Genomic DNA, 72089 nt, shown 5'->3' with positions numbered 1-72089 from the left:
TAAGAAAAGAGATCAGAGAGTTGATGAATCTATCTCTGCATCGGTAGAATAGAGTAACCCTCCACCGGTAGGAGATTCTTCATCTAACTAAGGAATAATCCTTAAGGGGTATGGTAGCAAGTTGAAAATCATGCATTCTACCCTCGGTTGATGGTAAGAAGACACATTTTTTCTTTACCAGAAGATGTGTTAAAATTTCACTTAATCGACAAGCATTACATGTAGTTTTTGAAAAACTTTTTAGTTATAAAGTACCATAAAACCCTCATTTCAATCCACCAAGCATTCAAGCATTCAGAGAGCGCGAAATTGAGCAAAGGCATCCAAAGGTGAAGCAACAAAAGTGTTTTTCAGGCATTCAAGGATTTCAAGCAAGAGGTATTTATCTTTCAAAATGGCATCTTCATCTTCTACACCTGAGTTTATTGCAAACCCTATTGTGGTAGAAAACATTAAGCACCCTCAGCCCATGTTTAAGATCATCCTTGAAATGGCCAAGCAAGATGATTCTATTGGAGCTTTTTATCAAATTCCGAAGGGGGTCGCTTTTTCCGAAGACCCTAGAATCTACATTCGATGCAACATAGAAAATTTAGGGACTAATGACCTAAAAAAACATGTACAATGATGTTATTACTAATGAGCAAGGTTTGGTTAAACCAGAGCACAAGATTGTAGGAGACCTAGGATTTGTTGAAATACTGAACATACCTAAATTTCCAAAGGAGGTAATTTGTCTTGTACAAAGCAGAGTTCATGGAGAATTTATGTGGCTTGATTCAATTTTTAAAATCTCTAAGGAAGAAATCAAGGCAGTTACTAGTTTACCCTCAACCTGTAGTAGGCCTGACAAAACTAAGAAGATACCTAACAAGGGTGTTATGGATTTAACCGGAGCTACATCTGACAACAGATCTCTTAGGGTTAATGACATTACTGATGCAAATGTGAGATATGTGAGCATGATACTTGGCTATAGAGTAACTTATACAAATAGATTAAACTTTGTTTCCAGCTTGTGTATTCATAGTGCATATGAGACGGTTAAGAACAATGCTAGGATTGATATCTGTGAATGGCTTAAGGATGAACTGATTGATAACCTAAAAAAGATTAATGGTGACAAGAAGGGGACATTTCATTTTGGCAACTTACTTGTGTGTTTGATGCTTTACTTCACCAAAGAGATACCCAGCATTGGTCATAAGGACTTTGGTTATGACATCCTGGTAGGCAAGCAAATCATGGAAGCTATCACCGGTATGGGCTCTAACAGTGACAACATTATAGAAGACTACTTCAAAAACTTCCAAACTAAGATGAGAGCTAAAGAAAGGTTACCACAGAGCACAGTAGATAAGTATGATAAGAAAAAATGTTTTGTAATCAAACGAGATGAAACATGGATGGAAGTTGTTACCCCTAGAACTATTTGGATAACATAAATGGGTTATGAAGTTGACCTGAATATTCTTGAAGCATATGCTAAGACATTTCTTGATGGACCTAAAGAACCATCTGAAGAAATTTTTGGTAACGTTGAGACCACTGAGAGTGTTGTTTTGATGCAGAAGCAGAGAAAAAGAAGAGAAAAGTTTATCAAAGATGCATCCAAGATGGCTAAGGAGGTTAAGGAAAATGTAATGAACTTGAGTGGTATATCTGCTAGTGAACTGGAAGGACTGAAACCGGAAGCTCGTGTTTCACTGGTTGTCACTTCTTTGGATACAGATAGTGGAAAAGTTGTTGAGTTCAAAAGAGTAGAGAGGAAGAAGAGAAAACCCTCACCAATACCTTCTCCTTCACCTAAAAAGGCAAGGACATTAAGGAAAAAGAGCAGGCTATAAGGGAGCCTAAGAAGAAGCTAACCCCCAAGAAGAAACAACAAACTAAGACACCAGATACCCTTACACTGGAGGAACTGATAAATGAGATAACACAAGATGGTAAACTCTACAATGTAAATAAATTGTATCATTCATTCAAAGATTCTGACAAGGACACGATAGAGGCTAGTATTATTTTTCATTTAGACATCTATAAGAAGGTTTTGATTGAAGTTGTAGATGATCTGCCAAATGACTTGTATTTAAGGTTAGAAGCTAAAAGAATGTCAGTAATAGAACTAGAGAAAAAGTTAAAGGTTGAAGCATTATTGGCAGTACATCTTGTAAATTCTAAAGAGGAAATTAATGAACTAATTTTTGAAGCAAACCGGTCAGTTATTGTGAGTGGACACCGACAGGTTAGCCTAATGGCTGGGAGAGTGAAAGAGATTGTTGATGAAATTGCAGACAAATGGGACATATTCTTTGTTGAAAAAGAAAAGAAAGAGGAAAGGGAGAGACAAAAAATGGACAAATCTTTTGCTAAGGTATACCAGAAGGACAAAGGGAAAAGCAAAATTAGTAGTATACCTATTATAAAGTTAACATATAACATTCCTCCACCAACATAGGATACTCCGCCATTAACTTCTGATACATACAGACAATCAACCAAATAAGGCAACTGAAGATGTTACACATGATGTGATGCCCTCCTAAATGGCACAAGATTAGTCCAAGATCAATCAACACAAAACACACAAGATGTTAGAGTTAGTCAATCAAAAACCAAAACAAATGAAGGCATTCCAAGAGAGATACTAAAAACACATGCTAATGAATCTAACTAAAGAAGTAAAGACAAAGAGACATCTCCAACTATCTCTTAGCATGAGATTAGCTCCTTCTCCCTTGTTCCTCTCCTCTCCAAGTTCCAAAATAGTGTAGCTCTCAGCAGCTTTTTGCACTATGGATGCTTATGGAGGATTGAGATTGTAGAATAGCTCCAAACATGAAATGAAAAGCTATTTTAATGCTAAAATGATGTATTTTAACCAAAAGACAAGAGATTAAATTGTTTATGCTAAAATGCTCTCTAAAATGACTATAGTCTAAATGCTTACAAGTTTTCAGGATGTGGATTATGAAGGAATGGGCTCTATTTATAGGAAAAATGGAGCAATGGATGGCCAGGATTGAAAGGTTTAATCAAGGGTCAAGCTTGAAAGTTGGGGATCCATGTGCACAATTGGCACCAATAAAATGGTGACAAGTGTCAACATAAGGTTGGGTTGAAAGAAGAGGTTGGAGGCATTAAAGGCCTGAGAAGACCTCATGGTTATCTAAAGGCTAAGAGTCAAGCCTAAATTAGGATTACCCACTGGATTAGGAGTTAATCCAAGGATAAACCTTTGTGCAAATGATTAAGAGATAATCATGGTCAAAGCATTGAAGGCTTGATGAGACCCTTGGGTTGGGTAGAGGTTGAGTCAAAACAAATGTTTTAACCATGTGGGAGAGTTGAATTAACCATTAATGGTTATTGGAGACTTTGTGGATTAAGTGGTTGAAAGTTGGAAGCCTTTAATGGTTTTCAAAGACTTTGGGGTTTTTGGTGGTTGAAGGTTGAAAACCTTCAATGGTTATCCAAGACTTTGGGCCATTTGAGAAGTGACTCCATTTTGCTTAGGAATGTGACAATAATTAGGGGATGGATTAGGTTAATTTAGAAGAATCTAGAAGGGGATTAGATTTTGCAAGTGGATTTGGTGGGTGAGGGAAAATAGGATTTTATTAAAATAAAAATTCATTTATTTCAATAAATATGTGCAAGTTGCATTTGTAGGAAAATGCAAGTGGGGTGGGGATAATGATTTAAATAAATGTTTTATTTAATTTATTTAAAAGAGGAAAAGGGGATTTTAATTAAATAAATTGATTTTATTTATTTAATTGATTTGTATTTGGTTTAATGAATTAATTAAAATAAATTGAATAATTTATTTAATTAATAGAAGAATGTTTGGGGATGAATTAATTAAATATTAATTTAATTAATTGATGGTTAGTGGATTTTTAATCAAATAAATACGAAATATTCATTTAATTAAAATGGACAGATTTGTGTGACTGCATGATGAAACTAACCCTGATTCTGAAATTCTTTTCACCACGAATGTAGATACACAAGATATTAACATTGTTGTGGATAAAGAGACTAAAGAGATTAAGGCAGATGATCCTAAGATCAATGAGATCTCTGCGTCACCAGCACACATTGTTGACTCTCAGAACACTGAGATACCGACACAAGCTAAGCAACCAGAGACTGAGAAACCGACAGAGGATAAGTTAACTGACACTGAGAAACCGGAGACAGAGAAACCGACAGTTGAAGAAGTACTTACACAGACTGAAAAACCAAAAGAAGTAGAGGTAATAACATAGACAGAGAAACCAGTTGAAAATGTAAATAAAGAGGAGGCATTTGATGGACATAAGGAAGAAATAGTGAAGGTAATTGGGCAAGTCTCTATTGAAAGGAAATCTATTGCAAAACCAAGCACATCTACTAGAGAATTCAGACCCACTAATGTAATAGATGTTCTATTGGATTATATTAAGAGGATAACAGATTGCAATGCCTTAGCATTTAAGGCTATTGATGACACATTACCTATCTTGAATATGATTACACCAACCTGTAAGATAGATCATATTGAGGATTCATTAGGTAAATTGGACACATTGTCCAAATTTATTGCTGAAAATGTTCTAACAATAGATAAGGTGAATGAGGATACTGTAAAGGAAAGAGTAGATAAAGAGAAAGGTGAATTCTTTGAGAAAACTATCAAAGACTGTACTAAGCACATGGATTCACTATTACCGGTACTTAACTCAACAATTTTGGAATATAAGGAGTTGTATAGAGAAGCTTGCAAGCCTCACCACCTAACTGAAGACATTGATGAGGAAATTAAGAAGACACAGAAGGAAATAGATGATATTATGGATAATATGATAGGTTCTTTGGGACATCTCAGTTTTTGAATAGGAAATGACAGTTTTTGAGGAGAAGTTGGAGAAACTTGAGAAAGAGAAATCAAGAATAAGGTTAAAAGCTCGGGAACTAGAAAGAAAACTTGGTCCAAGATTGGACAGTCTTATCACTCAGTGGGTTGAGCTATCAAAGGCAACAATTCAAGGAGAACAGTCATCGGAGCAGAAGATGCACTATCTGACCAGCTTGATCCAGCAAACAGAAACCATTCTTTCTGACAATAACAAATTCATGCAGAGCCTGAATCTAATTTTGGCGGACATTTTCCAACTTGTACAGAACCGGTTACAAGCTATGAGGTAGCATTTTTGTATTCTTTTATTCTTTTTGACATCCTTTGCCATTGATGTCAAAGGGGGAGTAGTATGGAGAAAAATAATGCACAGATGAGATCACTCTTTTTGGGATCAGATTTTGGACTTCATTTTTGGATAACAGTTTTGGATTTTTCTCATGAGTGTTGCCATCAATGCCAAAGGGGGACATTGTTGGCATTCTACACTCTATGAGAATATGGTTGATGTTGTCATTGATGGCAACCAACTGGTAACAGTTTTCTACACAAGCACCAGCATCACATACATCATACACCGGCACCAACAAGTACATTCACCCGCATCCAGATTACATCGACAATGAAGTATACTAACACTCAGGACGACATGAGACTAAGTTTTGTTTATATGAATTATATTGTAAATATAATTAGAGGGAGTACACTCTTTTTGGACTTCATTTTTGGATAACAGTTTTCGATTTTTCTCATGAGTGTTCCCATCAATGCCAAAGGGGGACATTGTTGGCATTCTACACTCTATGAGAATATGGTTGATGTTGTCATTGATGGAAACCAACTGGTAATAGTTTTCTACACAAGCACTAGCATCACATACATCATACACCGGCACCGACAAGTACATTCACCCGCATCCAGATTACATCGACAATGAAGTATACTGACACTCAAGCCGACATGAGACTAAGTTTTGTTTATATGAATTATATTGTAAATATAATTATTTATTTGTAAGCTGACATGATGTATTATAAAGACTCATTTATGTATGAGATCTTATAGATCATTTTGTAAAGAGAAGGATAGGAGATTATTATTATTGGTATATGTAAAGACATTGAAAGGTTTTTGGTTAAGGTATCTGACTGAGCTTAAACTAGTACTTAACCAGGCATTAGAGATCCTATTTTGAGCAGTACATTGTATTGGATTTAATTATCCATTTTGTAGTCAGTGAGACTCTTCTATTGAGCAGTGAGTTGTAGGTTGTTGGCCTTCCTACATGTGCAGGCCCTTGTTGTAAGTAATATTTATTCATATTGGCCAGTGAGTAAATATTGTGGGTTACAAATCCCACCGAGGTTTTTCCCACACCAGGTTTCCTCGCCAAAATATTTTGTGTTATGGTGTGCATTTATGTTGTCTCTGTTATTTCTTTTTACTGCATTATTTCTTGTTTACCAGTACATTAATTTAAGTTGCAAAGTTATAAATAAGTTCAAATATTTCACTAACCGGTTAGACACTGATTCACCCCCCCCCCCACCCCCTCTCAGTGTCTTTGGGACTGTCACTGAATCTAACAAATTTCTTATAATAAATGCTTCACCAACAACCCTACAGATGTCGGTTTCATAGTTATGTGTCAGGTGAACCTTCATCAAAGATGAACACGATTCTCCTATCTCCTTAGATATCTTCCGAGGTAATATGCAAAATTTAGCAATGACTTTGCCAACCCCTAAGGCTTATGCCTCAATTACCGGTGGAATTTCCTGTCGGTGGAGGAATACTTTGTTCTACCAGTGGAGTTACTAGTATAGATCCATATCCACTTGGTTCTTCAGATTTTCTAATCCATTTCTTGGTGTGATCTTGTTGTATTTCATCTACCTTTTTCTTTCCTTTCTCATTATCTTTCTCATTATCTTTATCATTATTAACCAGTTGAGTCTTTCTTATGCAATACTTAGCAATATGACCTATTTTATTGCATGCATAACATGTAACATTGTTCTTTTGAATTGATTTTACATATCCGGTATCATTTCTAGACCTACAATGATTAGAAAAATGTCCAAACTTTCCACATGCATGACATTTAACATTCATTCTACAATCTTCTGATCTATGACCATATTTCTTGCAGTTTGTGCATTGACCAGGAATAGAATTGTAGTTTTGTTTTGCCTTATTTCTACATTGTTTATCCATATGCCCAAATTTATTGCAAACAAAACATCTACCATTGAATTTATAAGCATTAGATTGCCTTACCGATTTCCTCTGTTTTGATGATTTATGCATACCGGTTGTTTGATCTTCATTTGCAATACCGGAGCTTTCACCTTGTACAAATCCAAGTCCTCTAGAATCATCAATATGTGTCTTTTCAATAAGTCATCCAACTGTGCAGCATTGATCCTAAACTTTTCTTTATACTCACTTGCATTAGTTAGATCATCTCTCAAAGTGGTTACTTGTCTTTCAAGTTCTTGTTCATTGTTCTGGGAGTGTGCCAAATCAGTTCTCAACAAATTATTCTCATGAGTCAATCTGCCACATTCATCAAATTTTTTCTTTAGAGATATAACAAGATTATCTTCCTTCTTCTTTCTATCCTCAATACCATTTGATAACCTCATAGTCAGATCTTGCATTTCATTCTTCATGAGAATGTTTGCTTGACTTAGTTTCTGACATTGTTCCTTAAGAGCATTTTTCTCCTCATCATCCGGTTTCTGCAAAAGTTTTTTTCTCTTGGCTTGAGCAGTTGATAACCTTTCTTGCAGGATAAGAATGAATTCATTTGCAGAATTCAATTCTTCTTGCAATTTCAAGTTCTTCATTCTTTCAGCATCATAATCCTCAAGAGCTATCTCAAGTTGCTTCTCCATGGCCATGTTCAAATATTTTGGTTTCAGGATCTTCCTCAAGCTGCTAAACTTCTTCTGAGGTACCAAGCTCTGATACCAAATATTGGGATCCAAGAACACTGAGAGGGGGGGTGAATCAGTGTTCTGCCAGAATGAACAGATTTTAACTTTCTAGACCATGCATATATATACCGGTAAACAAATAAACATATAACAAGAAGTAAATAAACCATCCACATAAATTAAAACCATAACACATAGAGTTTATACGTGGAAAACCTCAATGAGGAAAAACCATGGTGGGATTTGTGACCCACAATATCAGTTCACTGGCCATATGAAAAGATATTACATATAATAGGGACCTGCACTTGCAGGAAGGCACACTACCTAGAGCATACAACTCATCACTAAAGAGCCTCATTGACTACAAGCTTTCTTCCAAAGTAAATTACTAAAAATGAACTCAAGAATGCATCTGCTATGCCAAATAGAGTTATGGTTCTGGTTCTGTTCTGTACCAATTCATAAACTCTAAACTGCTACTAGTATCTCTTCTCCTCTGGGAATGCTTTCCAAGATATCTATAGATCATTGCATGATATATCATTCCCATACAAAATGATCTCCATACATATATTTTGCATCATGCAGTTCTGCTATATTCTCATATATCCACACATTTTATATATCTTGCTTCCTTACAAAAATAACCTAGCAGACTAACCTATATACCTATTACAAATGATATGCCTTATATCGGCTTATAATATATTTACAAAAGATATTCAATGTCGGACTTGACAATAATAATTACAAAATGATTTAAGTAAATCCTCCTTGATGTCGGCTTCCAAAGAAGTATTGATGTCGGTGTCGGTGTTGGTGTAGCCATGAATGCTCCAAATTCGATATCTGTTGGTATATGCTTCCTAGTGCCGGTTTATGACTTCCATCATATCATGTTGCCATAAATGACAACAAAATGAATCCAATGTGTCAATTGCCAACAATCTCCCCCTTTGGCATTGATGGCAACACTCATGTGAAAAATGGATTCCCTGCCGATATGCTCCCCTTGAGAAATACACTCCATCTCAAATGTGTTTCCTTGATATTTTTCACATATGAACACCAAAATGCCATAGTATTGATTTTGAGACTCTCGAAGATGTATGTCATTTCTTGATGAAATATTTGTCACCTCAAAGACTGCAGTTATCCCATAATCACAAGTTTTCTTCGTGTCATCCAACTTTTTGATGCGAAATTTATGACCATTACAGCACATAGCGTTGTAGTGTTTGACCTGCGATATGTAAAACATGTAAAAATTATTGCATCGTGAATTGATAAAAATATGGGTGATTAATAAATTTATACGTACCTGTTTATCTCTTAAACCATATGCTAAATCAATTTCCCTTTGCGTAACATTGGAATCTCCATTACGATGAGCTTCTTTAACCAATGAAGCCACACCTTCCCATGTTAATGTGTGAGAAGAATGTTGACAACATTCAATCCATATCGTCATCCAATCAAGATTGTTTGAAATATACAAATGTAGTGCATCCCACTCTCGACCAATTGTACAAAAAATAAATAGACGTCTTACAACCGATTTATTTTGAAGATTAAGAATTAATTAACTACAATAACATCTTATAATTATCTCTCACTTTCCTCAATCTACCTTTCCCCGTCAAGTACTCCCCTTCGAATTTTTTAATGGGGTTGGGATCCCAAATGCAATCCAAGTGGATCTTTGTTGCAAACTTAGGAAGATATTCAGAAATGTACACCATAGTCTGGTATACCATATATCCCTCCACCATAGAACCCTAAGGATGTGCTCTTTGTCGAACCAAAGACTTCAAAATTTCAAGTGCCTCTCAACCATCCACATTGACCTAGTGTGTATAAGTCCACACAATTCAATCTCCTCAACTTGGTGTATGAGGTAGTGTTCTTGTGCATTGAAATAAGTTGAAGGTGGACACTTTTGCATTTCGCACATTAGATGAGGAATTTTTCTCTTCCAATATTTTATATCTTCTTTATGGATTTCTTTACATGACAACCACCTACAAGATATTCAAGATGCAAAAAAAATATTTTACATAACAAGTAAAACAAATCGCAAATATAATATCTATACAACAAACTGAACAAATATCACTACTTACCTCATGTATTTTCCAAGATCATATATGACTTGCTTGACATTATTGTTGAAGTCATCTAGGAGAGATAGAGGTAGAACGTACTGCAACAATTATAAAATTATCTTTTCATTTTTTTCTAACATAATAAAATATAAAGTACATGCGCAGTATACAAATATATAGTAAAAACACAAGAACATGAATTACCTTAATGAAGGTATGGCAATCATGCATTTTCATCCTTGGCCCAAATTCACTTTTCTTTGATATGAGATTGTTTATGTTCGCAGCAAATCCTGTGGGAAATCAAATTTTTCGTATGACTTCTTTTATAGCATTGCTTTGTTGGTCCGTTACTAACCAAGGAAGGTCACTTATGTAATCTGGTCTCCATGGCTATTTGATTGAATGACATTTTTCATTGCATGATTGGATTCCTGTGTCACTACAAATTTTGACAATTTTTTCTTTGTCACGCCTTCCATCCAATATTTTCCATAATGTCTCTATTATATTCTTTCGAATATCCATAGTATCAAACAAATGCACAATTTGTAACTGCTCGTAGTAGGGAAACCTACTAAATTGTCAGGGATAACTTTTTAGTCCCTTAGGAAGGTGGTCATTTATGCCTTGGCGACCTTCATGATCATCAATCACATCATCAATAAACAAAACACAATAGAAAAGATGTTTTATGACAAACCATTAGATGGAAAGGCATTACCTTGACGATTAATTCTATTATATTCCAACTTCCACAGGTGAGGTGTCATTCTTCATGGCTTTGATGTATTGTCTTCTTTCTCATTGAAAAGATGTTTTTCAGTATTTCGATACTTATGATTTTTGTGGAGAAAGTGCCTATACTCATCAAACACCTGCTTTCCTAAACTTTTTGAATGATGAGATTTCATCTTTGGACCACAAACTGGACATGCAAATTTTCTCTTTGTTTGAAGACCTACAAGATAATGTATAATTGGATTAAATATGTTAATTTTTTTAATTATAATCATCATGCGCAACTTGAACACTATAACATACCACAAAAATGTGTTAGCCCTGGGGCATCGTGTATTGTCCATACAAGTATCTCATGGAATTGAAATTGTCTTTGTCCTATTGGTCTAGAGACGTCATACATAGTGACACCATTCCATAACTCTAGCAACTCGTCGATAAGAGGCTCAATATATACATTCATATCTTTAACTTGGTACTTACCTAATCGAATGAACAAAAACATTACATAATTATTATGACCATTTTACTGCAATATTTATAATTAAATATAGATGACTATTAAATGATAAAATACCTGGAACAATCATTGCCAACATCATGTGCTCCCTCTTTATTGACATCCATGGAGGAATGTTATTGTTGATAACAAAAATAGGCCACACTGAGTAAACAGATCTCATCTCTCTAAATAGATTAACATTGTCTGTTGCCAATGAAAGCCTGAGATTATGAAGTTCTTCTTTAAAGTGTGGCCACTTTTCCTCTATGTCCATAAATGTTGAACCATCTGCAGGCATTTGAATAATGTCATCTCAACTTCTATTGCGTGCATGGTAATCCATAAATTGTGTCAAGCTAATGCACTTGAATAATCGTTGCATACGTGGAATAATGGGAATATAACGAAGAATGTTGCGAGGAACCCTTTTTATTATTTGATTTGTTCGATATCTACTGATATGACATTCAGGGCATTCAGTTCAAAATTCATATTTTTTGTGATATATAATATGATCATTGGGACAAGCATCTATTGCTTGATACTCCATTCCAATGTCTTTCATAATGGAAGATAATTCTCAGTATGAGCGAGGTAGAATATTTGATGGTGGTAACAAAAACTCACCTATCAATCTACATCAAAAAAATATAATTTGTTAATATAAAGAGTATTAATGGTACATGATTCACCGTTTATTAACTATAATGACATATATGACATACCTTAACATATGTGAGATTGTTATGTTGGATAAACCATTCATAACCTTCAAGTTCACCAACAACAATACAGCGGAGAGAAGAGTTGTCTAGGAGCCTTTGTAAAGGGCCTTAGATGCCTTCTCAAGTAGAGGGATGTGATGAACAACATCAAGATCATCTCCATCATCATGATCAGTTGTGCCAGTACTAAATGTGTCAAGGATCAATGTATTTATATCATCATCTTCAATTGTGTTTTGTGGCTCATGATCGTCATCTTCCATGGGATCATTATCTTCAGCTTTGATATTCACACCTCCATGTTCCTCCACTTCGAAAACCATATTCTCCAGGTTGTGTTGATCCATATCATGTGCTCTGGGGTGCTCGAGCTATATAAAATTGATAAACATAAATAAACTGTTATAAAGTGATTTCTTATGGATATAAATTGTTAAAATGATATAATGAAAAACTTACCAATGGATGATAATCTTGTCCACCTTCAATGTGACCATGCAGCCTACAATGTTTCTTAGTTGTTTTGATTAGAAGTCTTCTAGTCTTTAACCCCTTACAAATTTTGCAAGGACAATAACATTTTCCATCTCCTTTTCTTTTCAAGTTAGACCACAATCTAGCAATTGTCTCCTTATTTTGTTGTTCGTTGATATTGTCTGGCATGGTCTTTCTTCACAGGCAAAAAAATCAGGCTATAGAACTAGTTATATAGAAGGTGAAATGTTAGCTATGAAATCACGTTTCAGTATATACCAAATTAAATTACTTAAACATAGAAACTATGCAAATTGAACCAAAACCATTTAACTCTTCTTTTTCATCTCAAAACATATCTAATGGCTTTGTGGTGATTTAGACACAACTCTCAATGCCAAATGGGTGCATACCACTCCAAGGTACTGCATGAAAACTTCAAGGGACTCTTTTTCATAGTCAAACACCCTGCTTTACCCTCCCAACCACCCTAAAGATCAGAAAGTATCCTACTGTTGCAACACTGTCCTATTAAGATAGTCATGTATGCTTGGGATAGTCACACTTTCAAGGGACAAACCCCCTTCCCAATACTCCAAATTCTTATCACAAAGATTGTGAACCCCTTCTAATCTCTTTCCTGACACCAAACACACACAAACCCCTTGCTTACACCCCTTTCCACTTGGATTATTTCAACCCACTATTCCATTGTTGTAGTCTAAAGCACTGCCATTAGGCCAGTCATCATCTTCCTTCTTTGGCTTGGGTATTTGGCATTGCCAACCCTTGGGACATATTTGCGATGTCTTCACACACCCTTCTAGACTTCCATTAACTCTTCCAAAGCCTGATTCTTTCATTCACACCACCCAAAACTCATCATCTCATTGTCTTATCAGACCGAGACACAAAAACCAGTCTCTCCAAAACACTTTGCACGTGTAGATTGCATCATGGAACCATACAAAGCATAAGGTATAAAAATAGATATGTACACAATATTTTCCACCCATTGGTGGGGTTATTTAACTTGGAAATAAAACAAAAATCATTATTGTACAAACACTGGTTACCCCAATTATAAGTTTGATAAAGATTTCTCAATGGTATATTGTCTTTATACCAGCACATTCCTAGGAATGCTTGGTATGCGGACAGTGGGGCCTCTAGGCATATGTCATTAACTACTATATTTACTTTACTTTTTGAAATGAATTTTTTTATAAACTATCAAAAAAATAACCATAATAAATAATTTTATGTCTTTTGTATCAATAGCTTCATTAAATTTGAAATTAAGGTTTCAACTTTATTCAATAATTATATATTTCAAGTAATTCACATGCTCATTATCACGTTTCAAAAATAATAGAATAAGAAATATTATGAACTCTATGAAATTGTATACTTTTATACATCTTTCAAAGATCTTTTTATAACTGCTTTGGTGCATTCCAAATAGATAGACAAACTAAAAAAAATTAAAACATTGCTACATAAGAACTTACCAATGAGTTTAGATGCCAAATATAATCAAAGACAACATTATTTTATTGACAAAATGCTTTCCCTCATGACTTGTTATACTTAAGGAGCACTCAAATTTGGAAATGATATTATTGTACAAGAATTTAGCAGCAGTATATGCAATATAATCTTTGGCTTGTTTATTTTCTACCAATTTGGCTAAGTAGTCAACACGGGTAATAATGAATCTTTCTTTGGATAGCTTTATTTAGCTCTATTTTCACCCTTTTCTTCATGTTAGGGTTTATGCAGTATGGTATTTTCCTATGTGGTTTAGTGCTCTCCTTTAGTTGTATTTTCATAGTACCTACTTCCTTAATTCCCTTCATCTCCATGAAAGTTTAGGGGAATAGTTCCACAAATTGTGTCAATAATTCAATTATCGATACTACAACTAGTTCTTTCCTAATAGTCTCCCATTGTTGCCATTTTTGGGCTATCTAATATAGCTATGTTTTCTTCTTAGAGATTAAGTGGTTAATTATAATAGTTATTTTTAGAATCCTTCTTTACTTGTAATTGTCATTCTCTTTTTCCTACCTTAATATATATTCTTGGATTTGCCTCTTCTTCATCCTTGTGAACCTTGTAACATCTATTTTCTACAAATTTGGTCTATTTATCCAACCACTTGACTAACTTACATACTCCTTAACTCTGAGGTGGTGGGTTGGGTTCTAATTACTTTCAACCATTCTTCCAATTCTAGTCCTCAAATAACTGGTTCACTTGTTTCTTCTTATTCCAGTATTTTCCCCATTGTTTCAATTTAAGCACCAAATCCTTTTGTTTGGAAAGGGCTGCTAGTTCTTAAAGCATTTTAACTTCTTCCTTAGTGAAACAACCCTCCTCTTCATGTTATTATCGAATTATTGATTATTTAGCCTGCTCTACCACTCTCTCATGTTGCTTTTTATTTGGCTAAAAATATTTTGGTTCTTCGTCGTCTTCTTCTTCTAGACTATAATCTTCTTCATAACCTTCCTCTACCATTTATTTCTTCTTATTCTTTCTAGTATCAATACCTTGTCTAGTTAGAACATATGCTTTCTTCTCCCATCTAGTTTTATTTTTCTTCTTATTCTCCATGACTGGTTTTCCTCTAGAGTACTCTTCCATAGAAGTATCCAAGGACCCCATATCCATTCTATGACATACTCTAATTCCTTGTTGTAGCATCTTCAAATCACTCTTGCTTCTCTTTGTAACTCATCACTTTGGGTAGGTTGACTAGCTAGTTTTTTAAAGAATATCCTTGCATTTTCATATGAAAATATATATTGAGTGTCTTGCTCACAAAAATCACATTTCTCTTTCTTCTCTACCAAACATATAAATGCATGATGTCCCACTTTTCCACAGTGAAAAAAATTTGCATCACTTCTTCTTCTATTGCTTCAATCTCTTCATGTAGCTCCTCTATAATTAGATTGTCTATTGTCGCCTTGATAACTTTGTTGTTAATTATTCAACATGCAGCAGGAATTTTGGTTATCTTGTCAATGTGGGATTTAGTATCCAACATTGCTTTTCTTATCCACATCATAGTTGTGATTATGACAATATTGATTTTCTCCATTTTAGATTGGAGGTTTTTCTTCAGACAATCTTCTATTAGATTTATATTTCATTCTTAATAAATAACATAGCACATAGAATTGTGTCATACTAATTTCATTGTAGCTAGTGTCTTCTTTGATCTGTCCTTGGGGCATTCATTTTGGATATGCCCTTACCTATTACAGTATGTATACCAAATTTTCTTAGGATTTTTAGGTTCACCGACCTTGTTTACTTGTTGTACTACTAATTTATGTACTTTTAGTTGTAAATCTTCAAGGATTTTAGCATTCCTATCTTTCTTCAGTCTTCTCCATGTTTGAGCTTCAATCTATTATGCCATGGCAATTGCATAAACATATTTGTTAGGTACTTCCATCCAATCTTTCTCAAATATCTCTATGTAATACGTGTATGAACTATTCTATTTTCTATTTTTCACCTAAAGGTTCCTCCAAATTTCTATATACTTCGTTAAATTTCTTGTTATAGCTTTTAACTGATTAATTGTCTCCTTGTGTTAAGTTTTGTATCCTACTAACACTTTCAATTGGAATTTCTAGGGTGCCAAAGTTTGCTAAAAATTCTCTTTTTTACTACATCCCAAGTGACTAAGTGTTGAGGATAGTTCTTCATGTACCACTCCAATTCTTCTTTTCTCAATTACCCGATGAAGTCCAACGGTCTATCGCTATTTACATATTTTCCCAATCTCTCTCATACAGACTCCAAAATAAATACATGCTCTAAAGCTTTAGTAGTATCGAGTCAAGATATGAAAAAGAAGAAATCATTCATGAGGTACAAAGTGTAGAGCTCTTAAGGATAGGAAGAAGTGATAAGGATCATGCAAATCAGAACATCAGAGCGGGAATAGGTTAAAAAATGTGAAATTTTGCCTCAATTTGTACTAAGGATCTCGGTAAACCAATCTTGATAGGAGAGAAGGATGAGTATGAGCAATACAACAAATGGAGGTACATAGCTGGCACTGCAGAAAGATTATGTGCATATTGCAGGAAGATATCAAGGACTATATTCAATCGAGAGGAATCGGACTAGTCTAATCGATTCCAGAATTGTGGCCTAGTAGTTTCACGATTAATCATTATAAAAAGGCCATCCGCGGAGAGGAGGCATGCGATATTCAACTAAGTGTCACAGAAATGGTTCATCATTTCGGTCTGAGTTGCATGTGTAGAGAGGAAAGTTTTCAAATGCAGTGCAGGAGGTTGTTTCATACCGATGATAGGGAAGACGATGCGGTATGGAGACTAGTGACCTCCATCTTGGGCGGTGGTAGACATTGGTGTGATAGTTTCGTCTACGAAGTTGTGCTCTTCTCAATGGTCGATGTTCTGGATTCAAAGGAGGCATGTATCCAAAAGATAGGTGGGTTTATTCACTCTGTGTATGGGCAGGTCATTGCTAACAAAATCTTGAACTTGGATTTAAGCAGCTGGGTAAGCCTGTTGGGTCTGTATTTCAACTCGAGCAATTACGTCTCATCAGATTCAAAAGAGGACCCGAACAATGAGGAAGAGGAGCACGTCCAAGAAAAGGTGGAGAAGGAAAGAAAGAAAACCCTGATAGAAGATGCATGGGAGGTGTACCGAATTGGGGTCATCAACAAAAATTTAGCCCCCTTCCAAAGGATGTTGGGTGCAGAAGATGGTTGGCTCTCGGCGGCTTCTGCGGTGAAAGTAGTAGAAATTGGCAATTATCTGGCTATCATTCTTGAAGCCCTTGCAAATTAATGCTATGTTTCAGAGGAATTATGCATGCTAGTATGTCTATTAGGTCTAGTATATTGATGATGGGAATGTAAGGAAAGAGGTCCTTTTTAGGATTATTCCTAATATGATGTATGGGAGCTTCAGCAAGACTTAAGGGTTTTCTTCAACATTTTATTGTTAAGGTTCAACTTCCATATTTTGTTAGCATGATCAAGGTTAATCTAGTTGTCGATAATCATGATCTTCATAGATAATCTAGTTGTCGATAGTGTGGCATAAATTTCCATTACAGTAGGTCCAAAATTCATATGCAAAATTCAATATTATCAATGTTAAATCGATAATGTGCAACCCCAAAATGAAAATTCATATGAAGTTGAGCGTCCTAACCTTTTAGTTGTTAAATTGAGCGAAATGTTGTCAAAGTTGGGATGTGTCACCGCAGTGAAGCTTGAATGTTGGGTTGGGTGGGAGTGATAGAGCTTTGCTTTTCATATGCAGGTAGTTTGATTTAGGATTGGGTGGAGGAGATCGTATGCAAGGAGTGATAGAGCTCTACTTGCGTGGGATTGCAGCTTTGGGTTAAAATGAAATGTGATGTTTATTTTTTTTGAAGTAAAAGCCCATTGTCATCAAAATTTCAATGAAAGCGGGCACTAAAAAAAAAAAAATCATTCCTAATGCCTTCTCCATCGAAACCAAATGTGAAATTATCGTCGGAATTCCGATGAATTCGAGCATTTTTTCAAAAAAAAATCAAATTTGGTCACAATATACCTTCTCCGTCGGAATTCTAGACCAAATGTATTAGTGTCGGAATTCTGACGAACACGGGGCAATTTAAAAAAAAAAAAAATCAATCTGACAAAGCAAAAGAAATCCCATAAATTGTCGGAAACACTCGTTGGAATTTGAGGCCAAATGTATTAGTGAGGCTTTGGTGCAGTTGCTTCTGGTTTAGCCTTTTTAACTGTCTATTCTTCAGAGAGGATATTTCTTTTTCTTTCCTCTCAGACCGCTTCCTTGGAAATCCCTATACTTTTTGCATAGGCTTCAACTTCTTTCCTAACTTTTTTCTGAATTATCGGCTTCTTAAACTGTTGATGAAGCTTCAAGCTCTTCTCTTTATATGTTCTGAATCTCTCATCTGAGGGATCCACCAACTTACTCAAAATATGTTGTGCATAGAGCTCCAAAATTTGCTCGTCAACTTCATATCCCATGAAGTCCTGGAATCGACTGCCTCCATCAAACACTGATATGTGTCTACCATAAAACAAATTGCATCTTGATACTTTTCCACAATAGACTTAGGAATCCTTTCCCTCTCATGCATATCTTTCTGAAAATTCTTGAAATAACCCCACAGATTTGCATTCTGAACCTTGGAATCACAGGAGCTGTATAAGTAATCCTAGATTTGCACACCTAGAGGTCTATCAAAGGTCCACTAAACCTGTCCAATACCCATAATTTCATTCATGAAGTAAAAAAATATACACAGGATCAAAGTACCATACTTGAACGGATGTTTCTTGTTCTCCTTTATCTTCTTCAAATTCTTCAAGAGCTCACTCTGGAGAAGTTCACAAAGGTTATATTTCTTATCTTCCCTCATCATCTCATAAGTAGCATAAATTGTTGTCCTAGAAACGAAATTCTCCCTGTTGAAGTAGTAGATCTTATATCCGATTACCATTGAAGAAAACATGACATCATGCTCCAAGATGTTATTGATTATCATTGCTTTGCAATCAAAATTTGATCTGGTTGCATTTGTAACAATTTCATTCTTTATAGCCTTCAATGAGGGCAACATTCTAGATGAACATAACCCTGTAATAGCTCTAATTACATTCTTCGTGATCTTGTGGTAAAGTCAAATTTTGTTTACACTTCCAAGGACAAAGTAGATGCCTTGATTGCCTATTGTGTAATTTGCAATTTTGATGGTAAGGTAATCATTGTTGATTAAAAATTTTCATACTTGATTGGAAGGGTCTATATTTTACATAGAAAATTTGAATATTTTGAATGCTTCAATTTCTTTTGAGAGGCTAGCAGTCTAGCTAATAAATTGTGAAAAACCCTTCTATTACAACTTGAAATTGTTGGACATTGCTACTATGAGGATATGTTGTTGTCATTGATGTCAACATATTCCTGTGATTTATTTCTTTGGTGGTTGCAGATTGGTTTATTGGGATCATGGTTCGGTGAAAGGAGTATTTCTAGCATCGTTATATCTTTCTGTATTGGTTTCAGTGATCCAGAGGCTTAATTGATCATATCATATGATTTGGTTTACAGTTTGGTTTTTTTGATCAGTGCTTTGCAGAGTTCGGTATTTCCTCCAGTATATTCCGGTGTGATCAGATCTTGAGTTGAGATTTTGGGAGATTGTTTGGAATGCTCTTGTGTATCTTGATTTCATATGGTTCATGATTTGGTGCTTTGCAAGCCATCTTTCCTCGTGATAGTTGTCATTGTTTGAGTGTTCTTGAGTTTCAGATGTTGATCAATGAAGATTTGATAAGTGGTGTTGTTTCAGCTATTGTAAATGATTCTAACGTGCTTGTTGGTGTTTCCTAATTGTTTCCTATTTGTTTTGATGGTTCGCATTGATCGGTGTGCGATTTTTTGGTGATTTTCATGATCCAGTGATATTCTTCGTGTTATGCGATATTCTTGGTGTTGTAGCATGTTGTGGTTGATCTTGGCGTGATTTCTAGTGGTGTTGCATATTTGAGCATTTGGTTTAGGTCCATTTTATGTCATGTATATCATAATATTGGTCTAGTGGTCAATCTTCGTATCATGTGATGTAATTTTGTAATTGTGAGTTGAGGGTTTGGCCGACCTTGTAGTCAAGGTTGATGAATTGTATAAATAGGTGATATAAGTCATGTAATTTGTGTATCAAAGTTGTGTCTGCATTATCAAAAAGTGATGTATGTGAGAACAAGGAATTCATCTTTCAGTGTGGTGAATTGAGCAGAGATTGGTGTTGCAGAGTAGACAAATGTGCTTAACTGGAACTATCATCAGGCATTTGCAGATGCTATTCTTTCAATTCATTTGATTCCGGATTGTTGTCTGAATATTTTGTAAGTCAGTGAAACTTACTTGTAAGGTAGTGAACCCTCCTTGAGGGTTGTAGCCTTTTGGGTTATTGTATTTTGAGCAGTGAGCTCTAGGCAATGTGCCCGAATGCATGTGCATTTCCCATTATAAATATTTTCACATACTACTGTAGGTATCATCTTATTATGGGTAGGTTCCCACCATGGTTTTTCTCTTAACCGGGTTTTCCACATCAAAATCTTGGTGTTGTGTGTTGTGTTATCAATTTTCCTATCTTTGTTGTTGCTGCAATTGATTAGATTTGTATTTGAGGTTAAGGTTGTAATCCGGTGAAAATTGATTCACCCCCTTCTCAGTTTTCCTTCATTATTGCTTCCAACAATTGGTATTAGAGCCAGATCCTTCAAAAGAAGCTTGGCCGCTTGAGGTGATCCGGGATGGCAACTGGAGGTGTTATCTTTAAGAAGGAGAGTCTGAGATTTGATGGAAGTAACTATGCTATATGGAAGAACCAGATGGAGCTACACTTGAGATGTCTTTGAGAGGATTACTGGAAGATTACAAAGTATGCCTATTATGTTCCTCAAAATGGACCAGTTACTACCGCTGAGATCAAGGATGCTGAAAATAACATTAGAGCTAAGGAAGCATTATTGAGTGCCCTAACTGATTCAGAAATAACTAATGTTATGGGACTTCATACTGTACATGAGATCTGGGAGAAGCTTGAGACCTTGTATGAAGGAGATAAACAAGTCAAAGTTGCTAAGTTGCAGAGTTTGAAAGGGAAGTATGAGATGTTGAAAATGGGAGAAGATGAGAACATAAATTCCTTCATGGCTAAGGTGAATGAACTTGTCCTAGGTATCAAATGTGTTGACGGAACCCTTGAAGAAGATGAAATTGTTTCTAAGGTGTTGAGATCATTGCCTCCTTCTTACAAACATAAGGTAGTTGTTATTGATGAGATCTGAAGTGTGACTACTGTGACAACAGATATGTTGGTTGGAAAGATTGTTGCATTTGAACTGAGCGATTTTGGTGAATCACATGGAAAGTCTAAGACAACATTTAGAGCATCTATATCCAAAAAGAAGAAGTATGATCCTAAAGAATGCAAAATATCCAGATATGAAAGAGAGAGAAGAGAGATGGAAGAGCAAGAAAGAGAATTGGATGAGCTTGAAGCATTGATTGCTCGAAGATTGCCTAAAGGAGATGGTAAGTATGATGGAAAATTGCCTCTAAGAAGTTTCTCTTACACTAAGATACGACATTTTGCTTCTAGATGCTCATAGAGAATGTCTAAATATGATAGGAATGATAAATTTGATAAGCATGATAGGAATGATAGATATGAGAAGCATGAGAAGTATGAGAAGCCTTACAAATCTAACCGGAAGTATACGCATCAGAAGAACTATTATTATGTTGTTGATGAAGGTGTTACAGATGAAGAATCAGAAAGAGATTAAATTGTGTTTATTGCTATTAAAGAAGATGGACCGGTACATGTTGATTCCACAAGTTGGACTATTGAGGAGAAAGCTTTAGCTGCTAAAGTTGAAGAGAAAGATGAATGGGTGATTGACAATGGTTGTTCACATCATATGACCAGTGATAAAAGCAAATTTGTGAATATGGAGAGGTATGATGGTGCAATAGTAAGATTTGGAGATGACAAAGCCTCTTTGATCCATGTTAGAGTGTCTATTTCCTTTGATGGTAAGCATAACATTGATAATGTCTTGTATGTTGAAGGTTTGAAGCATAATCTTTTAAGTGTTGGATAGATGGTTGACAAAGGTTATGATTTGCAATTCAAGAATGGAAAATGCAAGATCCTAAATGCCTTTGGTATAGAGATTGCATCAAAAACTAAGACTCAAGGTAATATCTTTCATTTGAATGTCAGTAAGCAAAGTTGCTTGATTGCTCAGATTGATGAAAGTTGGTTGTGGCATAGGAGAATGTGTCATGTTAATTTTGACTCAATGATTAGGATCAAATCTACTCAAGCCATTGGAGATTTGCCTAAAATTGTTAAGTCTTCTAATCTGGTTTGTAAAGAATGTCAAATGGGTAACCAAACAAGAATTTCTTTCAAGAGTAAGCAGTATACATCTGATGGATTACTAGATCTTGTGCATATTGTCCTATGTTAACCTACAAGTATAAGAAGTGTGTAGGGTGACAGATATTTCTTGTTACTGATTGATGATTATTTTAGGATGATGTGGGTTGCCTTTTTTAGGGAAAAATCAGAAGCATTGGACAAATTCAATATATTCAAAGCAAAGGTTGAGGCTAAGACGGGACTGAAGGTGAAGTGTTTGAGATCTGATAGAGGAGAATTTTGTTCCGGTGAGTTTGACTCATTCTGTGAGAAGCATGGCATTAGAAGACAATTATCTGCTCCTAGAACCCCACAACAGAATGGAGTTGTTGAAGGAAGAACAAAACTATGTTGATTGAAGGGAATGTTCTGAAGATCTATTGGAGAGAAGCTATTAGCATTGTTGTTTACACATTCAACCAAGTGCATATAAAAGGTGATACTGGTAAGACTCCTTATGAACTATGGTTTGTTCGTGTTCCTACTGTGAGATATTTCAAAATCTTTGGAAGCAAGTGTTATATCAAGAGAGATGAGGATATAGGAAAGTTTGATTCGAGAAGTGATGAAGGAATCTTCTTGGGATATTCAACAAAGAGCAAAGCCTATCAGTGCTACAACAAGAGATTAAGAAAGATAGTGGAAACTGCAAATGTGAAGGTTGATGAGAATTGTGGAAAAGAAATCAGAGCATGTGGATTTGATGATGATCAGAATGTTGTTTTAACACAAATTCAGACTGAAGAATTGAAGTAGAATGATCTGGTAGAGACAGTTAATCCGGATATTGTTGTTATCCGTGAAGAGGTGAAGGAACCTGAAAAATCAGAATAATCAGAAAACTCCAAGGTATGTGAGATTGAATCATTCTGAAAATCAGATAATTGGTGATAAAAATTAAGGCATAATGACTAGAAAAAGGCTAGTTGTTGAAGAGGTATGTTTGATTTATAAAATTGAATCTAAAGATATTGTTGAGGCTTGCAAAGATTAAAATTGGATGAAGGCTATGGAAGAAGAATTGAATCATATTGAAAAGAATAACACATGGGAACTTGTGCCTAGACCTAAAGACAAGAACATGATTGGTACTAAATGGGAACAAATTGAATGAAGCTAGTGAAGTTGTCAAAAATAAAGCAATATTGGTATGTAAAGGTTATTCACAAAAGAAAGGGATTGATTCTGAGGAGACTTTTTCTTTGGTAGCAAAACTTGAAGTTGTTGGACTATTGCTTGCATATGTTGCTTATAAGGATCTCAAGGTATATCCGATGGATGTCAAGTCAACCTTTTTGAATGGTGATATTGAGGAAGAAGTCTACATTGTGCAACCTGATGGATTTTCATTATCAGATGATGGAGAAATGGTATGCAAACTGAAGAAAACTCTTTATGGATTGGAACAAGCCCCTAGAGCCTGGTATGCTTGATTGGATAAGTATTTGTTGAAATTAGGATTTAATAAAGGTACTGCTGATAGTAATCTATATTTCAAGATTGAGAATGATAACATCTTGATTGTTGAAGTTTTAGTTGATGACATTATCTTTGGAGGAGATGATAAATTGAGTAAGTTTGTCTATGATATGAAGAAAGAATTTGAGATGTCTATGATAGGAGAAATGAAATTTTTCTTAGGCTTGCACATTTCACAGACTAGAAAAGGTATTTTTATATCTCAAGTTAATTATGTGAAGGAATTACTGAAGAAATTTAGGTTAGAAGATTCTAAACCGGTTGGAACTCCTATGGTGACTGGCTGCAAATTATCTAAAAAATGATGAATCTCTAAAAGCTAATCAGACCTTGTACAAATCTATGGTTGGTGGACTGCTATACTTGACTCATACTAGACCTAATATTATGCATGTTGTGTGCATGGCTGCTAGATGTCAAGCTGATCTGAAAGAGAGTCATGTCACTGTTGTAAAGAGGATATCCAGATACTTGAAGGGAACTATGGATAATGGTTTCTGGTATTTGAGGAATGATAATTTCATGTTATGTGCTTACATTGATGTTGATTGGGCTGGTGATGTTGATGACTAGAAGAGTACCTCTGGTGGTGCATTCTTTTTGGTTAAGAAATTGATTTCATGGGCTAGTAAGAAACAAGATTCAGTTTCCCTATCTATTGTTGAAGTTGAATACATTGTTGCTGCTAGTAACTACACTTAGGTAGTTTGGATGAAACATATGTTGAAGGATATCAGAGTTATCTATGAGGAACCTATTGTCATATATTGTGATAACTCCAATGCTATTAATATGTCAAAGATATCAGTGCAACATTCAAAGACTAAACATGTATCAATCAAGTATCATTTCTTGAGAGAAAAAGTCAGTGAAGAGGAAGTGAAGCTAGAGTATGTATCCACAAAGGAACAAATTGATGATATTTTCACTAAACCTTTGCTTGTGGATACATTTGTCTATTTGAGAGACAAGTTAGGGGTATCCACTCCTCTTGATGGGAACTAGATGCATTGAGTTGCATCAATCCAATAGACTTCACAGTCTTATTTTCTTGTCTGGATTGATGAGCCTATGTTGCTCCTCTAATGGAGTAGTCTATTTGTGATTCAGTTGAGCTAATTTGTTTATCTAAGGGGGAGAGTTTGGTTTTTTGTCTTGAGAACCTTTGTCATTGATGTCAAAGGGGGAGAGAAAGTATGTGAAAAACTGTTTTATTTGCTCGATCTTAGGGAGAGTTTGTTGGAGATGTTTTCTTTCTTTGCATTGATTGTTTTTCACATCCATATGTTGCCATAAATGCCAAAGGGGGAGATTGTTGGACATTGTTGCTGCTAGGATATGTTGTTATCATTGATGTCAACATATTCCTATGATTTATTGCTTCGGTGGCTGCAGATTGGCTTATTAGGATCATGGTTCGATGTATGGAGTATTTCTAATATTGTTATATCTTTCTATTTTAGTTTCAGTGATCTGGAAGCTTAATTGATCATATCATATGATCTGATTTATAGTTTGGTTTTTCTGATAAGTGCTTTGCAGAGTTCGGTATTTCCTCCAGTATATTTCGGTGTGATCAGATCTTGAGTTGAGATTTTGGGAGCTTGTTTGGAATGTTCTTGTGTATCTTCATTTTAGATGGTTCGTGATTTGGTGCTCCGCAAGTTATCTTTCCTCGTGACAGTTGTTGTCTGAGTGTTCTTGAGTTTCAAATGTTGATCGATGAAGATTTGATAAGTGGTGTTGGTGCAGCTATTGCAGTTGATTCTAATGTGTTTTCTAGCGTTTCCTAATTGTGTCCTATTTTTTTTGATGGTCTGCATTGATCGTTGTGCGAGTTTTTGGTGATTTTCATGATCCGGTGATATTCTTCGTGTTATGTGGTATTCTTGGTGGTGTAGCCTGTTGTTGTTGATCTTGGCTTGATTTTCGATGGTGTTGCGTGTTTGAGCATTTGGCTTAGGTCCATGTTATGTCATGTATATCATAATATTGGTTTGGTGGTCGATCTTTGTATCGTGTGATGTAATTTTGTAATTGTGAGTTGAGAGTTTGGCCGACCTTGTAGTCAAGGTTGATGAATTGTATAAATAAGCGATAGTCATGTAAGTTTGGTATCAGTGTTGTGTCTACATTATCAGAGATGGTAAAGGTGCGAACAAGAGAATACATCCTTCGTCATTGTGATTGAGCAAAGATTGGAGTGTTGCAGAGCAAACAAATGTGCTTAACCTAAACGTCATCAAGCATTTGCAGATGCTATTCTTCTAGTTCATTTGATTCCGAATTGTTTGAATATTTTGTAAGTCGGTGAGACTTCCTTGTAAGGTAGTAAACCTTCCCTAAGGGTTGTAGTCTTTCGGGTTATTGTATTTTGAGCAATGAGCTCTAGGGAGTGAGCCTGAATGCATGTGCATTCCTCATTGTAATTATTTTCACATACTATTGCAAACTATCATCTTATTGTGGGGTAGGTTCCCACCGTGGTTTTTCCCTTAACTGGGTTTTCCACGTCAAAATCTTGGTGTTGTGTGTTGTGCTATCAATTTGCCTATCATTATTATTGATGTAGTTGATTAGATTTGTATTTGAGGTTAAGTTTGTTAATCCGATGAAAACTAATTCACACCCCCCCCCTCTCAGTTTTCCTTCATTGTTGTTGCCAACATAAATTATTCGACTATAACAATTATACTAAATAAGATCTTAGATGGTGTTTTTCTCAAGTAAATTATTGGATGTGTCTTGCAAGCTTTGTTGGCTTGGCAGTTGGTTTGGGTTTGGCTTAAGTTTCATTTTGATCGGATTATGTGTTCCTTGTCCTACTCTTTGATTGTGGCTTTCTAGGTCTGGTAAGCTCAAATTAATTTCATTTGATTCTCATGGGTTGATGTGGGTAGTTGATTTGTGTTTTTTACCTTTTCCCTCTAGTTGGTCTTCTTCTTTGATTTTTTTTCACCATCTTCAGATATTATTAGCTTTCTTGTCATTATTTTGGGTCGTCACAAGTGTTAAATGTCTTACTTCAACCTTTTCTTCCATCCTTGTGAGGGTGTTCTCTTTGGCAGCAATTCCAATTAATATCTTTAGTAGATTAGAGGCTTCAAATGTTGTATCCTATCCTCTTTCCAATTTTCTATTAAGTTTTTCATGCCTTTTGGATGGTAGGTTTCCCTTCCAAGAGAATATTGGGAAAGAAGCAATCCTTTTGAGTATGACAAAGAAAATTTGAGTGAGGTTTTTCAGCTTTGTTGCATCCATATGAAAATGACAATGAAAAATTAATATATTCTCATTTTATTCCAATCTATCTAGGTTAGTATTTTCCAAATTAATCTTAATGATCATCATATATTTTATATAATAATGTATGTTTAATTACGATCATATCAACGATAATACATTATCTTTTCACTGATGCATTTATGACTACTATTAGTACATTTATCTTAATATATCTCGATAAATTATGCCAAGATATATCCTTCTCGAGGCACAAATTTATTTTGAAACGTGGTTAGGATTAGGATTCGACACACACTATAACCAAAATAAATAGATGTCTTGAAAAAGATATACCTTGACATAATTTATCTTGACATAATTTATCTAAATATATTAAGATAGATATACTAATAATCTATCTATTATTATCCATAAACTAGATTTCATATTTCCATAATAATAATAAAATTGTGCAACAGATTGTTGACGCTTCAATGCCCTCAATTCCTCATAGGCACGCGTAGCACCGCGCAGTTTTTCTGGCGATATGGTGAGGAGACCCCCAATAAAGCCTCCAAATCACAGGCAACCGCTACCATCTGCATCACGACGCGGCTCTCTACCAGGCTGCTCAAGATCAGTAGGGCCTGAATACAAAAAAAAATGACTCTGCAAAATGTCGAAACCACGATAAGTGGTAAACTAAAAAATTGCAAACACGAATTTAAAAACTGCAAGACAGTCATTCCTGCGGCCAAAAAGAAATCATGGGATCACAAAAAAATCCCCATGGCAAGCAGAAACATATCTGAGGTTCGCCCACAAGAACAAGGTGGGATCAACAAATAGATTTGAAGCCCTAAATTCCACACTATCCTACGCGACGGGAGCAAATTCAATCTCGGTTGCTCTAAATCAGACCTGCAAAGAGGCAGCTAGAGTTCCAAGAGGTCCCCCAATCAGCCTAAAGATTTCTAAATCTTTTAAAGATAAAATAATCTATGCATCTGCCATAGGAGATTCTGATTGGTTTGGGAAACAGAGGAACCCTAGATCAGCACCTAGAAACCAAAAGGACTCTTCTATAAGGAAGGACAATTGGTGGCCGCCACAAAGATCAACTTGGAACTCTGCAAATTCTATTGCCACTGGAGCAAATTTGGTAAAATTAGGCAAAAGGCGGAATAGTGTTGAGTCTTTGCCAAAGCCACCAATGGCCCTTCCTTGGGCCATTATCCCTGAAATTAAGATACATAATCACAGTGGCAAGCAGCAAGCTACAATTCATAACAAATTGAATCAGAACACAATTATTATAAGCAATCAGTATACGAATAGTCTCTGGAAGGATTACAAGAGTCGGGGTCTGCATGGCAAATGGTGCAGATATGGTGCCTCCACCAAGGAAATTATCCAGTGGTTGATCTCCACGACCAAAGGGCAGGTAAGTATTACAACCCTAGAAGACAATTATTTGTTTATTCATTGTGATTCATCAAAATTAAGAGATAAAATACTTAATAATCAACCTAGATTCTTTAAAGGTTACTGCTTTTCCTTTTTAAATGGCAGTCGAATTTCTCCCCTAAAATGTTCGAAAAACATTTAGTTCCTAGGTGGGTAGAATTACCTAACCTCCCAGTAGAACTTATTCACGAACACTGCCTTGTTTGAATAGGGGACTTACTTGAGGGTTTTGAAGGCTTAGAAGAAAATTTTAGAGATTTTGCAACCATTAGGATCATAGTAAAATTGCATGTAAATGACATTAATTTTGAGCCTATTAAGATAATAACTAATCACTCGATGCATTTGGTTAAACTGGAAATATATATGGGCAAGGTGGATCATAGGGAAGTAATATTTCCAGATCTATCCCCTCCCAACCCTAAACAACAAAAAATTAGCCAAGCAACCTCCCCTGAGGATAATGTAAGCATAACCTTCAACCCTATTGGAGACGGCTTCATCATAAAAACTAATGAGGAGGTAAAGATAGTTAATACAAATCTGAGGAAAAAGGACATAGATTTTATGGGCAGCCCAGGTTGTAGGAAATCATTGCCTAAGGAAACCCTAATTCAGGAATTAGAGGAAGGAGAAATTTCTTGCGAAGATGCTGGCATATCTGAAATTCCCTCATTTGATGGATTTAGACATCCCAGTTCCTACCATTGAAGAACAAACCCTCTTAAAATGGAGCCTGGAGTTGGCCCCCAAAGAGAAAGTAGAAGTGGCACTGACTAGCTTAGAAAACCACGGAATGGAGGGATTGTCAATGAATATTCATATTCACTAACTAATGATTCCCGCAATACGGATATCAAGGAAATGGAGGAGTATTTAAGGAGGATTGTAGAGGAGAATAAGATCATCCTGGATTATGTGGGAAATGAAACAGTTGTCGATTTGATGGACACTTTTATAGAAGTTGTTGATGATGATGAGTTGGCATGTCAAAGAAGGCTTCTTATGACAAGGCTCTTGAAGGAAAAGGTCATGAAGGCAAAAACCCTAGAAGTTATGGATATTATGGAAATAGAAATAGAAATAGAAGATGAAGACCTGGGATTAGCCAAAACAATAAAAGATATTGGATCCCCAGATTGTGCCAAATAAGTTAAGAAGAGTGGTAGGAAATCAATATCAGAGCTTCTCAACCAAGCAAGCAAAGTTGAAGGCCAAACTAAACTGACAAATCTCTTTCATGCAGGGAAGGGGAAGGTCCTTCCCAAGGAGAAATGGAGCTATTTACTTGGAATGTTAGGGCCTTGAATGCCCCTAACAAGCAGCGAATTATTAAGCGTTGAATAACAAAATTTAGCCCAGATATAATTTTAATACAAGAATCTAAACTAAATAAAGATGAGTTGGAATCATTTAATAAAAGAATAGGAATAAGAGAAGTGGAGGGTCATCCATCCATGGGGGATTCTGGAGGAATAGCAGTAATATGGGATCCTAGGATAGTCTCCTTTGTATCGATCTATAAATTCCCAATTGGATGTGTGGAAGGATCAACAGCATTAGGAGCAATTAAAATTCCTCCTATTTAATATCTATGGACCCATTTAGAATAAAGATAAAAAGAAAACCTGGGAAGAAATTGAGCAATTTCTCACCTCGATACCAGATCAGATTTGTATTATAGGAGGGGACTTCAATGCCATAGCAAACCCTTCGGAAAAATGGGGGGCATAAAGAAAGTTAACCATGCCACCATTGATTTTAGAGAATGGATATTCAATAGCAATCTCATGGAAGTCAAAACAGAGATGAACTCTTTTACCTAGAATAACAGAAGGAAAGGATTCTGCAACATTGCAGAAAAATTGGATAGGTTCTTTATTCGGGGAAATTTGGCCAACATCCCTAATACCTTTGAAGCAAATATCCTTCCTCTTTCAGGATTAGACCACTTCCTGGTCCAGCTCTCTATCTCTGAAGCCACCCCCTCTACAAAAAGCCCTTTCAGATTTGAGCTAATGTGGCTCGGAGATGAAAACATCTTAAAACTAATTGAAAAATGGTTGAAGGAATCTAAAGTAATAGGTTCCAAATCCTTCAAACTGGTCACCAAATTCCAAACAATAAAAAAAAATCTAATATCTTGGAATAAAAATTAGTTTGGAAACATCTTTATTAAATAAACTGAAGTAGAGGAGGCTTTAAAAGACATAAATGAAGAGGTTATTAGAAAGGGTATGGACAATAATCTCTATCTGAAGGAAAAATCCTTATTAGCAGAATATGAAGAAATTTTGGCCAGAGAAGAAAATTTTTGGAAACAAAAGTCTAAAGAACATTGGTTAGAGTCAGGAGATAAAAACACCAAGTTCTTCCACAATAGCACCAAGCAAAAAAGACTAATTAAAAACATTTCCAACATCAAGACTAAATCTAGGGATCTCAACAACAATTTGAATGTCATTGTTGTAGAAGCAATTGAATACTTTAATAATATCTTTAATAATCATGAGGAATCTAGGTTAACCTCGAGGAATGAAGTCCTCAGATGTATTCCAAAGGTAATAAACAAAGAACAAAACCAGTTGCTAAATGCAAAATTCACTAAGGAAGAAATTGAGAAAGCGCTATCCTAAATGAACCTGGACAAGGCCCCTAGGCCAGATGGCTTCCCAGCCTTCTATCAGCAATGCTAGAACTTTATTGGTGATGAGGTCACTGAAGCATTAGAAGGAATTAGAAATTCTGGGAAGATCCTTAAGGACTAAATAATACATTTATTGCTTTGATACCAAAGAAAGACAAAGCTGAAAGCTATGAAGATTTTAGACCTATTGCTCTCTATAATACACTATACAAACTACTAACAAAAACTATTGCAAATAGATTACATAACTTACTCCCTCTGCTGATTAGTGAGGAACAGACCAGATTTGTGTCGAGATGGTCAATTTATGATGGAATTATCATTGCCCAAGAAGCAATACACTCAGTACAAACTAATAAATAGCCAAGTATGCTTATTGAATTGGACATAAAAAAAGCCTATGATAAGGTAAACTGGCATTTCTTATGCAAATGCCTAGAAGCTTTTGGCTTTGCAAAGCAATGGATCAACCTCATTTATGATTGCATTTCCACACCGAGAATGTCAATCCTTGTAAATGGATCTCCTGTGGGATTTTTCAACACCTCTAGGGGATTGAGGCAAGGGGGTCCTATATCCCCTTTTCTCTTCATACTAATGGTTGAATCCCTTAGGAGATTGCTCAATAATGCCTAAGAACAGTCATCTATCCAAGGAATCAAAATAACCAGTGGGCTAGAAGCTACTACACACCAACAATTTGTGGATGATACTATGCTCTTTGGACATAGTGATGTCCGAGAAACCAAAACTATCAAACAAATTCTAAAAACCTACTCAATGGCTTCTGGCCAAGAAATTAACACCCTAAAATCAAATATTTTCTTCTTCAATACATAAGAAAGACTTGCCAATAATATATACAGCACCCTCGAATTCAATAAAGGCGAACTATCTTGTAAATACCTGGGTATACCCTTGGATAGAGGATGTAGATCCTCTAATTTATGGGACCAAATTCTATCAAAAATTAAAAACAGGATAGATACCTAGAGTGGGAGGTGGCTATCCTCAGCTAGCAAGGCAACTATGATAAAATCAGTGATTTCAGCCATGCCTATATACCAACTCTCTTTCATTGACCTACCTATATCAAAAAAGACAGAAATAAATAAACACCTAAGGACCTTCTTTTGGCAAGGAGCCAATGAAAAATATAGAATGCCCCTGATGGCATGGGAAAAGACCTGTAAACCAAAAGTTAAAGGGGGATTGGGGCTAAAAGATTATTCTACAAAGCAAGGCCCTAGGGGCAAAATTAGTTTGGCGTATGTATAACAATCCCCATTTAAAGTGGGCCAGAATCCTATTCAACAAATACCTTCAAAACATTGAGCCAACCAGCATCTTCAGAATATCCTCCCCTCCTAAGGGATCTAGAATATGGAATTTTATGATGGACTGCAAGGAAATTTTATCAAAAAAGCTCACATGGAATCTAGGAAATGGAGAGAATGCATTATTCTGGTTGGATTCATGGGGCGGTTATCCTGCTATTTACAAAGAAAACAAATTTGACACTACCAGATCAACCCTGGAAAGGAGTTGGAGAAATAAGGTTTCTAATTATATAGAAGAAAAAACAGTTGAGGGCATAAAATCATGGAATTGGAAGTCCTTAGGAAATCTGGATCTCCCACCCAATGAGTCAAAAGAATTGGAAGAGTTATTGGCGTCTAAAAAAATTACTTTTAGTCAGAAAGAGGATGGTTTGGTTTGGGAAGGGGCTAAGAGTGGCAAATATAGCACAAAAGAAGGCTACAACATACTCATTATAAAAGGTCAAGACAATGGTACTGACATCCCACTAAAACTATGTTGGGATAAAAGATGTCTTCCCAAAGCAGGGCTATTTGCTTGGTTGGCATTACAAAACAAAATCCTAACAACACCCATATTCAAAAGAATGGGGTATGAGGGACCTAGTAGATGCCCTCTATTTGAGAAGGAGGAGGATACAACCAACCATCTATTACTAACTTGTGAATATTCTCATAATTGTTGGGGGTGGCTTAGAAATTAGTTGAATTGGTACTCCCCCATTCCAGAGTCGGTCCTTGGTATGTTTCAGGCATGGCCTATCAAAAACAAAGGATGTATTTATGAAGGGCTATGGGTTGCAGCTCCCTCATTGTTGATTTGGGAGATCTGGAAAGAGAGAAATGGGAGGATTTTCAGAGAATGCAAGATGGACTGGCATCAACTTACAAACAAGGTTGAGGCGGCAATAATAGAATTAATCAATTGCCACTCTATGAAGGGTCACAAAAACATGGAAATGACTTATTGGGATGGAAAAATGAGATTAAAATGGATTGGCTTGAAAATTCCTCTATTTGTTGGAGATAGACCTACTAGCAATCTACAAAAATGAAAGGACTGAAAGTGGAAAACCCCAACTGATGGATGGGTTAAGCTCAACTTTGATGGAGCTTCCAGAGGAAACCCGGGTATTACAGGCATTGGATGCTGCATACATAACTCAAAGGGAGAGGAAATTGTTGCTCTTGCATATCCATTGGGTATCTGCTCCAACAATGAAGCTAAACTTAGAGCCCTTCAGGAAGGGATTAAATTATGCAAAATCCTGAAAGCTGGCAAAATCAACATTGAAGGTGACTCTGCTATCATTATTAACGCCCTTAGGAAAGGTAATATGCCTAATTGGAAACTCAATGTTGTCATTACCAACATCCTTAATGACATCCAATCCTTTGAGGAAGTAATCTTTAACCATGTATATAGAGAAGGCAACTCCAGAGCGGACTAGCTAGCTAATAAAGGAGCAGATGACAATTCACTTATCAACATTAAGCCTGGCCAACACCCCTAAGCTAACTATCAACAAGCAATTTAGTTAGTAAAGGATACCTTAGTTACAAATTCATACAATCTAAAATTCGATGGGTTAAAAAACCTTCTAATATGAAGCCATATGTCTGGCAAAACACTTTACCAACTATAGATATATGGTGTCCTCTATAAAGTTGGGGGATTATGCAGATCTCCCCTATATTTGTTAGCATAATACATCAATCAAACTCACCACATGTTGGGTAACAATGGTACTTGAAGGCATTAATTTCCTCACAAGAAAATTACAGAATCGAGGGGATAGATCTGTCAATTTATGACTTAGTCGGCATATCACCCAATAAGCAAAGATTGATCATAATATCACTTAACCCCACTCTTGGAAGTTGTACTAAAATGATTACTAATCTGAGCGGGATGGGATTGTTCTATCACAACAATAATTAAGATTACTATGTGTTACATGGGTATGCTTTGGTAGCTAAATGGTTAACCTTGGTTAATTTTGTGCATTTCAATATCATAGTTCATGCTTCACAAAGGTAGTTTAGAGCGGATGATCTATGTTTTAATCTAATGACTATAGATTGGTACCATGCCTTAACTTTATTAAAGATTCAACATTTAGGGATGAATTGCTACATGTTACTGGTAATCAATGTTATCTATCATAACCAAAATGCCGATTACAGTACTGAATGAATAAATGAGCAAGCGGCTGAGACTTTCTTGATGATTTGGATAATTTTAAACACTTAAGTTAATGGAGATAAATAATTTGAATAATTTGAGCAAACTATTAAGATTAACATAATTAAATTACAATATCATCAGATAATTGGGTTACTCTAATATTTACTTTTTTAATAAGCTTATATTTATTTTCAATATTTAAGAGTTGTGTAAGGTTGGTTTGGAGGATGTGGTGTGTGAGTTGTGTTGTGTAGGGATAGAGTAACTCTTCGTCATCTAGCCAGGGTTCACTTCAGGAACAGGACTTGGTGTCTCGGAACCTCCATGATATTTTATTGTAATAGCTTTAAAAAAAATTCATTGTAATGGCAATCTTGCCAATATTATGTAAGGTGGCAACACCATATATGGGTTTTGTATTATCAGTTACTGAATAATTTTCTAGGAAGATAATCTTTCTTGGGCTAGACTGGAGGTTTTCTTGCCTCAGTTCTTTCCTACCAGCACCCACACTGGACCAAGATGTAAATTTAAAAATTAATAAAATTCTTTGGCTACGGCCTATTACCTATCAAATAATAACAACAACAACAACAACAACAACAACAACAACAACAACAACAACAACAACAACAACAACAACAACAACAACAACAACAACAACAACAACAACAACAACAACAACAATAATAACAATAACAATAATAATAATAACAACAACAACAACAACAACAATAACAATAACAATAACAACAATAACAATAACAATAACAATAACAATAACAATAATAATAATAACAATAACAATAACAATAACAATAACAATAACAATAACAACAACAATAATAATAATAATAATAATAATAATAATAATAATAATAATAACAATAACAATAACAATAATAACAATAACAATAATAATAATAATAATAATAATAATAACAATAATAATAATAATAATAATAATAATAATAATATTTGAATTTTATTTGAACTAAGAATTTGAAATCCATAAGATTAAAATGGTGTTAAAATATAATTTATAAAATATAGACTATGTCAGTTAAGCTAGACAAAGCATCAAAGGGTCTTACAAGGAACAATAAAATTAGTTTGTTTTCCATTTTCTAACTAATCATAAACCACTCCTTATTTGTATCTTAGATTTATTGTTTTTTCTTGGTTTTTGAATTATAAGCAAGTTCACACATTTTCTAATATATAGAGATGATTGCTTCTAGAACAATTTTTATCTATCATTTTTTTTTCCTTTTTTACTCATGTTTTTTCTTTTTATAATTTAATAAATGGTTAATATTATAAAAAAATTGTAAAATGGCAATTATTAAAATTGTGTATGTATAATTTATTTTAATAATACAATTCAAACAAATGTCTTCAAACATGTAGTGTCGCAGTTAAAACACTTTGTTGGTGAAGTGGCCACCAAGGTTCGAATTCCTACAGGGCCATTGAGCTTGTAAGGCCTTGTGTCTTTGCTGGACCATTGTGCTCGCAGATTTGAACAAGTCAAGTGTGGGGATGAGGTCCCCCATTTGTGGCCTCACCAGTTCATAGCTCTGGGTCAAAAGTGTTTCACATGGAGTCAGAAGACGTGTCATGCCAGTGTCATCGGTCACATTTAAAAGTTTACCAGACATAGTTTATATATATATATATAGTTTGAAAATTTAAATATATAAAAATATTTATAAAGCAGTGGCCTAGGACGGCGAGGTGGAACTCTTTCCTCCTTGGGACTCCAAGTTTTTTCATCCACACTATTAGATCATAAATTAATTAAATGAAAGTTTAAAAACTAATTTCTTCAAGTCTTAGTTTTTTTTAATGGAATTAATTCTTTATTCATTATAATTTGATTCAAATCCTTCAAATTTTATTTTTTTATTTTAAAAATGTTCAACCCAAAAGAAAATCAATATCTTATTCATTTGTTTATCACATGCTTGAATCATATATACTTATTAAAAATCTAGTTTATTTTATATTAACTCATCACACAAATATGAAATTCTATTACTATTAATTTACCTTTTAATGAAAATATTATTTGCATGTGATGATAGATAATAAATAATTTTTACAACGAGAGATTATAAAGCCGGAAAATCTTGGCCGAGTCCTCACAAACTATTATTTATCAAATTATCTATTATTAAAAATATTACAATGGAAAGAGAGGGATTCGTAGCTATCCATTTCTACGGTTGTTGATTTGAAACTTTCCTATAAGAAAATAAATAAATGCACAAGAGAAAATGTTGTCCTTTTTTAAATGTAAAAGTTCATAAAACTTTCAGAACTATTTATTATATTTCTATTTTTTTATCATGAGTACTCAAATTAATGATGATGATAATAATGCAATTGACATGAAATACTCACAATAATACATTCAATAGAAAAAAGAGCAAAAAGAAGAAAAATTACGAGAGTATTTTGATTTAAGTTCTAAAACATTTAAGATCAATTTACACATATTCTTCATAAATTTATTTTTTACAATACTCCAATGTACATTGTTTCTGTTTTTTTCATTTTTAATTAAAGACCAAACATACAATATTTTATAAATACTCACATCCAATGCTTAAAGCATGACTTCATGACACTATTTGGCATGTGTTACTCGGAGTTAGCTTTCTAATTTTGAATAGAGAAGATTTTACATGATCATGATAGGATTTGAAGCTTGATAACTCGCATATGATTGGATGTTCTTTATGTCCCATGTAATACTAAAGTTCTTTCCTATAGGAAAATCGACATGGAAAACTAAAGGAGAAGGAGAGGGTCCTAAAACTACCACATGTTTCACCATCCAACCCTCTTCGATAGCATAGTTCCCCATTTGTACCTCAGACTTGACTGTAATTCTTTTTCCATCTGATTCACCAAAAAAGACGACATAAGTGGAACTTCCCTCTTGCAACTTCATTTCCACATCTTCACCATTATCTAAAAAGAGTTCACCTTTTGCATTTCCCATACTATAGTTTAATCCTATTGGAAATGATACCACCAAAGTAAATGGAGTCTTCCTAGCCTCTGTAGTTGTTAAACCCCCTTCTTGCATGGGAAGAATCATCCCATTACAAATATGAACATTAATAGTATCCATGGGGGCCTCTAACGTCACATACTCACCCACAGAAGTAAAGGAGTTTTCCATGTTATTCAAACTATACCAACTCCCTTTAGGGAAATAAGCAGTCACTGTAGTTGTCTGCTTTTGTAGAACAGGGGACACTAGGACACCTGGACCAATGAGAAACTGGGTACTTACATCGTATGTCTCCTCATCCTTTGGAAAAGAGAAAAATAGGGGTCGTGCAATGGGGTCCCCTATCATATGAGCCTCATAGTTTAGTGTATAAATATAAGGCAAGATTTTGTAACGTAGTCCCAATGCTTTGCGTGCTGACTTGGCCACTAAGTCCCACAAATAAAGTTCCTGTCGTGGGCTATCAAAATTAGAATGGTCCCTACTAAAGGGATAAAATGCTCCCAATTGAATCCATCGTGCACATAACTCCTCATTAGTACCACCTAAAAATCCACATATATCAGCCCCAACCATTGGTATGCCGAACATCCCAAATCTCAATATTGTTGAGATGGAGTGTCTAAGGTCCTCCCAAGAAGCAAGGTTATCCCCAGTCCAATGTGCTGTGTATGATCCCGACCCAACAAATGTAGACCTTGACAATATGAAGGGACGTTTATTCAAGATTTTTTGAAGGGCAATGTGTGTGGCAATTGCCTCTGAGAACCCATAGAGGTTATGAGCATCATACTCAAGTATACCATTATAGTGGGTGGAGCTTGTGGCAATAGTACTCAATCCAATTGGGGCATGTGTTCCAAAGGTATTGATCTTGTAAGGGGGATTATCCCATTGAGTGTTATTAATTGAGGTGCAATCAAGGCAACATGTGAAGACAACACCTTGGCCAGGGCATGTTTTATTATTAGGGGTAGTGCATTTTCCGCTACAAAAATTGGATATCTCATTCATATCAATCCAAAGGCCATCCATTGGGACTATCTTGTAGAATTGTGATATCTCATCTTCCCAAAAGGAAATTGTTTTTGGATTGAGGAAGTCAAGGAAATAAACAACTCCTGGCCATACTTGACCCGCAAAGGGCTCGCCATCATGCTTTATGAAGACATCAGAGGCCATCCCTCGTTGAAAGGTTTCATAAGTAGAATTCACACTAATTCCTGCAATAAAGAATAGTTATGTCAAATAATGGGAAATAAAATTTTATTAATAAAAATAGAGTACTAAAATAATAATATTAGAACCCATGTCATACAAGAAATGTCATTCTTAGGTTTTTACAAAAATGTCATTCTTAAGTTTTTACAAAACATTCCATTCTAGAAAAATGAAAATTAGACAAAGATTATAAAATAAACGATTAACAAAAATATTTATACCATTTTATTTTATAATAAACTATAAGTTATACAAAATATCAAATGCATCTATATTTACAAAACCTCTTACCTAGAATTTCCTCTTTTCCTATCATCCAATGTTACTTTTAAATTCATCTAGTCTATAGATCTTCTTTCAATTAATCCACAAAAATATATGATCTCTTCTTAGGATTCTTAAGGTTTTGTGGGGTGGGAGAGAAAATGACATAGTCTAATACAAGTGGTAAGAGAGGCCAAATCAAAATTAGATGCTCCTCTTCACCTCTCTAATAATCACTTATATCTAGATACTTTTTTTCCTTTATGGTGTGGCTTTTATTAGTTTAGTAATAAGAGAAGATATTGACACCATTAAATAATATAAATAGAATGTCATGAGGTATAAGGAAAAAGGTTTGGCCATAAATTTTTAGAAGTGGTAGCATGTGAAATCTTTGTAACATTGTACCATGATTATTAATATGAAGAACAAAGTTCAAGGCTCTGCAAATTCCACCTTTGGTTGGATCTAGAGTGCACACAACAAATGTTTAGACAAGTTGCTCTTAGGTAGTAAGCATGAGAGAGCTCATGTTTTTACCAATAGGTATGTTAGATATGAATGGCCAATAAATTTAAAGGTGGATGGGGAGGTGCTCCCTCTCTCCTAATAAAATTTGTTCATTTAATAAGTTTATATAGTTGATTGATGTGAGACATTTTGATGTATATTTGAAAGAAAAGTTTGTGTGAGGGAGGATATTGTTTTAGTTGATATGGTTCCATGAAGAGACATAAGTGTGGTCTTGTAAATTAGAAATGGCAGGAGTCATAATAAGTTGTTCATCTTGTTTTTCATCTTCCACATGAATTTAATGAGAAACTAATGCATATGTGTTAATAATAACAAAGAGGCTTTCCATAAAGATAATGCAACATCTTGCTTAGTTTGTCACTAATAATTTTGATTCTCTATCTATCTAAATCCATAGTAAAATCTTAACAATGTGAAATGTTGAAATAATTTGAACTCTAACAAACAACTTTTAATAATAAATTTTATATATATATATATATATATATTTAAAATTGGATATTAAAATCACTTAACATATTTGTTTAAATGATTAAAAGACTTGATAAATTATATATTTTAGATATTAAAAAAATTAAAAACATGGAGAAAAATTCAATTAACTTAACACACACTACAAGCATTAAAAATCAAAAATATATTTAGATGTTTCAATTGAAAAGATTTTGTATCCTTGAAAATGATTTTTTTAGAGAAGTTAATTAATCTTAACTCAAATTAATGAATTTTCCACAGTTCATAATGATTTCAAATTTCTTCTTCTTTTGAATTAGACCTTGTATAAAAGCTAAATGATCTAATCCAAAAAGAAGAAAATCTGAAATCAAATTAAAAATTATTTAGATCTTATAATTCTTTAATTCAAATATATACATAAAAAATCCTTAAAATCACACATAGCAATCCTATGATAGAAAAACACTATTATTTATTTATATATAATCAATAAAAAATTGTAAATCCATGTATACATGTGAAATTAGATGTTAAAGATGGTCTAGTCAAACTTGAATATATACTAATTAGGAAGAGAACAAAAAAGTATACATATATAGTTCTTTCATTAAAAGTATATGGCTTTACGTTATAGTGATTTTTATAGGAGAAATGAATGTCTTGAATATTTTTAGTCCCTTCTTTTTTTAAGCATTCACCTTTTTTTTAATTAATAGATATCTTGAAAACTGTGCCAAGAAATAAGAACTATAGATATCCTATAGTTTATAGCCGTTTATTTTTCACATTTATTTTTCTCTCTTTTTTATTTTTCTTTTTCTTTTTTTGTGATTGGCAGGTGATGCAAGGGCATCCGGGAAATTCATCTGGTTGGAGCAGTTGACCGTAGAGTTGTTGATTACCAAGGAGGTGACCTTGGAGATTGTTGTGTTTCTTCATATTTGTGAATTTAAAGCTGTGGATCTGGATTTAACATCTAGAGATCCTTGACTTAAACATATTCGAATTTAATGGCATTTGGATTTGATTCTGGTGAGATATCTATTCTGGTATTGTTCCGATGTTGGTTTATCCTTACCGTGTTGTTCTTTCAAATGTCGATTCCGGTATTGGTTCGGTGTTGAGTTGCGGATCATTTTCGTGACTTGCAGATCAAATGAGAGTGTTGTTTTGGACCTGGTTGATGTTTGTGGGGGTCCGCTCGAAGTTCTAAACATTTTTGGAGGTGTTCTTGGTGATTTGGCTGACGTGTTTGTGTTTACACACTTCATCATAAACCGGTGCGTTTTGGCCGACTTGATTAAGTTGTTGAGGCTTGTAGATGGTATAAAGGGGAAGTAAGGAGATTCATTTGGAGGGAGGAGATCCAGAAAGTTAAGATTCTGAAAAGATGTAGATTCTGGAGGCATTAAGGTGTTTTTGGTCCAGTAGACTGTGAACCTAACCAACAAACAAAGCAGAAGATGAAGTTGAAGGCAGATGATCTATCGAATCAGGGAATTAAGTTGTTTGAATCATTTTGTTATCTGGGGTTGCAGCCTAGCGTCTGTAAAGCCTGAGGGTATATGTAATTCATTAAATCATCTTAAAGATTGCTCCTTTTCCTTGTTTTCCTCGGTTGTATCTAGTGTTGTGCAAACCAGTTCCTCTATTATTCATGGTGTTTATGTTTTAGGTTGCAAGGCAGGGATGTCCTTCATTGGACCTCCCTACCTTGACTGCATCAGCAAGTGATATTTTTGTCAGGTTTTTAAAATATTTAAAAAAAAATTAATGTTTAGACAAATGCAAAAAGCATGCCAAACAGTAATCAAAATTGATTTGATTTATCTAATAGATTAAATTGTTTATAGAAAAGCTTCGATGGATTTAGCTTCGAAGGAATATTTTCTCATCAGTATTGCTAGGCAAATTAACAACATACCAATGAGATCATGCCAAATTTATCTTCTTTCTATCTAAAAGGGGTGGTACTTGTTTTGGACTGATTTGAGAGATAGTTTAAGTTCAACACAAATACTTAAGCAACTTATGAAAAATATATCAATACTCCTTTTCAAAAAAAAGGTGGATTTGAGGTAAAAGGAGCTAGTTTTCAACAACTAGAAAGAAACGTTGTACAAACATTAGTTATACATGTTCTACAATTATACTTCTATATGAGTCATACATAAATTCAAATGCATTATTGAAAGGAAATTCAGACCATGATTCTATAGTTTATCTTCCATTTTGCAACTAGCCATGGCATTCTTATAGTGTTGTTGTTATGGGTTTTGCATCTCTCCATGCATGAATGCCTTTTGTTTGTCGTGTTTCATATTATTGGTAATCAAAAATAAGATTGTTGTTGGCTTCTGCTTCATGTTCTGCAACAGTTGACTCGAAACCTATAACATATTGGCAGCCTTGTTCTTGTTTCATCTTCTCCAAGTGAGTCACCTGCTTCCTCCACGGAGGCCTGCATGTTCGGCTCCTTGGAGGACATCCCGACCTTGTCTATGATCATTGAACCTCGCCTCCTCCGAGCCTGTAGACGAAGATGTCCATGTTGCTTCATCTCTTGCTCTCATTGCTGGTGAGGCACCTGGTGCAACCCTTGCAATAGTCCCTCTCCGAGCTCGGCCCCCTTTTCCCTATGACCTAGATTGGGAGGACGAGGCTCTTCTTGAGGACGATGATCTCCTGCAGTATGATCCCCTCCTAAGGGTTAATCGTTAGGACTTTTATTTTTCATCTACATCTACTTGCATGTGTGTGTGATTGTGTTCCCCCAAGCTTGCTTTATCTATTTGTTCCCTTCTGGAGGACCCAAGTCACCCTGTAGGTACTTGGATATGGGAGGTTGATTTTTTTTATCCGTTGTGCTCTCCTGAAGGACCCTAGTTACTCCATAGGTGCTTGGATATAGGGTATTTTTTGTTACACATTCCTCTATCTGTCTACCTCCTTCTATTTGTCGTATCTTGCTTTTCGACATTTGGGAACGATGCAAAGCATTGGAGGCATTCTTTGCCCTCTTCCATGTTGACCTGAATTTTTATTTTCTCTTTGTCTTCATGTGCTCTTCTTCAAATCCGATAAATTTGGCACTATGACAATACACCCATCTCGCAGTGATACTATATATCTTTTTGACACTGCTACGGGTTCTGATGCCAAACTATTGGATCCCCCTATCCTCTTGCATTGCATCTTTTGATGTTGTGGACATTTATGTGTCACTATCTATTGGTGGCATTCCACATAAACATCTCGTTATGTTGACGTGCCACAACTACTCTTCTCCTTAGAATGTCATGCCTTTCGTGCATATCATTCTAAGGGGGGGCCATCATATCTGCACTTATCTTTTTAGCTTTGGCATTTATCCTTTCAGCTTTTGCATTGGTGTCTTTTATCGGTTGTTTTTCTTGCTTGCCTAGGTGGGGGCCAAACCACTCGATCTTTCCCTTTTCCAAGATCACCTAGGTGGGGGCCAAACCACTTGATCTTTTTTATTTTCCCAAGATCGCCTACATGGTGGCCAAACCATTCTTGAGTTCCCTTGTAGGGGCCAATCTACTACTCACCAAATTTATCTGCCCAATCGCATGGCTATCTAGCGCATCGCCACCCATGCTGGCAAATCTATCTTTATCTACCCTATCGCATGGCTATCTAGCATGTCACTACCCATGCCGACAAAATTTTATCTTTATCTGCCCTATCGTATGATTATCCATATCGAAATATCACGCCCTATCGTATGGCTATCTAGCATAATGCATCTTGCTACCCATACTGGCGTATCTCATACCAATGACGACCGCTTATCTCGTATCTTTCTGTAACCAGGGGCTTTCCTCCAAGGCGAGGTTTGTTTATGTTACGTTATATTATCCTTTCCTTTACCTTATCATCCATCAAGCTAGTCTACAGCTAGCATGTTTGTGATGTACCAAGTACCAATATTTATTCCAAATCATTGCATCATCTCATTGGGGGCAACCTCATTTGATCAACGAAAATCTACCTCCATGTTGGGACTTTTCTTCCTCTATATCTTCCTCTATTTAGCTTTGCATCCCTCGACAAAGGCATGCTCGCTAAAGTGGGGGCAAAATGTAATATCAAAAATGTTATCCCTTGTAATTAATGTGACAAATGGCGATTTCCTCCATGTCATTGGAGGTCAGGCTCTGCCATCTTGTCCTTTTGTCCACTTAGATCATCCTTGTCAGCTCTAGCCAAAGCATTACCAACTCTGTCAACCTGTCACCTTCGCCGACACACAGGCGAAGCGGAGACGTTCGTGCAACGCACTAGCGTCCTGCGAACCTAACAGTCTGCAAGTGGTCATTTGAGCATTACAGCTGGGCCCAGAAGGAATCATAATGCCTCTGCATGCACCCACCAATGTCTGAATTCCTTCCTGGGCCTTTATCTTTCACTTTGGAGGCATTTTGAGGGGATTCTTTGGCAAGTTTGGCAATCTTCTTGCAAGTTAAGCTCTTTGAGACCAATTTGTACAATATACTATCAACACCACCATTGTTGTAGCATCTCACGCACACTACACTAGCATTTCTAATAACTGTTCATGAGAGGGGAGTTTTCTCAAAACTCTCTTTCTTACTTTTCAAATCTTCATTTCCAATCTTGTATTGCACTTTCAATTGTCTTTATCATATTATTATTCTCGTGGCTTCTTAGGTTGTCCGTGGAGGTGGAAACACCAAAACGGGGGTCTGACTTAGGCAAGCTCCAAAACACAACCCCCAACATTTTCCTTTCCTGCATGTGTGTAGGTACATTGTCATGAAGAGGAGATTAACTTGCGGGAGGCTTCATAGCATGGACCTTTTGTTTGTTTGTTTCCTTCATTCTCTCCTTCCATTTTATCCCGGTTATTTTGTATATCGCATTTATTATCTTAGCTTCATTAGTTTATGTATTTTTATTGCATTATAATCGCATTTGGAACTTTTTGTACGAACTTTGCCCCTCGTCCATACAGGACAATAGTGCATCGCGCTGGTGTCCCAAACCCGCGCACTTGTCCTTTGAATAGAGGCTTGACAGAGTCGTCTGAGAGCCTCAGATTGCCATTAACTGCTTAACTTTGTTGTTTTTATCCCCTGGCTCACCTTAGTGCCAATTCGCAAAGGTAATTAAAAGGACAATTTGTCCTCAAGGATACATCATCCTTGAGGTGGCAAATTTCCTCCATTACAACTTGGTGAAAAATGACTAAGTGTCGAACCAAATATGAACACACACTGTAGAACTCAAAAACTCAAAATTTGAAAACTCTCAAAGCTCCCCTTAGGATGATTATAGCATTTTTCACTACCTTACTCTCCCCCTTTGACATCAATGGCAAAAGAAAGGATCCAGATGCCAAAATTTATACAAAATTCCTATGAACATACTGCATATATACAAATAGACTATCCTAACCTACATAAATTTAAATACATCTGCAAAAATGTTCTTCAATAAGACCACATTACTGTCCCAACCTTTCTTGAGACTCTCCAAAATTGAAATCTACCCTCTAAAATGAAATACTTGCATTTCTGTTTTCTGAAGATTTGAGGGCTCATTGGGTACCATGGCATCTTGGGCTTCCTTCAAAGCATTGAGTAAAGTTTCCAATTTGGGACCAATTAGGCTCTAAAGTTCACTGACTCTACCAACAATCCTATACTTTTCACGCATCAAATTCTTGGTCTTGTCAAGCAATGAAATGACTTAACCTTCTTGACTGGCCATTGAAACAATCAAGGGATCAAAGAATTGGGATATACTTGTCAATAGCTTCTCATTCTCTTTTATTTGCTTCTCAATATCCTCAGTAAAGTTAGAAAATAATAGACGACTTGTAGGCATTGCCTCTTGATAAAGCATTATGAATACTCTTCATGCAAGTGTCTAACAAGATTCTATCATTTGCAATCATATTCTTCAATGAACCCAACCTCTTGGCATCAAATTCATTTCGGACCTTAACCTGACTTCTCAAGTGATTCAAAATGAGTACTTACTGAATTTACTAGACTTTTTCAATTGACTGAAGGGAGTATCTGATGTGTCCTTGACATATGAAGGCATGATCTTCTCCAAGACACTAAATGCAAGAGTAAGTAGCTCATTGTCTTCAATATGAGACTTCAATATCTCCCTTGCTTTGGCCTGAGCAAATGATGCTAGCTACAATTTCTAGATGGGAGAAAGAGTGGCCAGATCAATAGGCCCTTGGACCAACTCAAGATCATCAAATTCTTGCTTGTCCTTCTCCAAAAATACCTTCATTGTCTTTGTAGTGTCTCTTGCTTCCGTGACTGGTTCATTCTTAACTTTTGCCACCTTCACTACTTGTTCACTAGATGGGACTTCATTCTTCACAAATGTCTTAGTTGATTCTACCGGAGGATTTTGAGTATCCTCAACTACATCTACTTTAACTAATTCCTCACTACTTTTGTTCACCTCTCCCTCTCTCAAAACAGAGGGAACATTCACCTCAACATGTTCATCTTTAGATTGCATTCCATGAGCTTTCAAAATAGATGAGTCACCACAAACAGGAACCTCTTTTAAGACAACATCAAAATTGTTCCTTAGCGGGACTGATTTCAAAATCTTCTTTGATTCTCTAATTACTGCCTCAGTCTCCCTAATCATTAACTTATTTATCATGGTCTTTCTTCTAAACTCACTCTTGGTTTCTTTGAGAATTCTATTCACCTCTTCTACCGAGATCATAGGACAAAGATTTATCAAGGCATGCTCTCTAAGTCTGATATCTTCCTCCTTGGCACTCAATCTTCTCATTTCTAATACATCATATAGGCTTTTAGGAATCTCAAACATAATCTCAACAAGGTCCCTATAAAATATATTCAAGTACTTAATAGTGGCTTCTTCTAAAGTTCTCTGGCCAGCTTCATCGAATTTGTCAAAACATTCAAAGAGTGGCTTGAGATTACCTTGAACAGTGAGAGCTTTTTCAACATCTACAATAGACATACCAGATGGATCTAGCTTCATTTTCTTGCTTGCTTTCTCTCCACCGAAGGGCTTGTCCTTAGAGACTTTTGATGCTTTGATGCCCTTGGACTTTATCTCCTTCACAACCTCATCGGATTCAGTCTCTTCATCATCCTTAACAGTAACATATACCCTCGTGCCCTTATCTTTATTCCTCTTCTCTCCTTTGCTAGATGATTTGGCTTTTGATTTCACAGAGCTGGTTGGCTTTTGGGAAGTGGAGGAGGGTGCAAAGCTCCTGGATTGTCTTGGTTTTGCAAAGGAGGCTGCTAAAATAGCTTTCTTAACCTTGATTGGCTCCTTTGCAGATGGCATATTCCTTTTCCTTGCCTCTCTGACTGCTTCAGCGGTGATGCCAATGCTCTCTGCATATTGCTCCACCTCCTTTCTCACTTTCCTTACCATTTCCGGCTTCTTGAATTGCCTATGCAAATTGCAAGTCCTTCTCAGCAAATGTACCAAACCTTTCTTCTAAGGCATCAATGGGCTCACTCAATAAATGTTGAGCATACACCTCAAATATCTACTCATCAACCCCATAGCCCATGGGCATTATCCATACAGTCCTAGGCTCAACTGCTTCCTTTATGCATTTATCAATCTCCACCATGAAGTATATTGTATCCCTATATTTTTTCACAACCAATTTAGGGATCCTTTCCCTAGCTTGCATCATTCTCTGGAAGTTCTTGAAGTATCCCCAAAGTGCAGTTATATGGGCCTTGCTATCTCCAATGTTGTATAAAAGATCTCTAATCTAGACTCCCACCGATCTATCACTAGCCCATTGAATATTATCAACAACCAAAACTTCATTCATAAATCAGAAAAATATGCATAGGATCAAGGTACCAAATTTGAATGTATTTTTCTTATCCTTCTTTATCCTAGTCAGATTCCATATAAGTTGGCTCTAGAGTAGGTCACAAAGATCATACTCCTTGTTCTCCTTAATCATCTGATATGCAACATATATAGCAGTACCGAATACCGAGTTCTCCCGGCTAGAGTGATAAACTTTGTATCTAATAACCATTGAAGCAAATTTCACATCTCACTCAACAATATCATCTATTTTCATACCTCTTTTATCAAATTTGGAACCAGTTGCATTTGTGACCATCTGATTTTTCACAGACCGAAGCGTGTGAAAACCACCGAATGAGCTTAAACCTTTTACAATTTTGATTACATCCTTTGTGATCTTGAACGGTTGGTTCAACCACATGAATTCATCCTGAATTAGGCTCAAAACATATCGGGCCCACTCATCTTCGTCAAACACTGGAAACCTAACAACTTGCATAAATTTATTTTTCCTCAATGCATTGAATTCGAGTTTAATCTTGAAATCCTCTCCTAATATGTGATTGGTGATGGGGTTTACCTAGTTTGCTCAACACTTCACCTAGTTGGTGTTGCTCAATTGCAGCAACTCACCAGACCTAGTTGCTCTCTAGACCTTCAAGTCCTTCTCAATCTCTTCTAGGGCTTGATTCTTGTTCTTTCTAAGGTGTTTGCTTCAAGTGTTTTGGCTAGGAACCCTACCAATTCATTGTGCTTCTCAGTTGCTCAATTGTGGCTTCTTGGCTTTATGTTGTCAAAATGACCTCCTATCATTGTAAGATGTTGCAGAGGTGTGGAGGTGTCTATTAACATGTTTTGTATGCATTTGAGGTCCATTAGTGGCTTGCAATCAATAGGTTTCTTTTCGATTTTAAAATCTTGCCTAGAAAACGGCTACAAGGAATTAGGCCTAATTAGGCCTCCAAATCCGGTTTTCTAGGGCTTGGGTGAAAATGATTCAAAGGAACCCAAATAAGTTTGGATTTTCTTCAAAGATACACCTATCCCTAAAGGATTTTTGTGGTTTTGGCCTTGGTTTCACCGTACAATGTATGAACCCCAAAATGAGGGTTTTGAAGGGTTTACAAGGCCTTTAACCAGCAGTGAATGAGCAAATTGGGGTTTTGGTATTAAATGGATTTGTCAAAGCTTCTCCCTACATGGACAAGTCTGCCCCAACTCCATGAACCCCTCCAAACTCTGAAATGGTGATTTGGCACACACCCCTGCACTTAGCACTTCAATTTCACCTTATTTTCACTAGTCGGGTTGCTCCTAGACTCGCCTAGCATAAGGTGACAATCATACTTAAAATCCTTTCCAGCACTTGAACCTACATATGTACACTATACAGAGGGTTGTCCATCATGTTCTAACAAGTCATGATGACAGCACGTGTGGAACTCATGGGGCAACCATATTTACAAGAAAATTGCTATTTACAAGCCAAAACTGGTTGTTTGCAAACTTGAACAAGAAAACACCAAAGAACAATATTTACAAGACTCTAAAATGAACCAACAACTCAATAAAATACAGGAGTAACTCAATCCATTGCTAGATCAATGGATTTAATCCATATTCAATTGCCAAATGAGTAAAATCAAGCCAAAATGCTGCCAACAAGACTGAAAATGAGTAGTTTCAGTTGTTGAACTTACATCACACACTTCTCCAACCTTGGTAAATGTGCAAGAGAGGGTATATATAGGTTTCCCACGTGTGGATTCCTCTTAGGGCATTAAACAATCCCTAACTCCAACGCTCACCAATTCAGGACAAAAGTTGTCATGACAACTTTTGCAACTTTGCAACTTTTGCACTTTTGGTCTCTCCAACTTATAAGACCTATTCCAAATCATCATAAATGACTTTTCAAACATGTCTAAGACCTATTTAACCCTCCCTAATGCTCATGCCAAGTTTTGATACTTTTGACCATCAAAAAGGTCAATTGGCTACTCAAACTCACTATTTACACAAAAATGCAAACCTAAGTAGAATGAACACAACCTAGGCCTACATTGACACAAAATGCTAACTCTTGGACCCTCCTGGAGTCCTTATTCATCACTGACTTGGCTAGAGTCAGTACAAGCCAAAATTGTAAAAACTAAATTGCCTAAGTCCTAGGTGCTCCTACACCAATTGGTGTACAGATTCAACAAATGGGAACCTCCTAATTCTTCAATGTTTGTATGAATGTATGCACTAATATGTTCCACATGAAGAACATCATACAAAACCGATGAAAATGTGCCTTGCGGATCATCTTCCACCGATTTGTATGGGTGCTTCTTGAACTTGGGCTGAGATCTCTCACCTATATCAACTACCAAAGGTGTATCCATTGCAAAGATATCAAATTAACAAACTTCATAGAGAAATACCTTACTTCGCCGAATTAGGGTTTTCACACTTAATCGCCTTCACACTTTGATCACTCAGAAATCTTCTCGCAGAGCTCGCTTTTACTTTCTCTTACAGAATGCAAAGTGGAAAATGAAAGGTGATGGTTGTCTTTTATCATTCGCACTTATAACTTTTAATGTAATAAATGCACTTGTCCTAACTCTTTCGGACATCCTGTTATCACAAACTGCTCACAAGAATTCTCCTGTGGATCTCCAATTTAGCTCAAACACTTCCGGAAATCTTTCTAGATGATCTACAATACACCAATGCAACTACTAACAATCTGTCGTATTCTGACATCAACTTCTGGCAGGGGAGAAAAAGATTTTCTTGAAAACTCCCCCCAGGCCAGAGGCCTTAAACTAATTCCCGAAGGAATTTCCAGCACCGGATTTAGGTGCAAATCCATTTTTTGCATTGTCATCACTTCTTTACCCACATCTTCTTCATTTGACTCCTGATCTCATCCACCTTCACTTTTCCTTTATCATCTATCTAGACATTCTTGCTCTTGTCTATCGGACCCTTCCTGTCCACTTTCTTGCTTCTACAAAATTTTGTAATGTGATCAGATTTGTTGCAATTATAGCACACAACATTTCTTTGTCTAGGTCTATAATTTACTTCATTTCCCCTTGATCTGCACTAATTAGCAATGTGACCAAATTTACCACAAGCATAACATCTAACATTCATTCTATTGAAAGAGTTATTTGTCATACTTCTCCATTCACTTGATCTATGATCAAACTTATTGCAATTGAAGCACTGACCAGAGAAAGATGGACCATTCTAATCCATCCTATTTCTACATTAACTAGCATTATGACCAAATTTATTGCAAACAAAACAGTTACCATTGAACTTTTGAGCATTAGGTTGCCTTACTGGAGACCTTTTAGCTTTGCTCTTCTGATGTTTTGACTTAGGATTGCTTTGACCATACCGAGAGCTTTCTCCTTTCTCATATCCAAGAGCTCGCTTGTCATCTTCATTCTTCTGACTTTTCAGCAACACAAAAAGTTTTGCTGAGCTAATCTTGAACTTTTCCTTGTACTCATTTGCAATAGCAAGTTCGTCCCTAAGAATAACAATCTGTCTTACAAGCTCTTCTTCATTGTTTCTCAATTGTTGCAATTCAAGCTTTAGCTGATCATTTTCACAATTGATTTTGTAGCATTCATCGTATCTTTCTTTCAAGGACTGATTAAGGTTCTCTTCATTCTTCTTTCTTCCCTCAATCTCCTTTGTCAACCTCATTACTATAGATTACATCTCATTTTTTTGGACTTCATTATCTCTAGCAAGCTTCTCAAATTCTTTTGTTTTCTCTTTCAAAGCTTGATTCAAGACACCATCATCTATGTTTTGTCTTTCTTTCTACTTTAGTTGATCAACAAGTTCTTTTCTTTTTTCCCTAGACTTATTAAGTTTCTCCTTCAATGATTGAAGGAAATTCTCAACATCCTTAAGATTCACTTTCAATTCTTGGACTTCAACTTTGGACTGGTCAAGATCATCAAGTGCAACAAGAAGTTGATGTTGAAGACCATCAGAATCCATTGCACCACATTCCCGGATCCTCCTCAAGTTGTTAAACTTCTTCTAAGGAACTAGGCTCTGATTCCAATTGTTGGAATCAAGGAACACTAAGAGGGGGGTGAATCAGTGTTCTACAAATTTTAACTTTATTAATTTGTTCTTTCAACCACTTAATACATTGAACCAAAAGAAAGATGCAAGAATACAAAGCAATCAACCACAACACCATAACACAAGGATTTTATATGTGGAAAACCTAGTCAAGGGAAAAACTATGGTGGGGATGAGACCCACAAATGAGTATACTCAAATATAAAGTTTTACAATGGAATGCAAGTACATTCAAACACGCTACCTAGAGCTCATTGTTCAAACAAAGAAGGGCTACAACCCTAGGAAGACTCATTGTCTTACAAATGAGTTACAGAAGATTACTGAAGTACATGAACTCAATAATAGCATTTACAAATGCCTGATTGTAGTTTCAGTTAAGCACGTTACACAAACTTTTCATATTCTGCCTTATACTACTATGTTCCATTGTTTTGCTCTGATCTGGAGCATAGATCTCTAATTTGTGCACGTGCAACAACACACAATCGATCACCAACACCTTTTGCATTCACCACACATTCTAAAATGATCAAATACATCACTAATATATATCCACAACAAGATATTAGATCAACCAAATGTCGGCTTTAAGAACACATAGCATATTATGAAACATGTACATACTGTTGTTTAAATCTAAATCAAAATACCAATGCGAACCAAAACAATTATCCACACATTGCCACAACCATCGGAATAAGTACCTAGACCACAAAAATAATCACCAAAATCGATCCACATAATCCGCAGAAGGATTATCCACACAATTATGTCCTGCACTGATAAACTGAAAAACTGATATATCGGAGCTTCTAACACAAACACTAATCATCACCGGAGGCTAAAACTCTGGAATAAGGTTGTCCCGACACCCATCAACCTACAACCAGATCCGCAATACAAGATGATAACCGGAAAAGATATATCAACCAAAATGCACAACACTGTCAGATGCTCTGATCTAGCTTGTCAAACTTGAAGCAGTCTTGAATCTGATTCCAATAGGATCACATGCAGCAATGCAAATGGGTACACTGACTTGGGTTGCCATCAATGACTACCGGATAACCTATGTAGTGTCTCTTGCCAACACACCAAACAAGACCAAAAATTATAATTAAGGGAAACCCTAAACACATGAGGATAATCTTGTTGACCAACCCTAGTATGATCCCTATAATGCTAAATGAGAATCTAATGGACCAAGGTAAGCTCTCATTTTCCACTAGCTCTATGAGATTCTACTAATTGCTAAGCCTTCACCAATTTCCCCCCTACCTATCACTTCAATGATGATAAAGAGGCCATGGTTGGATACCTCCTTAGTATTGGTGTCAAACTTCCATCCTCCCCATCCCCGTCTAATTTCAATCTATCTCCTATTACTTATCCTTTGTCTACCTTTAAGAATGAAAATCTTTGTCTACCTTTGAGAATGAAAATCTATCGTATCCCTCATCCATGTATTCCTCTCATCTCTCACCTACATACAACCCCCATCCAACATTCATACCATCATATATAAATACCCATATCACCTCCACCCAAAATCCAAGTCCCTTATACCATAATCCTCAAAACCATAATCCTGACCTTCCATCTAATCCAAACCCTCAATATAATCCTAATCCTTCAAGATATAATCATATTCCTCCAATTCATTATCCTAATCCTTTATCTCATCCTAGTTTTTTAATTAAGCTTGAAATTCTCCCTCCAAAAAATATCCAAGGATTATTAGAAAAGAATACTAAATCCCCACATGGTTAAATAAAGTTGTGAAATCTCCCCATGTCATGCATCCACCTCCATCTCCTCCAAATCAAGATAAACACCAATAATCCAAACCTCATGACTCTCTTGGATCTCTTTATTTACTCAAATTAAAGATTATATACACTATTCCTCCCCCATCACACCATCCACACCTAATGAATTATTCACTTTCCATGCTCCAAAGAATGCTATCATAGGTTCCCCTCCATCTCAAGATTAATACATACCTTCCACTCCATCCAATGACCTCATTCCAAGTTAAGATCAAAAAATATCTTCCATGTCATCTCATGATCTTAACCCATGACACAGTCCCCTCCTAAATCAAAATCAAAGTATCCATCCATCTCCATCTCAAGACCCCATTCTGAATCAAGGGAAAAATATCCCTTCCATACCACCACATGATCCTATTTCAAATGAATATCAAAGCATCCCCATTTCATCCTTTTTGTGATCCCTCCCCAAGTCAAGTTCAAAGTATCCCTTCATCTCCATGTCATGAGTTCAATCCCTCTCAAGAGCCCCAAATCCCTCCTCCCTGTCATGATCCTAATCCTCCACAAAATTTTATTACCCCTATCCAAGCTATCCATGAAGCCTTCACCTATCAAATGGGATCTTCCACCTTCATCTAGTCTAATTTACTCCATGATCCTATCATTCTTTCCATGTCATATCCCCCTCAAAATATGCTCATGTCTTTTTTCCAAATCAACTAGTATTCCATTGGCAAAGGGTTTTCCAAAACACGCATTGTTAAGGAAAAGGTTTAGGCCTTCATGAACAAGACATATTAGAACCCCTTTGTATCAAAGAGAATCCAAATTATCATTGCCTTGGATGCATAGCTCATTTTCAAGATGTTAGTATTCCCCCCAAAACCCACATTCCCCCACTTAAATCCAAACATTCATATCCTTCATCTCTTCCATCCATTTTAGGCCCCTATGTCCCAAAATCAAATCCTTCATCCCTTCCATCTATTTTGGATCCCTATGTCCCATAGCCAAAACCTTCATCCCTTCCATCTATCTTGGGTCCTTATATCCCTCCATCCACTTTCCCTTTCCTCCTATCTTAAAACCACTTCATCCTATTTATCCATCACCTCAAATACACAATTAACATAAACAAAGGAACACATCCTTGAAGCCCTTCCAACATCCTATCTACATTAACCCGTACATAAGGCCTTCATATCATTCCTCTCCATCCTCCAATTCCATTTCTCTTGGAATCAATTTGGATGCCAAATTTCAAATTCATAAAGCCAAAAATCCATAGAACCTCTAGATCAAGATTTCTCATCCAGAAGATATGTGAAATAAAAAATATAATCCAAAGAAAGCTAAATCTAAAAGACCAAAAAGGTGCATCGAGAAAAAAGAAAAAAGCAAAATGATGTGGATTCTCAAGTTACTTATACAAGCAATGCATCCCAAAGAATAATCTGAATTAGAATCCAAACTTACTAATCTAAAAGCTTCATAAACCCCCAAGTCCTCTAATCCTCTATCTTCTATAGCCATATTGGGTCCTTATGTCCAAAATCCACTATCCTCAATTTGCTATCATCTCCTCCATCCATTTTGGGTTCCTATGTCCCAAAATACACATCCACACCCTCATCCAAGTACCAAAATGTAAAATCCAATTCTCCTCCACAACTTTGCTATCCCTCAAGGTGTGTGCCAATGTTTGTCTTGACACCATTCCATCCATTGACCCACAAATCTTCGAACATCCCATCTATTATCCAACATTCATTCCTCATCACACTCCTTTAATCCAATCCTTTTCATAAACCCTTATTTGTCTCCATATCCCCATCCACTTCATCCCCCTTACCATCATTCTACCAACATCTACGAGCATACCTCCAATTGTCATGATCAATTATAGCACTTATCGAAGAGACGCCATCTATGGAAATAAAGGCTTGAGTCCTTGTACCATATCCTTAATACCCATCCACTATCTTTCAAATCCAATTTATCCTAATCTTTCTCCATAAATACCATTCCAAAAATCCTTTGAAAAAAGTATAGAGAAATCATTTGTGTAATGGTGAAAACCACTTCTCATGGCACCTTGGTCAAGTACTATGATGAAATATAGAAAATAAGTGTCATATGTTGTCCATCATCCATGTTATCCTATCTACCACATCCTATCGAGATTGTCCATTATCCCTTATACCCTATCCATCATCCTATCTAAGTCAATCCTCCCTTTTCCACCTTTGATCTTGACAAGGCTAAGATTTTAATAAGCATCATGTATCATATCTAGCTAACCATATCCACACCTTCCATCTCGTATCCCTCACCCTACCCTCATCATATCTAAATGTGTCCTTCCTTCCCTCCTTTAATCTTAATTATCCTACTTATTTATCCTACATCCTATACCTCCCATCCTATCCAACTCCATCCTTCTTATGCATCTTTGATCTTGACAAGGAGCCTAGGGAAAAAATAGTCATGCATATATCCTTCATGCCACATCCCTCATGATATCTCCTTCATCCCATCCTACCTAGATTCATCCCCCCTTTTCACCTTTGATCTTGATCAAATCCAGGGGCAAACTATCCATTCATACTTCAAAAAAATGAAGACCTCTCTCCCCCCACCATCCATATTTATTATACACAATCCTTCCATCTAATGCATATTTCCCATCATGTTCCATCCTCAATTACACTACCTCTAGTGTTGAGCATTTTGTTCCTTTGCAACATAGTCCTTGGAGCTCCATCCTCCTACCCTTTCGTTGCTAGTGATATCCATTCAATTAATCCCTTTATCTCCTAGCCAAGCAATCCCTGTAATACATGCTTATATTGAGAGGGAGTGTGAAATAGTATAAGACAATTCTTTACTTTTTCAAACTAACAACCACAATAATATCAATAGCACAATACCATTTTCATAAGATATAACAGTTATGAAACAAAAGAAGAACACATGATTTATGTGGAAACCCCTACAAGAGAAAACCATAGCAAAATATTGCCTATATAAAACTCTCTTACAAGTTCCATAGGCCCCAATGGAACTCCTAATAAATTGTCTAAAAAATAACTTTTAAAACATTTTTATAATCTAGTTACACATTAACACACATAAATGTTCATGTATTATAGGTTGAGAGAGGGGTGATTCATATAATATCTTGTGTATTGCATCAACATATATTTGGCAAGAGGACATAGCCAAATATTTCTATCTTATTGTGTACATACTAATTGGTCGAAGAACATACAACTTAGGTGAGAATAATGGTGAAGACCTATAGCATCCATAAAAGAGGTCAAAGAGCTTCAAATATGGAGGTTGTAGAGGTATATACCTCATTGAACATATGCAAGATAAATAGAAAATTAATCCCCTTGTGCAATTGTAGAAGGTCTTGCAAAACAAATTGGTGTCTCATTTGGAAACAACCTTAAAAACTACCTTTATAATTATTAAATCAAAACAAATAACTTACACAAGACTATCCAACAAAAAAAGATGCATTTTAGTGTTCTCCTTCATCATTGTAAAAAATGTTTTCTTCTCAATAACACTAGGAAACTTTCTTGCCAAGACAAGATCACTATACAAGAATCAACAAAAGACAACATATAAAATGACCCTAAATGTTAGGAAAATGGTGTCTCAACCTAGTCATTATAATAGGTTATTATATTGAATACGAGAGGGTTGCAAGGAGGGGAGGTACCACCCTTGTGGGGTCTGGGGGGATGACCCCTTCGGTGGGTGTTTGGGAGCAATGTCCTTGAAAGCCATATTTTATGTATATTTTATTATTGTAAATTTGATTCATTCATCATTAGGTCTCAAATTTGACAATAGAGATTATGTTGGCTTTGCTTGCCTAAAAGGCAACCTTATTTTATGAGGGCATTGTAAAATTACAACTACGCGTTATGATGTATTCTGGGAGTTTGATAACGACTAAGTTGTCTTTGAATCTCTAGTTGGTGATACTCCTATGAAAATATTGCTCTGCAAGTATATTGTAATCTTGTGGTTTCTAAATAATATATTGTACGACTTTTGGAGTTGGGTTTTGCTCCCTAAAATATTTTCTAAACATAGATCACTATGTTGTATGAATGATATTTATATTTATTTCTTTTTATTTTCAATAGCTATTGTAAAGATCAGAAATTTTTTGCATAACTCGTCTCTTAAAATTGGCATAGAAAATTGTTTTGCTACCTTAGCTTCCTTACACTAAAAGCCTTTTCTATAAACTCTACTTAAATATATATAGTCGAAGGAATCTTATGGGAGGAGAAAACTTGAAGTATTTTTAAAAGTCAAGATTTCCTAGATAACGTCTTATGGAATAGATTTTAGAGTCAATTTTTACATATCATATCCATTGAAAGCATTCTAGTATAGACTATTATCATCATCCTCACTGCTAAAGAATGAATGATTTCAACTATTATATTATTATTTAGTTACAACTCATGTTTAACTATATTATCTATCTTATTTTTCTAAACACTTGGTTTCCACCTCTATTACAAGTATTAATTACAAGAATGAAGTGGAACCTTTTTTAAGAGGTCATTTAACCACTTGCTTAATTATTGATCATAACAAATACTTTTGTTATCTTCAATATAAATACTAAATCGTTCAACCATTAATAATTCATGTAATCTTCATCTTTCTAATGTTTTCTATATATTCTTACTAAAGGTTTATTTAAATATATATATATATAAAAATTTTGGAAAATACCACTGAATAGCAAACTTAGGCCTCACAATGTCTTAAAGTTGATATAGGTAAAACACAAACTTATGGGATTCACATGGGACTTAATATAATATATTTCCCTAAGGGAGAGGGATTATTGATCTTCTCTCAATAATGCACAAAATATTTAGAAGTCCAAATTCTTATGATCTAATGGCATTATGCATGACAATATGCAAGACTCTTATGCTAAACACAAATCTCAAATCATACTCTCATTAGATCTTAAATATGACTATGTAGTACTATTTTGATAATTAAATAAATGGGTAAGGAGAGGCAATACCTGGATCAACAATGATAACATATTTTTGACCATTGGCATGAATTCGGTCAATGAAAGAATGTAACTTTTCTTTAGGATAATTAATAGGATCTAGTGTAAAGTCCTTAGCCCCATCCATGTAGTTATCATCAGTCCACATTACCTCCAATGGTATTTGTGATTTATTATAATTGTCCACCACATATTCTATATCTGAAACATTCTTATAACCAAATTTACATTGGTGAAAACCTGTACATACAAAAATAAAATTGACAACCATTAAAATATAAGCTTGTATATCTTTTACCAAATATTCTTTCAACTTCTATCACATCATACATTTATTATTATAATTAAAAAATAATAAATAATATATAAAATAATAAAGATTATGCTAATAAAATGTATAAGTTTGATAACATTCATTTCAACCCATACAATTTGTTTTCCTTCACTTAAATTTAAAAGGAAATTATATAAAATATTTTTAAAAATAGAATAGCTTACCTTATTCTCAAAATGTAAAACTCATAGTATAGAACATTTCCCAAGAAACATCAAATTTTGAATACTACACCCTATATTCAATATACTAAAAGCTCTAATTTAAAAGGTATATATTTTAATACTATTCCAACCTTGCATCCAATGCATTGTACTCTATCTTTCTTTTTAAGATATTGAAACTTTAAAAAAATATAAAATAATATAATTAAATCATTTATATTTTAGTATTAATTAAATAGTAATACAAAATAAAACCTATAAATTAAATTATAAAATTTATTCACTTGATTTAGTAAAAAAAAAAGATAATTTGTTAATGTTTTAAGTCTAGAGATCTAAAATAAAATAAATTTAAAATAACCTTCAAAAAATTTCCTTAATTTAAAACAATTACTATAACTTTAAACTACCAAAGTCGAAAAGGATCTTCTACAAAATTTTAAATAATAAATAATAATTGAACACAACAAAAAGAACTAGAAAGGTTTGATTCAATAAACCTAGTATAAAAAAACAATACCAAAACTTCAAATATAAAACTTTGCCAACTTTATTTGTTGAAATGTACATTTAAACAAACATAAGAAGCTCACCCAAACGTATCTTGAAGTTGGTCTCATATTCTACTTTAAAAGAATAGTTTTCAATCTGTATAAACTATATGAAACATAATTAAACAGTTCAATAGCAACTCATTTGATCTTTTCTATGTAATTGTATGGTTTTTTAACTTTAAGGTTGGTAGTATATTTATAAAAAAGAGAAAAATGTATAAAGTGGAGTTCATAGGAAAGTACCGAAAGCCCAATAAGGCATAGCAACTGGACGACCTATGAGGGAAGTGTATTGTTGAACCACATCCAATGGAGACTTCCCTGCAAAGAAGTAGAAATCGAGCACACCTCCAATGATCTTATATGTTAACACACTAGCATTATAGAAAACATCCATCCCATTGCTATTCAATAGTAGCACTCCATGAGCAACACCTTCCTCCCTTAAATCCATGTAAAAGGGATGAACCCCATACAAATTTGTGTACAAATTTTTAGGTGAAATGTCACTTGCATAAAGAGTATAAGGTTGATTGGGCACAATCTTAATTCCATCTGGTTGTGTGTTCTCTCCAAGACCATATAATACAGCTATTGTGGGAAGGCATGTAGTGATCTCCAAATATTGGTCTTTGAACACCAAGTTACCATAAGAGGAGGAGTTGAAGAGGACATCCCCATTGGAAATGCGAGTAATTGCAAACCCAAATGGATTGGTAGTATAAGAGAAGACCAACTCATTACCTAAAAGCTCAACATATTCAAACATTGGTTTGGAAATTATGATTTCTTGTCTTCCTTGCCAATCAGGTACTTGTGCCCTAGGAAGTAGATTATAAGGAACTTCCCATCTCTTTTTCTTTGCATCAGTTATATGGACTCTTATCCGATCCTCTGTTTCATGCCTGCAAAGTAAATTAGTGTATGTGTCATTAACTCAACCCAAAAGTAACCATTACCAAATAAGGCAAAGAGGTGAGATATCCAATTGAACACAAATTGGAAATAAAAAAGCTTATTAATGCTTGAGATTTTAACAAGTATTTGGATATAACTATGAATTTGAATTTGTTTGTATATTAAAAATAACTATGTTGTGGGGGTCCCTTTTATCACCTTATTTATGAAATCTTGACGGATATAATAATGTGAGTGGTTATGAAATATAAGCCTATCAAATTTTGGGCTTTAAATATAATTACTTAGATGACATGGCCTCAATTATGCTAGTTACATTTTGGAGCAAAATAACCTAACATATCTAAAACATGAAAAACAAGATCCAAACCAATATTATAGAATTTTAATTTAGAACATGAAACTTTAATGTAAATTTTAAAGAAAAACGCAAACTCAAAATTGTACATTTTAAAAATCACTAACTAAAACTAAATGTTCATATCTAAACCTATACACTATAGATATAAAATTATTACATCACACATACTTCAAACTTCCAAAAATAATTATTTCAATCTAAATAGATTAAATTTTCCAAACAAAAGATAAATAGCCTAATACATTCAATCTAGACAAATAACAATAATATATGAATAGAAGAAAAACATGTAAATGCTATCAAATCCAAACTCATACAACACAATAACCAAAACCAATGTAAAAAAAAGTATTTAGATATAAGGCCAAAAAATAGGAACCGATGTGGGATTTTAGATGCATAGCTATACCCCTTAATTTTAATTAACATTTATTTCTTTTTTTTTAAGGGCAAGCGCTTTTGACTGGAGCTATGAACCAATGAGATCACATGGGAGGACCTCATCTCCATGTCGTGAGCCAAGGCATCCTTGATGAAGCACTTGTACGGCTTGAAAGCACCAGCCATGATTTCCATTGGCCAACGAACAGAGACAAACCATCGATCGAGCCGCTGATAGTGAGAGCCGACATCAAACTTTTTGCCCTACATCTGTGCTAGGCCTTCCTCGCGATACATGCTACTAGATTGGTTTGTCGGCACTAGCGAGGCGGAACAAATGTTTTTTATGGGATGGGGGACCTGCAGACAGTCACAGTCAATGAGGGGTGGGTTAAACCTTCACCTCACCATACCGCCCAACTTGGACGGCACGGCGTAAGGCTCGGGGGTTTCGACCCCGAGACCTCCACCCAGAGGTGTGCAACCTACAACTGTTGCGATATGGGGACAACCCCCTAATTAACATTTATTTCAATGGCATGCACTTAAATATATTTTGTGCAGTCATAATAGAAAAGCTTGACATATTTCAAACCCCAATTAGGATTATTTTTAAGTTAAAAACCAATATTATACAAATGTGAATCCTATTAGCTTAAGTTAATTCCCTCCATATATGAAGTGTTTGTATCATATATGAGGTATACTATATATTTCAATTATGTTAGATTCGATACTAATTTTAAAATTTGAGAAAAAAGTTATCATTTTTTGTTTCTTATATTAAAGATGGATCACTTTATATGATGAAAGATTCATGTAAAATTTTGTTATTTTTAATGATAGTGTATATTATCCTTTACAAAATACTATTACATATATTAACAAAAACAAAACGATAGGTGGAAATAGTCACACTTCAAAAGTCCAACTCCAACTCAACTCATAGACAAGAATTTTTTCATATTTATTAAATTAAACATTTTCAAAAGAAAAATAAGATATGCAATACATGCGAAACCTATAAATTATCCTTTACAAAATACTATTACATATATTAACAAAAAAAACGATAGGTGGAAATAGTCACACTTCAAAAGTCCAACTCCAACTCAACTCATAGACAAGAATTTTTTCATATTTATTAAATTAAACATTTTCAAAAGAAAAACAAGATATGCAATACATGTGAAACCTATTAGAAATAACCTAAAACCAAAAATATATCAAATCTATATCTCAAAACTAGCAAATCCAATAAGATCAAAAGAGAAAACCTAAATCCACAAAAATGAAAATACCATTCATAACATATTTATATCAAATAAAAAATGCATTAATACACACTCATGGAAACAAAAGAAACAAAAATCAAATCCACAAAATTGAGCATACCATTCATAAAATATTTATATCAAATCAAAATAACATCAATAGCCACTTGGATGGAAAAAATAAAGAACAAAGCCCAAATCAAAAAAACTGAACATACCATTCATAAGATATTTATATCAAATAAAAAATACAGCAATAGACACCTTATGGGAATAAAAAAAGCAACAAAATCCAAATCCACAAAATTGAATGTTCCATTCATTAAAATATTTATATCAAATAAAAAATACATTAATAAATACTAGATGGGATAACAAAAGAACAAAATCCAAATCTGCAAAACTGAACATACCATTCATAACATATTTATCTCATATTAAAAATGCATCAATAGACATTGGACGAGGAAAGCAAAAGAACAAAACCCAATCCACAACACATAGCATACCATTCATAACATATTTATATCGAATCCAAAGTACATCAATAGGCATTGGATGAGAGAAAAAAGAAACAAAACCCAAACACACAAAATTACGCACCGTTCATAACATATTTATATCAAAATCAAATACATCAGCACACACTCAATGAGAAGAAAAGAAACAAAACTCAAATCTACAAAACTGAACATACGATTTGTAACATACTTATATCAAATAAAAAATGCATCAATAGACATTGGATGAGAAAAACAAAAACTCAAATCCACAAAACTGATCGTAGTACTGATAACATATTTATATCAAACCAAAAGTATATCAATAGACATTAGACGAGAGAAAAAGAACCAACCCAAATGCACAAAATTGAACATACTATTCATAACACATTTATATCAAATAAAAAATACTTAGTACGCACTCGAGGAGAAGAAAAGAAACAAAACCCAAATCCACAAAACTGAACATACAATTTGTAACATGCTTATATCAAATAAAAAGTGCATCAATTGATATTGGATGGGGAAAAAAAGAAACAAAACTCAAATACACAAAACTAAACATACTATTCATAACGTAGTTATATCAAATAAAAAATACATCCATAGACATTAGATGAGAAGAAAAGAAACAAAACCCAAATCCACTAAACTCAACAGACCTAACATCCATATACATCAATAAACACTGAATAAGAAGAGAAGAGGAAGAAAAACCCTACTTGACATAAAGCTGGAGAAGAGGAATATCTGGTCCATAAGTATCAGTGCTCTGTATAACCTCCAAGCTTCCTATCAAGCTCCCATCAGACCCTTTCTCAATGGAAATAAGACGATAACCATGACCAACTTCCTGCCCATAACTCACAGTAGCCCAGAGAACACAGATAAATGCTGAGAAAGCTGCTAGACCAGCCATTTTTTTTGAATGATATGGACTTCAATATCTAGATATATGTAGATTTGGGCGAATTGGGACTGCCTTCAGATAGACGTAATGAATTAATTGGTTATGATATGGACATGAGAGTAAAGTTGAGGATAGCTTTGCGCTGCAGAAAGGGCGATCTGAGTAGACAAGAAAATAAACCCTAGCTTTCTCCCTTTGCTTAAACTAGAGTTCATACAACTGGGAGAAGCAACCTCCCCCAAAGATAGCTTATGGCGGGCCACACACGTTTGGCATTTTGTTTATCCAGCTTTTGGGGATGAAAGCTACCTAGAGGTAGTGTTAGGGTGGATGATGGGGATCTTTCATTTTGCTTTTGTCTTATAGGCTATCCTTTATTGGCTATAGCTATTCTGGTTTCAAAATATTATATTCATAATATAACATTCACTTGTTATTGATCGTCGATAACGCGATTAATGACTGTGATTTTCACGAATGTCATATAACATGACGTACGAATATAACATTTTGGAGCTAGAATAGCTCCATCTTCTTTTATCTTTGTGGACGTTAAACTTTGTTTGTTTGTTTCTTTTCTTTTTTTCTTTTTCTTTCGATTGTTCTTGTTCTTGTCATTTAACGGTTTTGTTCCGTCATTTTGCTATATTTTGGGTTTAATCCCATCTGACTGTGGAGTGTGGTGTGATATTGTATCCACCTACCTTTTTGTGAATATGTGTACTTCTCATTTCATAATTAAATAGTATGAGACACTTTTCTTCAAAAATAGTTTAGTCAATTGTATAAAGCAAACAAAAATAAGAAAACACAAGTGCTTTTCAAAATAATGGATGCAAAATGATGGCCCCAAATTGGGCACCCAAATCCCAAGTTAAAATCCAATTACCTAACTCATGAAGAGTATCTTTCGGGATTAGAATGTAAGTCCTCTTATACATTGACACGTCATAGATTCTATTATAAGATGTTATTAAGCCCACTTTCACATTTCTAAGCATTCCAACAATGCAACAATTGTATTGCATAGCTTATCTTGACAATGCTATTTCATAATTCTATGTCTTTTTGTTGGAGTCTTGTTTTGCATTCCTCAAAATGCAAAAATCTTAAGTTCTTGCTCACTTTGTTGCAATTGCCTTATTTTAATCCACCATTTATAATTGATCCAACAAAGTCTAATTTGATGTCAATTTGTCATAAATAGTTTGGGTTTTTCTTTGTCACCCCCCATGCTTCTATCCTGTGTTGGAAAGTGCAAAAGTTTAAAATAAATTCTATGTCGGATGTGTTTTCTTTGAATTTCAAAGTATGTGCAAGTTTTTAGAGTTTCGCTTTCTTGCATCATGTTTAGAGTTCAACTTTTTAGTATGTCTTTCCACCCAAATTCACCTATGATCTTTTGTCTTTGTCAAGTTGTCAAATTTTGTCTTTCTAACATCCCTTTCATCCAAGCTCTAACTTCCCATTTCTTGCATTAAGTTCCTTTTGATGCTAAAGTTTTGACAACCCCCTTGCCAATATATTGTTTCATGCACATGCCCACATTTCAATCCTTGACTCTTTTTATTATGTATTTTATTGAGATCATGAATCCAAACTTATTTACCTACATACTTTGAGATAAGAGCTAGGGCCTCTCCCTAATTCTTGACTTCCCAACATATTGCCTTGAGAATTTTTCAAACTTGGACATATAGAGATCTCCCTATTTTCCTACTTTGGGCATGAAGTATGAAGTATGCTCGATCCCTAACACCTTATATGCTTTTTTAGGGTTGGAGGATTGTTCATCATTTATAAGGTTATGGCAATAAGTTTGTTTCCCTTTTTCCTCCAAAGTTTGACCTTACCTCTCTATAGGTGAAGTTATAACTCCATCCTTGGAGTGCATTGTCTAGCTATCTATTTAGACCCTATAATTGAAATCTTTTATAAAAAGCTTCTTGTAACATAGTATAACTTCTAGTTTTCTCTCTCTTCTCCTAATTGATGTACCATAACTTTTTGTAATTGAAGTCAAATTTATAAAATAATAATTGTATGTAAATAATTTTATCATTATCTCTTAATAAATTATTTTGTGTCAATGTAGATTAGATGTGCCACATTATTTCATAGTGGTGCCCCACAATCCCATTTTACCAAATATCTAGTCTTGATTAATACTACAAATGATTTCTATATTAGGTATTAGGTCTACGTGTATCACCTTCTTGCCACATTTAACACCAAAGTTTCATTTATATGGTGCATTATAATATCTTCTCTTTCAAATATTCTTTCCATGTTTTCTAGGTATCCAAAAAGGTTTTCAACTCATAAATGTCTTGGTATTTCGATTTTAGAGATCCCTCTTGTAATGCGATGAGTTCTATGAATGTGGAGTGAATCTTCTTCTTATTTTGTAATTTATAGAACCAATTTCTTAACTTTTATTATTTTATATACACTCCTAATACTAAGAGCTTTTTTTTCTTCTCTAGGGCTCATCCATGATCTATGCGTCTATGACATCTTTAGAATCCATGTTAGAGTCATCACATATTTCCCCTTTCGATTTAGGTTCTCTATCTAGATCAATATCAAGTATTATTCTTATTAAATATAAACCTCTAAAATATCTTCTTCTTATGCACATGTTTGGGATATCTTCTTAATGTTTGCTTCTTCCATATCCATCTATAGGGCTATATGTACTATCTTCTCATGCCCATGGAAAATTATCTTTTTTTTGGTAATTAAGTATCTAATTATAAAATACCATAAAGTCATTCTATAAGCATTTGATGTAGGTATTTATAAAATACCAAAATTTTAAGTCCTCAATTAAAAATTAAAAAAGCACAAAAGTTTCATGTTGGTGTATTGTACAAAATAAATTTAGTAGGAATAGTAGAAATCAATGATATATGTTTTATAGTTCAAATCAAAATATAACTTAAAATGATTTTTTATCTTTAAAAGATGCAATAGGTTATGAATTTATGATTATTATTTAAGTTTTAATTTGAGACTCAATTTAGATCAACCTTTGTTTTATGATTTAACTATAAAACTTAGATTTGGTATACATTTATTCAAGCATAAATATCATATTGTGAACATTTTTTGTTTTAAAAAAAAAAAATCATTATTAAGTTGAATACATATGATGAAGATTTAGATTTGTTCTAATTAATTGAATGTTTTATGAACTTTCAAGAAAGGATTTACCATTCTCTCTATGCATTTTATTTTCCATACATGGCGCTTGATCTCTTTTGCATAATACGTAATAAAATAGTGGATAGATATTATTTTTTATTTTTTATTTATTTATTTTTATAATATGAAGGTTGTCTATTCTAAAATTTTCAAACCAATATGCTAACCAAAAAAGCTAAGAATTCCTTTATCTTTCCATTTTGTTTTTTAACAATACATATATTTTAAGAAATCATATTTGTCTAGATTTGGTTGGCTTTTGAAAAAAGATCTAATCCATGGCAGATAGGAGCGTCTGGCAGGGTTTCAGAAGACATGAAAGGTTGCGCTATAGAGGACGTTTGAATTTGAAATGGCCTTTGAATAGATACTGGAATCGGGGAAATCAAAGGAATGATCGACCAAGCTACAAAAGGCGGACATGGCCATGGAAGGGTCCGAAGAACCCTAAACAAAGAAGATATGCAGATGGAGCAACCACAAATAATTTTAGGGATTGGAGAAAGGCAAGGTTCGATGGCTATGCAACTTTAAATAGCAAACAACATATTGATTTTAAAATGGTACAGGATAAATTCTGGAGACCAAAACCCTCGATGGAAGCTACAAAAGTCCTAGAGGTAAGCCCAAACTCAGTCTACAGTAGAGTCATGAACCTTAAAATCTCCAATGAGGAATGGAGTGAAAGCATAAGATTTCTTAATGAGCATGCTTTTTTTCTAAAATGGGGGGAACATAGCCGACTTTCTCCAAGATCTGAGCATGGTGTTATTCGATCTAGGGTGAGGGGATGGAACTCAAAACAATAGAAAATGGTTTCTTTATAGTTATATGCCCTTCTACCCATGATAGAAACTGGATCTTGGAAAATGGCCCTTTCTTCATGGATGGGAAAGGATTTAATATTATCAAATGGAAACCAAATTTTAACCCGAAGGAAGAGAATCTCATTAGGATTCCAATATGGCTAAAATTACCAGGATTGCCCCAACAATATAAGGATATAAAAACCTCGAGGAGAATAGGTGAAAACCTAGGGCAATTCAGGAAAGTAGAGGAATCCATTGATTCATCGAATTACAACAATGTTTCAAGGATTTGCATAGAATGGAATCTAATCCACAATCTATCAGACACATTAGAAATCAAATCGGGGTCGGGTGTCTGGAAACAAACGGTGGTTTTAGAAGAAAAGATGGAGTCATGTCCAGATTGTAAATCATTTTCCCACCCAAAAGGGGACTACAAGAAAGGGGATAAAGGGAAGCTCAAAGAACGGGATATTTTGGCAGAGGAGATCATAAGACTGTCGAAATCTAATAGGTGGGAACATCAATGGGAAGCTTTGGATTGGGAGGTGCTTCATAACCACAAATGGGGATGCACACTAGAGAATGACATAGTCTCAAAGTTTGGTATGATGAAAGAGATCATTGATGAAATCTTTGATTTTGAGTCCTCTGGGATGGAATTAGAGGCATTTGCAGATGGGTGGAGAGTAGAGACATTGAACTGGAATAATAACCATCGAAACAATTAGTTTCAAAGGCAGAGTTGGGAAATGATTATAGATGAGAACCCCTATGTAGTTGAAGAGGGAAAGAGTGAATTGGTTAAAAACTAGGAGGAGGGGAACAACCAGGAGGTTGATCAACTAAAACCTATCGATGACTATGAATCGAATGAGGTATGTGACAACTATAAAAATGATGAGGAGGAGACAATAATCTCAGAGACTCGGGCAAAATTTATGGACGGGGGGTTTATAAGACAAGATCAACTTCGGTCATGAATCCAAGATAGCAGGGAAGTGATTCAAGCTATACATAATGATCAATACCTAGAAGAGATAGTGTTCAAAGACATCCAAATCTCCCTAATAAGGAATCTAGAGAACTCTTTTGAAGGAGTCAAAGATAATGGATGGAACCTGATTTCTTCAAACTCAAATGGAGATTTTTCTGATGCTCCAAAAGGGGAGGATGAGCTAGGCCTTCTTGCTCATGGAGGGGAACAAGAAAAGAGGTCACTGGAAATGACATCAGCTCAAAACGTCAAGGTGAAAGTTGGGGAAATTAAGAAAAGAGGGCCTAAATCCAATAGAGTTAAACTGGAAATTACAGGAAGTGATGTTGGCCAGAGTAAACTCGGACTGAGATTAGGAAGGGACATTGTCTCTTCCTGGAAGCAATGAGGACCCTATCATGGAATGTCAGGGGTTGCAATGCCCCTGACAAGATTTGACTAATCAAGAGATGCCTTGATCAGTTCAAACCAGATATAGTTTGTTTGCAGGAAACCAATGTTAAGGTAGAGGATTTTGAAACATTTCATAGAAGGTTCAAAAAGTGGAAATGTGGTTTGGTGGAAGCTAGAGAAGCTTCATGTGGTTTATCTATTATGTGGAACAACTCCTTGGTGGATGTTACAATCATGAGACAAGGAAAATGGTAGCAATAGGTGAGAGTTTATTCAAAGCAATTGCATATGCATGTTTACATGACCAATGTTTATGGTCCAAACATCACTATTTAAAAAAGACATCGATCGACTGAACTATCTGAGTGTCTTAAACAAGACAATGAAAATCCTTTCATAATTGGGGGTGACTTCAATGCTCTAGTAAGACCTTCTGATAAAATGGGAGGAGTAGGATGGAATAGATAGAGTAACAGAGACTTCAATTCCTTTATTACAGATGTTGGTTTAATTGAGATTCCCTTCAAAACTAGTGAGTACACATGGACTAATAGAAGAAGTGGATTTTTAAATATAGTTGAAAGACTGGATAGGTTCTTCATAGCTGGTGATTGGTCGACAAGTCTCTGGACATGCATTGCAGAAATTCTCCCTTTCACGGGGTCTTATCATTACCCCATATGTCTATGAATACAAGATGAGAAAGCTCCTGACAGATGTCCTTTCAAATTTGAAGCAATGTGGCTTAGGGACAGTAATCTCAAATCTCTGATGGAGGTGTGGTGGAAGCATATTCCAGAATAGACAGGTAATAAAGCTTTCACTTTCTTTAAAAAACTTCAATTTGTTAAAGAACAATTGAAAAAATGGAATAGAGAGGTCTTTAAGAACATTGTTAATGAGAATTTGAAGTTAGAAGAAGAGCTAAAACAACTCCATGAACAAGTCATTCTACAAGGCATGGACAAAGAAGATTTTAATAAAGAGAAGGATCTTAAGAAGGTGTATTCTTAATTTTTAGCAAGAGAGGAATCTTTTTGGAGACAAAAATCATGAGAAACTTGGTTGAAGGAAGGCGGCAGAAACATGAAAAAATTTCACACATCAGTAAGGGTGAGGAGAACGCAGAATAAGATCTTCTCAACCAAGAATATGGAGGGTGAACTCATAACAGATTAGGAAGCTATTAACAGGGAGGCCATTACTTATTTTTCTAGGTCCTTTGATGGAGAAGAGATAATCGATAACGATGTACAAAATATTATGGATATTATCCCTGTATGTGTGAAGCAAGAGCACAACTGGATGTTAATGAGTTCAATGTCTTTGGAAGAGGTGAGAGCAGTAGTTTTTGGAATGGGCTCTGACAAAACTCTAGGACCATATGGCTTTCCTACACTATTCTTTCAAAAATTTTGGGATATTTTGGCTAGGGATATTTGGGAAGTAGTGGAGGAATCAAAAGGCGTGGATTTGTGCTTAGGGATTTTAATAATACATTTATAGCCCTAATCCCAAAGAAGGAGATAAGGCCTATATCCCTTTGTAATACAGTCTATAAAGTGATCTCAAAGGTGATAGCAAATAGACTGAAACGGGTGTTGGAGGAGGTTATTTCACTAGAACAAAGTGGGTTCGCACTTGGAAGATCCATTTATGAAGGAATCATCTTAGCACATGAGGCAATTCACTCAATCCGACTTTCAAAAAGGGAAAAAATGATGATTAAAGTGGATGTCAAAAAAGATTATGGTGAAGTTAATAGGGAATTCCTTTTAAAAGTCTTAGCTAAGTTTGGCTTTGATCCACTTTGGATAGCTTGGGTGGATAGTTGCATTAGTTCCCCACATTTTTCTGTTCTCATAAATGGGAGCCCACAATGTTTTTTCCCCTCTAACAAAGGGATACAATAGGGGGATCCCTTATCTCCTTTTTAATTCATAATTATGGCAGAGGTATTGGGGAGATTGATCTCCAAATAATGTAGGGAAGGTTGATGGAAGGGAGTGAAGATTACAGAAGGGGTGGAACCAATATCTCATCTTCAATTTGCGGATGACACATTCCTGGCTGGAGAGGCATTGACAAGGGAGGCTAGAATTATAAAACTGATCATTGATCAGTATGCGCATGTGTCAGGATAGAGAGTGAACTAGACCAAATCGGAGATCTTCTTTTTCAATACAGAACCCTCCATACAAAGGGATATTAGTAGAATACTTGGCATGAAACTGGGAAAACTACCA

The 72089-nt window shown here is 35.1% G+C and overlaps 1 protein-coding gene across 1 annotated transcript; it reads right to left on the bottom strand.

Annotated features, from left to right (window-relative positions):
* Positions 1-37226: 37226 nt before the first annotated feature.
* On the bottom strand, positions 37227-64719 carry LOC131050586 (alpha-xylosidase 1). Its single transcript, XM_057984785.2, has 4 exons — positions 64250-64719; positions 60334-60995; positions 59048-59278; positions 37227-38994 (listed from the first exon to the last, which is right to left on the bottom strand). Exons 1-4 carry the CDS (start codon positions 64444-64446, stop codon positions 37433-37435), a joined length of 2652 nt encoding a protein of 883 aa, XP_057840768.2. The 5' UTR covers positions 64447-64719; the 3' UTR covers positions 37227-37432.
* Positions 64720-72089: the final 7370 nt, after the last annotated feature.

This window comes from Cryptomeria japonica, chromosome 2 (assembly GCF_030272615.1).
Source record: "Cryptomeria japonica chromosome 2, Sugi_1.0, whole genome shotgun sequence".
In the NCBI taxonomy this organism is placed as follows: domain Eukaryota; kingdom Viridiplantae; phylum Streptophyta; class Pinopsida; order Cupressales; family Cupressaceae; genus Cryptomeria; species Cryptomeria japonica.
The sequence above is the reverse complement of the archived record's forward strand: the minus strand, read 5'-3'. Positions and strand labels throughout refer to the sequence as shown.

Excerpts from the sequence above, each read along its gene's own strand:
- LOC131050586 (XM_057984785.2), bottom strand. The coding sequence starts at position 64,446 with ATGGCTGGTCTAGCAGCTTTCTCAGCATTTATCTGTGTTCTCTGGGCT. Across the intron at positions 59,279-60,333 it reads TATGCCTTATTGGGCTTTCG|GTTTTCACCAATGTAAATTT; the intron begins GTACTTTCCTAT and ends TTGTATGTACAG. Across the intron at positions 38,995-59,047 it reads TGTTATCATTGTTGATCCAG|GAATTAGTGTGAATTCTACT; the intron begins GTATTGCCTCTC and ends TCTTTATTGCAG.